Raw genomic sequence first — 72,089 nt, forward strand, 5'->3', positions numbered from 1 at the left:
GGACAGCGAGGAGCTGTAACCCCTTTCGAGGCCTCTACCTGGCGGCGGACGAGCTGTCATGACCGTATTTCTGGCCACGTGGGCCCGATCAAGCAGCAACCGTGAACAGTCGACGAGGCCGACAACCTCGCGACGGTGGTGGTGCAGTGGGGTGCTTGTGATGCCCCCTCCGAGCCTAAGTGGATTAGTGCAGCGGACTTCCTTGAGCGGAGGTGACCACGGCAGCAGCGGCGAAGGCAGGAGATGCGCAGGAGGCATTGTCAGCGGCAACCACAGCGAAAGCGAAAGCGACGTGGCGGCGCCAGTCACGCCGGCTGTTAATTGAAGACGGCTGTGTCCCGGACTCGTGTTCTGGACTTCCGGCGGGGAAGCACGTTCATTCACCTGCGGGCAGATTGCGGGAGATTCCTTTCCAGTCGTGCTGGATTAGTCAGCATCTACCCCTTCCCATCGACCCAGCTGCGAGAGAGCGGAACAGACCGCACCACCCCTGCCGCGGGTGGTAACATCAGCGTCTACTTCGGTCCATCCGATTGGACAGTCCTCTTCGAACTTTATTCCCCAGGCAGGGATCTGGGGAATCCGAACGATATTTAACTCGGCTGTGAATGTGTTCGTTTTCCAATGACTTACGGGAGACTGAAATACTTTAACAACAACGAACGAGGATTTATTTGCAACTACACCAAAGAAAGAACACTGGACGGAGAGCGTCAAAAACGAGAGGCTCGCTTCTCCGGGGTCCCTGAGTGTCTGTCTTTCGCCGTCGCCGACAAAGCAATCGTCCCCTCTGCGCGTCGGCCATTTTCACCTCTTTATCTACCTTTTTTTGAATAAATGTTTTCTACAACTACTACCTGACGCACAAATCACTGCCACACACACGCACTCCGCTTTCCGGCGGGGGAGTCGGGGAAGCTTCCCAAGTGACCTTGGAGCGAGCCGAGGCCCCTTCACTCGGACGCAGTGGGTGGCCCCCCACCGTCGTGCCGTGAAGATGCCTTGGAAGCGCCTTACTGACGCAGAATCTTTAACAGAGTGTGGCAGAGAGAAGCCTGCTAGTTCCAGTCGACTCCGGTTGACGAAGTTCCCTTCTACTGAGAGTCATTCTGAGTCCCTCTTTGTAAATAATGTAAATAAGTGCATAAAGTTTTCGTTGCCTCCTTCTTAACCCAGTCTCCCATCCTCCTCGTCCCATCACCGGTCCCCGGCCATGCTACCCGGGTCGCAACAAGGCAGAATCCGCGCTTTCGGCCCATAACTGCGCTCTCCCCTCTTGTCCGTGCTCGTCTCCGCGCTGTGTGAATGAAAACATTAACTACCAGCTGGTCCAGCGACTGATTTCAAGCAATTTCGGGCCTTGTTTTCTCTTCTGTCTACGTCCACACATTGGATATAGAGGTTGACGCCTTCTAAGTGCACAAGAATAAAAACAGGAAATGCACATTTTTACACGCACGCACGCGCGCGCACGCGCACACACACACACACACACACACACACACACACACACACACACACACACACACACACACACACACACACACACACACACACACACACACACACACACACACACGCGCGCGCGCGCGCGCGCACGCACGCACACACATTTTTTAGCGACAGCTGCTGTGCCTGGGGCAGCATCACTGGAGAGAGACACCACTACACTTTCACGGGGCGTAGCCCGCAGTCAGCAGATATGGAATAGGAAGATGCATGTGGTGCGACTGCTGGCGGCTTCCTCCTTTGAGTGCTGGCATAATTTATTTTACGCCAAATAATATTTTTGGCAGATAATGCGAGAACATCTCCTCCAGGACGAAGCAACGGAGTCCTTCTTCCACAACGCAAACGCTAACAGAAACAGCCAATTAAGGTGACTGCAGCGTGAACACAAATGGTAAAAAAAGGCAAACTCGCTAGGGTCACTGAATGGATTGTACCGCTCAAGTTTAAACTCAACTTGGAAATGAAAAAAAAAATGTACAGAGAACAAACTGTGTGCAGAAACATCAGGAACAGCCTCGGTCACCTTATTAAGGAATAGCAGACGCGTGTCCTCCATAAAGTAAGTATATGGGTCGACCTTCATGGACAGAAAAGAGTAGGCAAAAAAATTGGAAGCTCATGTTGGCTTGTGACTCAAAAGACTACGACCACCTCAGAGATAATGGGTTGCTGCTACCAGGGGAGACGACCCTACAACAGAACAGTCAGGATATCCGACCTCCTCTAGGTATGCGACACATCCGCTTGTCAAAAGAAGTTCGCCTAAATTTTCGAGGTGTTTGTACTATAATTTTAGAACCGAAGCTTTGCAGCTATTATTTCAGGAGTAGTAAGAATAATACATGTTGGTCTAAGTAGCAACAGACCTGTTATAGAGGATATTCGGGGAATCAGAGTTCGTGTTAAATTGGAGCAGAACAACATAGTTAAATTTTATAAACTGATTGACTGAATACTGAAGCACGTGCAAGAAATTAACTGATCTGCTGCGAGAACTTGCCTATATGCAGTGGGCACCTTCAAAGGAAAAGAAATACAGATGAAAGACATGAACAGGGCTTAACTCTGGTAGTGTGAAGCGCATTGTAGTAGGCTGTATATTCAATGAGGCCAGTTAATTGCGTTCTTTCATCAATAAATGTTTGACTGCATTTTCCTGTATCTTTTTGCCATAGCAAGTTAGGTCTGCTGTCGCACCTCAAAATCAAAATGCACACCTCTAGGTCTGGATTGCTGAGATGCCTTTCAGGTACAGAGCCTGATTTTAGATGTTATAATGCTGGAATTTCTTGCCCTTTGTACCTATACCTATACCGAATATTAATATTGCTTTGAATCTCATCGCCAATACCAAGTGTGTGCTGTATATTCCTTTGTATCCGCAACTGTAAAAGTAGTTTCCAGGGTTTCTGGAAGAAGTTTCGAGGGCCGTTGAAGCCAAAGTGGCAGCATTCAAGCCAGCAGAAAGAAGTGCTGCAGTTATGTTGAGCGAAATTAAACTGACCGCTGCTCTCCGCTGCTATACCACTATACAACCTCTCGTGGGTAAAGCCATCGATAATAATATCCTGGAATTCTTCAGAAACTAAGTGTACAAGATATCTCTGCACAGCGGTTGCAGAATCGGTAAAACGCGACGTTGTATCAACACGCGCCTCAAAGAACACCGCAGAACATTAAAAAAAAATTGGCAGGGGTTTAGCTCTCGTTAAACCTGGAGGATTCCGAAAGCAACGAGGAGAGACAGACAGGCGATGGAGAGAGCGCGGCAGCGGCGGCGGCCCCGGCACTCTAGCTATGCGCCGCTACTGCGCATGCGCAACTGGCGAGCGCGGCGGCGGCACCTCTGAGTCACCCTCTCAGCGACGGCGGCGGCGCGCCGGCTGTGTGCCGTGTGACGTCACTGCGCCTCGCGCATGCGCAGTATGGCCTTTCGTCAGCTCCGCGAAATAGCTCGGCGACTGGCGTAGTGTTGCTTTCGCAACAAAAAATGACACAGGCACCCGCCTTGCGCATCTTCTCCGTGTACACCGCGCTCAAGATAAATCCTTCACAGCCGGCCGGTACTAAACCTCCGTAATCTCTGCACATCACGGCCAGAGGACTCGAGAAATTGTAGAAGCTCACCATATTGCCAAGACAGATGACTGTGTCAGGCACCCATTCTGCTCTTGGGGAAAGAGATTTTCTTTTTAGATAGTACTAGTTAGTCATCAAATTAGTTTTTGTTGCTGTTCCTTTTTTTTTACTCTCTTTCTCTTGTATTTATTTCGCATGTTGCAATAACCGCATTAGCCGCTAGGAAGCGTTTGCCTTGTATGGCTTTTTCACATGCCTCATTTTCTTTTTTTTCGCGCTGACTTACCCATCACGAACCATTAAGCCCGTGTCACACTGCGGAAACACAACAGTGACACCAACCAAACACGTTCGCAAGCGAGCCGTCAACAAGTCACCCAACCAACTCGTCCCACAACTTCTTGTCTCACTGCACGAACGACAGAGAGACGTGACAGGTCGCTGCGCTGATGCCTCGGTATGACAGCTTTCGCAAACCAGAACAATAAACAAAGAGCGTTCGTGTACCTGGTTCGCCCTGTTCGCCGGTCGGGCGAATTCCCTGGAAACACCGCACCAACCAAACGAAGCGCTTTTGTGCCTTTCGTGCTTGGAAACGTCGTTTGCAAAGTGCAAAAAAGAGCGCTTTTTTCGTCGCCATGCTGTCTGCCGCGGTACGGCGTCTTGCAGGCGGCCGCACACAAACGGGAGTGCTGGCGTGGCCGCCATGGAGAAGCACGTTTCCTGCGATCCCCGTCCCATTCTTCTGAGCAAGCATGCACTTCTGACGAACGCGTCTCTGTAGGGATCCAAAAGGAACGCCTTGTGCCTTGTGTAGGGTCTGCCTCGGCCGCGAGCTCCAGCAATTTCTTGACAGGGTTGTGCCCGAGACCCGCCAGAGCAGGAGCCGGCATACGGGTGTGCAAGTTGCTCGCGTGAACATGCCTCCGTCGTTCTCGCAAGGCCAGGAAAGTGGCCTGATCGCGATGATTGAAGAGAGGCGGTTTATATGGAATATAACAGACCCAAAATATCAACGGCATGATATGAAGGAATCTTTGTGTCAAGAGATCGCTAGCTGGGACCGTATTTCACAGGTGAGCGCGAGTTACCTGTTCTGCTATGTTTGAACTTGAGATGAACAAGAAAGCAGTGCTTCATTCTTTTTCTTTGAGATAGCAATCAGAATAACTTTACTGAGTTCCCATTTCATTGCAAGAATGATGCGTACAATTATGCATTATTTTTGTACTCTGACAGTGTTGAACAAATTCTTGTGAATCTGCGGAGATTGTGGCGTGATTTGTAGTGGCCGGCGGGGTCGATAAAGCGTAGTAGAACAGCGGCGCAAAATACGAAATGCCTGGAAGTAGACATAGGGCTGAGAAAGTAGACGCGTGTAGCCCTTGTGTAATTCTCTCACATCAAGTTTTCGAAAACGCCTTGCTCAGCCGCGATTCGCAGCGGAAGGTGCCTCCGAGGCTGTGCACACGCACGGAGGAGAGCGCGCGAGCAAAAGCAGAGACGCGCCGGGGAACACGACTGAAATGGATTTTTTTGGTGTTCCTGACCAAGTGGCGCACATGTGGCCAACACAGGCTGGAGGGAGACAGCGACACGTATACCCACTGTTCGTGTTGACGCGGTGTGACATGATCGCCAACCTGACGAAACTACTGTTTTGTCAGACGGATTGCCCGACTGTTTCCACAGTGTGACTCGGCCTTAATTAAATGCCGAGTCACACTGCGGAAACAGTCAGCGAACCCGCCCTTCCTTCGACATTTCCAGTGCGGAAGTATGACTCGGTCTTCAAAGCCAAGTCATACTTCCGCACGTCATGTTTCCGCAGTGTGACTCGGCCTTGCTGTGACTCAGCCTTGCAGTGTGACTCGGGCTTGCCCAAATTCTCGCTCTTCAGAATTGAACAGTGCGCTATCTTTTGGGAGATCAACCGCGCCTTTGTCAGACCCCGAATCTATCCCATGTTCTACATAGTTTACGTACGTACAAAGTGACTACCGAATTCATGATTTGACTATACACTGGTCTCTTGTTGCTTTTGCCAGGATGGTTGTCTTCACCATTAAGAAAGGTAAGAAAGAGGCAAAAAAATTCAATGCCACCGCACGATGATTTTGGTAATTCATAGCAGCTGCCTCATTAGAAGATACAAGCGTAATGTAAATCTTTCTCGAAATAATTCAGCGCTGTGAGACGCCATCGGTCTTTCAGAAGATTGCGTCACATCAGACATAGGAAGAGGCAATCAAGTTACTCGTACCTTGAGGTTATATGCAGCACTGCGGGCGCGAGGTGCGGCTGTACCAAGAGAACGTGTCGCCATCGTATTGGAAATGGCCGGAGCCTGCATTTGCTTGCTGAGCAGCGCCATGCTATTCCTAAATATCTCCGAGGTCACCTGGTACGGTTGAATATGAAACTGCCGACACGCACAAATTACCGGCCAGTCAAGTGAGTCAACGTATATGTCATTTTACATCAATTTTCCCCTTAGTTTCGCTGCACCAAGCTATAAAGATAATGATCAGCTGATCACAAGCTATAGGCTCCGTGCGCTGCAGTTTGGGGAGAGCGCGTGGCGCCATCTGGTTAACAAATGGGGCGAAAGCTGGGGGCAAACACGGCCGGCTCGATCATGCGCGCGCGCCGCGCGCTCGATCCAGGGTGGCCGTGGGGCAAAAGGTGGATGCAACTCTCATTCAGTTTGCAGACGGCGATAGTCAGCGGTAGCGATAGCATGAAAGGGCAGGGGGAGCTTTGTACATTATTTGCAAAATGCCGTTGGGCATTCATTTAATCAGTGCTTTCAGGAAATAGCTGAAATAAAAGTCCTCTAACTTTGGCATATACTCGTCAAGAAATGCTTCGTCCTTTTTGATTTTTAGAGCTTGGTTTTTGGTTTTATTGGGGTTTAACGTCCCCTAGCAACTCAGGATATGAAGGACGCCGTAGTGAAGGGCTCCGGGAATCACGACCACCTGGGGTTCTTTAACGTGCACTGACATCGCACGGTACACGGGCCTCTATAATTTCGCCTTCATCGAAATTCAGCCGCCGCGGCCGGGATCGAACTCGCGTCTTTTTGGCTCAGCAGCCGAGCGCCGTAACTACTGAGCCACCTCGGCGGGATGATTGTTAGAGCTATGCTTCTCTGAGGAGAATACCGTATTTTCCGGTATATAAGACGCGGCTTTTTTTCAAAAATCTTGCTGGTGCGTCCTATACAAGGGTGCGTCTTATATGCGACTTTTTCTGTTTTTTTTTGCGAGTTCAGAAATTACTCAGGTCCATGTTCAAGATTTTTTCACCGAAAAAACATCACTACCAATAACGCGGTTTTAACACGGTTAATACTTCAATACGGGGACCCCCGAGAGCAACTTTATTAGGTGAACTTTATTATTAAACGGTGGGGATGCCGACTTCCGGAATCATAAACCCGCGGCCGTCTCGCAGGCACCAAGCAAAAATAATGTGAAATGCCAAAAGATGGCGACAATCGCGTTTCTCGCCATTGTCAAGACAAGCCGGCGTTTCTTTCAGTCACCCTTTGCAACTTCGTTTGCTCCGTGTACGTAGTACGCACGTAGTGCGAAGAGAATGTTTCAGCTGGGTCGCCTCCAGAAATGGGCGTGCTTTTTGATAGCGCATCTTAAGATGAATACTTCCAAGGTTTTAAGTTAATATAAAATGTTCTTATGTACATAAGGAGAGTTCCTTCGTTCTTTTTTTCTTTTTTTGCTAAAACGTGGGCGGGTATGGCGTGAGTGTTGCCTTTTTCGATCACTTAGCGGTGCTTAAGACCTTCTCACAGGTAAGGTGCATTTTGCAATGGTCGCACAAGCATGTTTAATTAAGCCTCACTAGCCTAACTGGGTAAATTGGGATGCGTCTTATACACGGGTGCGTCTTATATACCAACTTTTTCAATGACAGCCTGCATATATGGGGGGTGCGTCTTATACAAGGGTGCGTCTTATACACCGGAAAATACGGTACACATAAAGTAAAGCAGTGTCAATTCTCATGACATAAAGCATTATCATTATCTGCGTGTAGTACGAATGGGTTTTACAAAATTGTAAGTGCCCTTTCACATAATGACTGTCACATAGCTGATTTGTCTGCGTCAATCAGACACTTGTTTCTTTGACTGTAAGGGCACTTAATTTTAATAAGTTGAAATGTGCCGCCCGATGTCACACTGCCGTCGGGACTGCAACACAGCCATGGTTGCTCAGAATCGATGATCAGCCCAACCTGAAAGCAATAGAAACTAGATGTAGCATGCCATCATTAGGTTTGTACTGAAGTTACTTCGTGAATTGTCGTCCCATGTGCCAGCCCCAACTCCTTCCTGTCTAGCTATTTTTTCCATCTTCTTTTCGGCATCGTCATGGGGAATTTGGAACAGAACTGCATCGCATCTTGCGAAGACACTACTACTGCAAATGTTATGAACCACTTGGGGAAATTTGTAAGCCACCTTCTTTGCAAGGTTTGTTTTCCCTTGAAAGCTCTCCTTCCCGGATGGCACTCTCGCAGTCTTCGCGGAAACGAAAAACGGCAGGCGTCTCTTTACGGCGCATTCACATTCGCGAATCGCTCTTCAAAGCTGAAGCCTTAAAAATGGTCCGAAACCAGTCATGCTAGAAAAGCAAGGCGCTGAACTATCCCCCTCACCCTCTATTTTATTGATAAATGGGTGGTAGTCAACCCATGCACCCTTTGTACACCCCTCCCTGAGTCATCTTGCAGTCTACTGGAAACATTCCTGAGTTAACATAGAAGGAGGAACTTGCCTTTTCTCGTTTCTTCGAATAATACGAGAGTGTTTTCGGGGAACGAGACCTTTTGGTCGGGCAAAAACACTTGTAAAGAAGCTGACAGGGATTACAACGAGTGCTCACTTTAAACCGCTGTACAGCACATTTTCAGAGGCCAAATGCATTAAGCAGGCCGCGAAGCTTACCGTAAGAAGTTGCAGCACTACAGAACATCCTTGGTGACGTAAGGACATGGCTATATACTGGAAGTCGGAAGTTCTTGTTTTTGCGTGTTGAGTGCTATTTAGATTTACTAGCTTCATATGGAATAGAAAATATGATTTCTAGTTTTACCAGGGAAGAGGTCATGGGCACGAGACTTACTCAGTCGTGCATCGACCATATAGCAATCAGACTCCCGAATAATGTCGCTAACGCTGCAGTAATACGAAGAAAGGTGGCGGATCATTATTTCACAGCGCTATGTGTTCTGGCGCAAGAAAGGGAAACGCCTGGTCAAACCGTTAGAACGATAAAAATAATTGATAACAAGTGCTTGGACGAGCACGTTCAAACTTTTGATTGGAGGTCTCTGCTAAGTCAAACTCACATTGATGCTTATAACTCGTTAGTAGCTAAGTTTGATGAGCTATATGCCAGTTCCACGAAGGAGGTTAAAATCAAGTTAAGAAATCCAGAGAAGAAATGGATAACGAATGATATACTTAAACTTTCTCATGAGAAGGACAAACTATGGAATGACTATAAACAAGATGTCGAGAATCTTGCCTTGAAAGAGCAGTATAGGGCACATCGTAATAAGCTTACTGCTATGCTGAGGCAAGCAAAGAAGCAATATTTTTCTGTTGAGTTTTCTAGGTGTAGCAGCAATACGAGGAAAACTTGGAGTCTATTAAATGAAGTATTAGGTAGACAGAAGAAATCTAATTTGGATGAGAAGTTGCATTGTACTTTTCTAAAAGCAGATCCTTCGACCATTGCAAATTCTTTTAATGATGCGTTTGTATCATCCATTAGGGAACTTAAAAAACAAACTGTCGTTTCTACCATTCAGTACCAAGGCAAGAAAACAATTAATTCTGCTGCTTTTCCTCCTGTTGATCAAGATGAGTTGTGGAACCTTATTAGGACGCTACCAGACAGCAAACCACCAGGCTACGATAAGATTAGACTGCGTGATTTGCGAAACAATTACTCCAAACTTAAAGATGTACTTTTACATATACTTAATGGGTGTTTCAAGACAGGAGAAATACCATCAGGTTTGAAGATCTCATTACTACGACCCATCTATAAGTCGGGGAAAAAGACAGATCAAACAAATTACAGACCAATTGCCATACTACCAGTCATTAGCATCCTGATGGAAAAAATTGTGCACCAATATATGACATGTTTTTGTGACAAGTATTCTTGTTTGAGTACTACACAGTATGGTTTCCGTCGTAATATTGGTGCGGTTGAGCTTCTCGAAGATTGCTGTGATTTTATCAATGGTAACCTGGATGTTAATCAATGTGTTTTTGGATTGTTTTTGGATTTATCGAAAGCATTCGATACCGTGGAGCACACTGTTTTGTTAAGTAAGTTGGAAAGTATTGGATTCCGTGGTCCATACCAACAATTTTTTGCAAGTTATTTGTCACAGCGTAAGCAAGTAGTGAAAATTAAAGAATCATTTAGTGCTTTTTCTGATATTCAGTACGGCGTTCCACAAGGTTCTGTTTTGGGACCCTTTTTGTTTAATATTTATGTAAATGATATGGTTAACCTTACATTAAATGCAAAATTATTTCAGTATGCTGATGATACAGCTTTAGTGATATCCCATGAATCTAGCCCACTCGCACTGAAATTACTTCAGTACGATATCAATAAAATAGTAGACTGGCTATCTGGAAATCAAATATACATCAACATAAACAAAACTGTGTTAATATGTTTCAGAAATCCGCACAAGAATGTTGATCTTACCCAGTCGGTTCTACTGCATGGTAGCAACTGTGACAATTGCGAATGTTCGCCACTACCCTACTCGAGCAGTGTTAAATATCTTGGCCTATATCTTGATTCCAACATGTGTTGGTCTTCCCAAATTGACTATTTATTAAAACGACTCCGTGCTCTTTCTGTCCAGCTTTATCGTATAAAATACACTACACCTATAAACTTGCGTCAGACTGTGTATAGATCTTTAGGAGAATCTATCCTTAGATACGGCGTTTCATTGTATGGTTCTTGTGCACCTTGTAAGATTAAGAAGGTAGATAGTTTCCTGTGCAGAATCTCCACTAATTTATTGTATGGCACTGCTCAAGAGAAGTCCGACCATAACACCAGAATGGTTAAAGCAGGAGTTATTCCTCTGCATGACTTGTACTTACGGGTGGTAGTTCTGAGAAATTACTTTTCAGCACAGTTTAAACAGCCAGATAAAAAACCAGAGTCACTTAGGCATATAGCGCGTTATAAAGTTCCCAGGGTTTACACACATTATGGTAAAAGGACACGACAGTTCTATATACCCTACCATTTTAATAAACTACCTGCTCAGATGTTTGGTTGTGCTTCGTTGACGGCTGTGAAATCTGGACTGCAAGCGTGGTTTGAAAGTTTCAAAGAAAGGAAATACTGATTTGCTTTGTAATTTCTATCTTGTTTTTAAATTTGTGTTCCATTTATTAACTGCAGATTTTCTTTGCTTTACATAATTCTCAATCGCTAAATTTGTTGACTGAACTATATGTAATATTTCGACTTTGTGTTATTGCTTTTTTTCCTTCTTTCTTCTTCTTCTTTTTCTTTATGGATTGTAAAGTGTGCACTTTCAGCGTTTTGTATTCACCGCATGCTGTTGTGACTGCCGTGGCCCGCCGACAAGCGCTTGCGCTTCTGCGGGCACACGCTATGTGCTGTGTATATATATCTTGCAATAAAATTCCTGTATGTATGTATGTATGCGGTGTGCTGTCGAAATGCTCACGGGCAGTTTTCGTTCTTGGTGCCACCTTCATCAACGATTCATAACTTCTGCTTAGGAACATAAATAAAAGCAATCCAAACAAAAACAAACCGTTGAACTGCTGCCAGGCCTTTCGTAATGAAGGCAATTTCGATTACCTCATCAAGATCTTGTTGGACGAATTTTTTTATAGACGAACATCTCTCTTTTGTGCAATGTATGCTCCATTTCCCGCCTTCTCATTTTCAGCGGGGAAAGGCATGTAATTTCGAACATTGCACAAATCCGCATAAAAGCAGGTCTCCCGCCGAGGTGCCATTCTCGCAACGATGTCACTGCGCGTCTGCCATGCGGACGGGTTGACGGAAACACACTGGGCATCCAGTTAACGCGGGGAGTGCCGTGCGGGGGCGCTGGCGACGCGGTCGCTGGTGGCTCCACCATACTAGCGAACAGTTTATTAGTGCGAATGCACTTATAGGCCAACAAACACCGACCAAGAATCTTTACATCTTTGAAATTTGTGCCGTTACCTAGCATGAGCGACGCCACAGTAAATTAAAAAAGAAATCACCTCAAAACTCATTACTGGGAGCCGAACCTGCGGTGGCGTGTAGAGATCAGCTTCAAAGGATGCTGTGCGAGAGCACTAGGCTATCTCCTCTTTTTTTTTTTTGCGACATTATTGCAGTGACGCTATGTTCTATGTACATGAATTATGTACAAACCATGAAGAAAACAATCGCAAATCAACACAATGCATAATGCGACACTCCTAAACAACCAAGCGCGATAAAAGACGCAACAGAGGGAACATCACTACTACATATGCACATACGACGCACTAGAAAAACAAAAACAAATGAAGAGCACAGTACCAGGAGCGGTTGCCACTCTGGATCACACTCAGTCTGGGCATGCAATTCCTTTAGACGAACAATCAATCTGCTGAATAGGTTTTTGTTGAAACAAGAGAGAGAGAGAGAGAGAAAAGGACGGAAAGGCAGGGAGGTTAACCAGGCGATGCCCAGTTGGCTACCCTACACTTGGGGAGGGGAACAAAGGGGAAAAAAGGAAAAAGAGTGGCAAGGAAATGAGTTGTCTAAGTGTCCAGCGACCACTATGTCACAGAGACAGAGGGCGCGCACTGAAAACTTCAATATTATAGACGGGAATGCAACCCCGAGTCCCTTAAGAACGTCAGGAGCGCTTTCACCGCTTTCCGTTGTCTGGAAGGTTGTGTCCAAGGCCCCAGAGCGTTAGACTCTGTTAAAGGACGCGAGTCCAAGCGGAGCAGAGAAGCACTTAGGAGGCCGCGCTCTCGCTCAAAACGAGGGCAGTCACAGAGGAGGTGGCTGATCGTCTCGTCACAACCGCACTGGTCACACGCAGGAGAGTCAGCCATTGCGATGAGATGGCAATAGGCGTTTGTGAACGCCACTCCCAGCCACAGGCGGCTGTTAAGAGTGGACAACGTGGCCCTGGGAACCGGGTGTGACTCATCGCAAAGCAAGGGATATGACGAGGCCTGGCGCCGGCGGCAGAAGCATAGACGACGACGGCCGGGGCTGTTGCACTCCAAATCACCGAACCTCCGAACCGATCGAAGGAGGGTGTGTCCCACGGACCTGGGAGAAATTACTGTCAGACGAGTGTCGTCGTTAGGCAAAGATGCGGCGAGAACTTGGCACAGCAGCAACAACGCTGGAAGCAGAGATGCACATGAAGCACGGCGGAAGCAGCGGTATACGTTGGCCGAGTCAGCCTTCGGGTCACCGAACGGGATGATGCTACGCAAGGTCACGCTGAGCGAGGCTGCTAATTAAAAGACGCTGTGTCGAATGGGTCTCGTGCTTCGGCCATCCGGCGGGGGAGTTCGAGAAGGTTCAACCACCTGCGAGGAGACTGCGGGATTCTGCTTTCCCACGGAGGCAACGCACAGAACACTTGCGGCAGTGGTCAAGGTGACGCATCTGTGTTTGATGACTGTCTTCCCCTTCTCATCCCCCGAGCTGTGAGAGAGCGAGAGGGCATCAGCACCGCCCTGCCGTGGGTGGTACCGCCAGCGTCATCAATGGCCCATCCGATTGGACAACGTTATTCGAACCAAGTTCCCCAGTCAGGGATCTAGGGAACGCGAACCGTATTTAACGGGATGTTGTTGTGTGATCGGAGATTCGGATTGCATTCGCATTGCATTGCATTCGATTGGATTCTCATCTGTAAATATGTAGAATAAACCCTTCTGTACAGTTTCCTCGATAACGCAGTCTGACATCGTCATTCGGAGCCGGTACCTGCGAGGCTAAACGAGTTAGTCATTTCCAGGACCCCTCCGTCTTCAACTCTGGTTCCAGCGGTGGGATAGAAGCCCCATCTTTAACACTGGTTCCGGCGGTGGGCTTGTGGCCCCGTTCTCAACACTGGTGGCAGCGGTGGGATAGAAGCCCGATCTCCAACACTGGTTGGCAGCAGCTGGGATGGACCGTGCGACATCGTACTTTCTCCACGGGTGAGCGTTTTGGCTTTTGCTATGGGATTCGCCAGGCTGTAAGATTCAGAGAATAATCTTGACTGGGAATCAGGGCTTTGTCGTTTGAGAGGGGTTATTCTCAAGGCATTGTGGAGTTAGCAGAGCCAAAGCGGAGAAGGCGTTGTCATGGAACTAATGGAATTGTGGAGGTCGGACTTGCTGTTGATATGCGAGGAACTGTCTTTTGAAGTGCCTAGCAAACTAACCAAAATTGAATTGGGCGAATTCATTCTTAAACAAGTCAAGCATAACGATCAGTTGCTGGTAGATACGTGGAACTTGATACAGGAGGAAAAAGCGCGCACAGAGGAAAAAGCGCGTAAAGAGGAAGCTGATCGAGAGTGGGAAAAAGAGAAGGAACGGCAACGGCAAAAGTGGAAGGTTGAAATTGAAACAAGGAAACTAAAGATATTAGAACTTCAAAACGAAATACGAAGAAAGGGCGGTAGTGTGAGAGCCGGAAGTCCTGAAAGAGCAAGCGATGCTTATGAAATAGGTCCGCAGATAAGACCCGAAAAGTCTGTGACCGTAGCCGCGTTGGTAAATCGCGACACCACGAGGGAAGTGGCAGAGAACGCGTTCAACCGGTGCGGTAGTCCAAGGAATGCCGCAGAATCCGAGACCGTGTCCAGTGTAGTTGGACGTAATGCTAAGAAAGAGCATTCCGAGATAGCGTCTCAACGACACGAGTGCGAGGATTCTCCTCCAGGTGAGGTAGGAGTGGCAACGGACAACTTTGTCGGGACAGTTGCGAGCGCGACACTTTCAGTAGAATCGATACAGGCGTCAAACCGGCAGGACCGCGAAAAGGGAGTTTTTAATATCGGAAAAGGTTTCGGGGTAGAAACAGCGGAAACCCCTTTTGAGAGTAACAACCGCGGTAAGAGCGAGTTGGGATGTCACAGTGGCTTCAGTGACAAAGGCTCCGGAGAGGCTACCTTGGTAATACTGGCACAAGAAGAGTGCGAGGCTGCCGAGGAAAAAGATAGCCATAAGAGCCAGGCGGGCTCAGTTGTAGCTGAGCACTGCAGTGCAGAGAATGGCGCGCAGAGCGACAGCCATGCGGGCTCAGTTGTAGCTGAGCACTGCAGAGTAGAGAATGGCGCGCAGAGCGACAGCCAGGCGGGCTCAGTTGTAGCTGAGCACTGCGATGTAGACAAAGACGCACAGAGCGACAGGCAAGCGGGCTCAGTAGTGGCTCAGCACTGCGATGTAGAGCATGACGCACAGAGCGACAGCCAGGCGGGCTCAGTTGTAGCTGAGCGCAGCAATGCAGAGAATGGCGCGCAGAGCGACAGGCAAGCTGGAGAGGACAACCCCCAAAGGAATGAGCTAGGGATCTCAGGGGCAGTTTCATGTCCGTCTGTCAGCTGCGTGGAGCTGGCACTCTGCTGCAAAGCCGGAGAGGCCAGTTTTGAATTCGAGGAAAATTTCCAAAGTGCGACGGAAAAACTAGAGATAGCTAGTTGTGATCAAGAAACGCACGCGGTACAGTCTAGGCGCAGAAAAAGAAAAAGGGCAAGGACCAAGAGGAAACGGATCAAATTCAAAGCCCTAAATTCGGATGCGCGGACAGGTGCGAAAGAAAGAAATGCGGTGGAAAGAAAGGCGAAGCCTTCCCGCGTTGCGCCTCGTAAACTTAGGCTTGCAGTTACTGGTCAGGCGGCACGCAAGTCAAAGGCTGACCGCAGTAATGAAAAGGGGAGAGCGCGTCTTCCAAGCAAAACAGGCGCGAAGTGCATCAAGGGGCATCGGCCTGCAGGAAAACCTAGACCGCGTCGTCCTGACAAAGGGCCCGTAAGAGAAAGGGCAAGGCGGCCCGACAAAACAGGAGGCGCCAGGTTGCACGGTACTCAGCGCATGCAAACGCAGGCGTCGAACAGCCGAGACGACGCAGGCAGGCGGGTTCGGCGGGCGCACTTGAGGGGGATTCGTCCTTCACTTTTGGCACCCCATTCTAGGAATCGCGCAGGACGAAAGGGTGGCCAAGCTTCGTGCTTGTGGCGAGAACAGGGAGCAGCTTCTCGCGCTGGTCACTGCTTGTCGTCCAGAGTCGGTCATCGACATTGCATGCACTGCCAAGGCTTTCCGAGCACGTCGAGGGGGCGCGGATGCGAAAGCGGAAGTCAGGGACGTTTTTTTTCTGCAGCCTTTTGTCACGAGTTGACCGCAGTACAGTCAGTCAAAGCGCGACCCCGGCGGGCGTGTCTGAAAGACTAATCCTTTCAACTCGGCGGCGGGGAGTCAGCTTTCCCCCCCGCGTGGCGATTTGAAGTAGCTGTTTTTTTTTTATTCCTCTTTTTTTTGTGTTTATGAAATCAGGCAGGGAAAGGCTACTTTTTGAGTTAAAACGAGTTGATCTGAGGTTACTGGTTTTTCCTTACCTTAGACAAGGGCTATGGCGTCACTGAGATAGAAAGGCTAGGGCGTCACTGGTTTAGAAATCACAGGTGTCGATTTCCCATGCTACCAAGAGATAACGGCACTCACAGGAGTGCAGCTCGCGTAGAACTACGCTTAGAGTCGCGTAAACGGAGATTTGATCCCTTAATTGTCTGACACCTTACCAAAGGGAGCCTCACTGACATACACTGAAATGACCGAAAAGAAAACTCGTCTGGGGGAAGCGCTCGTGTCCAGACCTTTGATTCGGGCCACTTATTTTGTTAAAGAAGTTCAGTGTGACGCCAGTGATAGAGGACTGGGTGCTATTTTAAGTCAAGTTGGCGACGGCCACGAAGAGCACCATGTTCAGTACGTCAGCCGCAGGCTGACCTGTAGAGAAGAAGCGTTCAGCGCTTCAGACAAAGAGCGCGCGTTTGGTTTAGACGGCACAGATGTTGTCGGGTTACCAGAGCTACTTGAACGGCGCAAAGTTCATATTTGAGACTGATCATCGTCTCAAACATGCTTATGACAGTTTTGTCCCCCCAAAAATGGTCGCTTGCTTAGACGGAGTCCTGCTCTCCAAAAACAGAATTTCTCGATGCGTTTCAGGAACGGAAAACCGCACGGAAATGCTGATGGATTCAGCCGATTGTTGTAGACAGGAGTACTTGGTAGGACCACCTACTGTGTGTGGGTTTTTGTTTTTAACCTTGGTACAAGCAGTCCGTCTTTGGCGATTTCAAAGGGGATATTTTGCGCTTTCTCGGCACCAAAATTGCGCCAAAATTCTGTCATGATTTAGTAAACATTTGTTGTCATTGTGGGAAGCCTGGTGGGTCTTTGGCAAATTCCGAGCGCTTGCTTGTGGGTCAGTGCCCTGTCTCGTGGAACATTCCACTGATGCCATTCTTTGTTGAATGTTCGAGCTTGGATGCCATTACTGGAAACCAGCCCTTCCACCCGACTCCAGCCTCATCTCTTCCTGCCCAGCGGTCGTGAACGCTGGCCATTCGAGATTTTTCGGGCCGCGGACGAGCTGTTAAGAGTGGACAACGTGGCCCTGGGAACCGGCTGTGACTCATCGCAAAGCAAGGGATATGACGAGGCCTGGCGCCGGCGGCAGAAGCATAGACGACGACGGCCGGGGCTGTTGCACTCCAAATCACCGAACCTCCGAACCGATCGAAGGAGGGTGTGTCCCACGGACCTGGGAGAAATTACTGTCAGACGAGTGTCGTCGTTAGGCAAAGATGCGGCGAGAACTTGGCACAGCAGCAACAACGCTGGAAGCAGAGATGCACATGAAGCACGGCGGAAGCAGCGGTATACGTTGGCCGAGTCGGCCTTCGGGTCACCGAACGGGATGATGCTACGCAAGGTCACGCTGAGCGAGGCTGCTAATTGAAAGACGCTGTGTCGAATGGGTCTCGTGCTTCGGCCATCCGGCTGGGGAGTTCGAGAAGGTTCAACCACCTGCGAGGAGACTGCGGGATTCTGCTTTCCCACGGAGGCAACGCACAGAACACTTGCGGCAGTGGTCAAGGTGACGCATCTGTGTTTGATGACTGTCTTCCCCTTCTCATCCCCCGAGCTGTGAGAGAGCGAGAGGGCATCAGCACCGCCCTGCCGTGGGTGGTACCGCCAGCGTCATCAATGGCCCATCCGATTGGACAACGTTATTCGAACCAAGTTCCCCAGTCAGGGATCTAGGGAACGCGAACCGTATTTAACGGGATGTTGTTGTGTGATCGGAGATTCGGATTGCATTCGCATTGCATTGCATTCGATTCGATTCTCATCTGTAAATATGTAGAATAAACCCTTCTGTACAGTTTCCTCGATAACGCAGTCCGACATCGTCATTCGGAGCCGGTACCTGCGAGGCTAAACGAGTTAGTCATTTCCAGGACCCCTCCGTCTTCAACTCTGGTTCCAGCGGTGGGATAGAAGCCCCATCTTTAACACTGGTTCCGGCGGTGGGCTTGTGGCCCCGTTCTCAACACGGCACAACAGCGTAGTATCACCGCGGGGGAGGCCGAATGGTATATGATGTTGGAGCAAGAGGTTGAAGTGATGCGAGCGGGGTGACCAACCTCCAGGGGCAGACCACGACGTTACAGTCAGGTTTCGGGCGAGCAGTTGAAGGTGCCTTGCTGCGTCAGCTCTTGTCAATGGTATGCGGACAGTGTTGGTTGCATCGTGAGCCGATCGAGCAGCATCGTCAGCTAAGGCGTTACCAACAATGCCGCTATGGCCTGGTACCCACTGGAAGATGATTTCATGATCTTGTTCGATTGCCTGGTGGTGCAGACATCGTATCTCCGCTGTAAGTTGCTCATGGTCGCTATGTCTCAAGGCAGATTGAAGACATTGTAGGGCAGCTTTTGAATTACAGAAAACAGCCCATTTTTGAGGTGATTGTTGAGAGATATACTGTACCGCCGCAAGAAGTGCGGCCAACTCTGCTCCAGTAGAGGTAGTCCGATGCGAAATTTGTTGGTGAATGTTTCCCAAAGGTTGTGTAGTCCAGTCAGAAAGACCATGTATATAAAGGTAGACCCACAAACGGCAGTGCAGTGAGATGCAGCACAGAATGCGGTGCCCTATTAAGTCTTTTTTTTCAACGTCTGTTGCAAGATATCTCAAAATGGTATTGCATAATTACAATCAATGAAACAATGCTCAATCGTCTCTGGAGCATCACAAAGGCGGCCAATTACTGTGGACACAAAAATGTCCTTTTTTCTAGCCTTGTTTAAACGGGCAATGTCTCGCTATGTAGCTTATAGAAAAATATCTTGGTACACGGGGAGAAGGGCGTTTTATGTATTCTTTTACATCCCGGTAAACCAAATACACAGAGCTGTACATGGGCGGAGGTTTAGAAGAACTTTTTGTTGGGCTAGATTGTGCATGTTGTAAGAAGAGAACTGTAGCGCAACGAAGACATACACAAGAGAAGACCACACAGGACTAGCGCTAAACTTCATCTAACTTTATTTGCTAACAGCGCAGCAAATACATGGAAAACCAGGACACGTGCAGAGAGATATCAGTTTACACACAACACTATCTACAGAACCGTTCAAGATACGCCATTTCCGATTTGAAGAGGCTCCCGGACGTATCGCTAACACAAAATACACCTCTCTTTTTTATATGGGATTTAAAAAAGGGATTTAATGCGAATGCCTTTATAATGATGTCATGATGTGAAGACGGCAGATCACAGGTTTCTCTATATGCGATTGATGTAATATATTGAACAATCATGCTTCTAGTGGTAGGATACGCGAGCATCTGGATAATGGAAAAAAAAAAACTTAGTATAGAATTACATTCAAATCATGCGGCCGGATTCTAAAGCTAAATTAGCAACTCTTGCATGGCATGTACCGATGGTGCAACACCTAATCAAAAATGGAATTTGGCAAAGAAATATGCGAAAACGTGCTGGACAGAGCATGCGTCACTTGAAAAAACGTGCAAGCAGCAAAGAAAGCGCGTCTGACAAACAATTGTGAGGTCGCCCTTTGTGCGTGCAAGACCATTTCTTGCCTTGTCCGTGTGTGTCTGAGTTGCGTGCAGTAAGCAAGAGGGGATCGGATAGAGGTTAAATATTCAATGATATAGTTTTCCATACTCTTGCTTACTGCAGCTGAGTAACTATGGTAACCACACGTGAACTTATGCGAAAATTTGCAGTCTTACTTTTTGCAAAGTATAGCTGAGCGTCGCCGAGCACTCAAAACGATACGCTGCTTTAAGTCACCGGTGCGCGCGCTCGTGCTCGTTGCCAGGGCACTACCGATAACACGGATATTAAATGTGTACAATTAGGCAGGCTGCCGGACATGCAACGTGCGTTCTTGTTGTATTCATGCAGATCACCGGTTAGGCTGCGATGCGAGTTCTTGTATGATTCATTTTACTTCTGGGGCATCTGTGCATGTTGAATGAAGCAACAGCAACACATTTGAAGCATTGCACAAGACCTTAGGGCAGGATATAAGTAAAATATGCAACAAATGTGAGCAGTGAAGTAGTCTTGATTCCGTGCAAGGTGCCTCGTCTCATTCGCTGAGAGTCACGCTCAGTCCTGGCATTGAATGAATCACGCTCAGTCCTCGCAATGTGTGAATCACGCTCAGTCCTCGCAGTGTACGATTCGATCACTCTCAGTCCTCGCACTGTGTGTGGCAATAAACACGCATGGACTCTAACCCAGAGACCTCACTCAATATTTTCAACAGGGGACAGATGTGCTACTCAGAATGTTTTTTGTTTTTTAAATCATAGGTGCCAGTGAGAGAAAATAGCAGTCAACCTGAAAAAGAGCGTTCCGTTTGCAGAAGTGAGCTTGTAACGGTCATGTATCAGAAGCTACTAAGTCTGCTTTGCGAGGGCATTTGAGAAACGATATCAGGCCGCACCCCAGGCCTGATTATACAATTTCAGCTGCCGGAGAGTCTCGCGGCAGTGGGATTCGAACCGTGGTCCTGCTGCACGGGAGACGGATGCTCTACCTGAAAGGCTAATTGATTACACGGTCCCCATGAGTGGCGTTGTCGTAGCCACGGCCATGCGCACGTCTTGCGTTTCTAAAGAGGAATACGTTAAATGTGCGAAATCTTATACCCAATTAATGATTATATTTGACCTTAGTAAATGAGACATTCATAAGCCATTATTGTGTGTGGGCAGACACCGCGAAAATCACTAATACTGTTTGGCCGTCAAGTCTAGAATTCTTAGAAAAAAATTTTGAAGAGTAGGATATTATAATGTACTGTTCTGGAAATGTTGAAGGCAATGATCCAATCTTCCGATACGTGGCAAAATCTTTTTTTTCAAGTTTTTCCATCGCTCGCATCGAGTAGTTAACATTGTCCTAGAAAACCAACGGGGAACATTCTTGACGACGGCAACATCGTTAATAGCACAAAATTCAAGCCTGCAGAGGGGAGATCCGCAGATGAATTGGTTGTTATAGTGTAATCTTACAATACATGAAAAAAATTCGGTCATAAACTCTTTCCCGCTGAAAAATACTTTTGTCCAGAAATGCTACGTATAATTTGGGTGCGAAAAAAGTGTTGTTTCAGATGTAACGGAAGATGAAGAAAAGCCGAATCTTTAATTAAATTACGAGTAAGGAAACTGTAAGGCTAAAAACCACGTTACACCGACTTTTGGAATAGCTGGACTGAGCATTTCGAATAACACACCAGGGCATCATTCACAAGTAGCAATGGAGGGAATAAATGGGGGTTGCGTGTTGCGTGTGCAAGAAGGGCTAGCGCGCAGAATAGTAATCGTGGCTGTTTCTAAATCTTTCGGGTATACAAAGCAAGCGTCCGGTTCGTGTAAGAACAAAACTGCACATTCGCAACTTTTCTTTTTCAGTTATTTTAACTTAGTAGTTACTGTACCTCTTTCCGTCTGCATCTCCTTCCCCAATTTCCTTTCCACGTAAGCTATGTCAGCGGCTTTTAAACGCGGGCTAAAGTGTATTCTTCTTTATTAAACGGTTTCTATATATCACTCGCTACTAGTTTATAAATCTGAAATATTACATCTAAAATACTAGGGCCGAGAATCGACTGTCCAATCATGCCGGCCCTTTTGTTAACGACAGCAAATGTCGGGCGGAAAAGGAAACAATACATATACAAAAGAAGCTACCTGTTTGCCACGTGCAGCATAGCACAGCCCCGTCGCACCTGCGCGATACCACTACGTCTGCGCCTTACTCAAGTCATCGAATATTCAGCGCCAGACCGAAACCTCTCAGCCCGGCGACTCCCGGGCAGAAAGAAGAGAACATAAATAAAAGAACAGCGCAAATACGAACGCGCGTCCGCGCGCGTGGGCGACAACGTGCCGGGCACGCCGAACGTGTCCTCGCGGCCGGCGAGAGCCTGGCGAAGAGGGAAAGAGAAATAAATGACACGAAAGACAAGCGGGCCAAAACAGCCCGGAGCTCGCTCGCCGGCGCGCTAACGCCCCGAAGCGCGCGCGCTCGCGTCCAGGCACCGCCAAGCTGCGACGCGACGCCGGCAGGCCGTGACACAGCGTCAACAGGGGAGCAGCGAGCGCGCGTCGGCGCTCCCCTTCCCCGGAGGCCAGTCGTTATCCTTGACGAGCGCCGCTGCCGCCGCCCCCCGACAGCCGTCCGCGGCGCCGGAGGGCGGAGTGCGAGAGCAGCCCGAGCGGTCGCTGCTGCCGGCGGCCCATCGGAGCAATTTATTCTGGCTCGCAGCCTCTCGATATCTCCCTCGCTCTGCCGACTCGGCGGAGGGACCCTGCGGAGAGGGAACAGACAGGAGCGCCGCTACTCTTCGCTCCGCGGCGCAGCGAGCGTTGTTCCCCTTCCAACCCGTTGCGGGGCGCCGGGAAATAAATCCTGCGAGCGGCGGCGAAGCCGCGGCGCTCGATCGTTTTCGGAGCCGCTCGCGCCGAACGGGCCCGCGAAAATAGGAGGGAAGCGGCTGGCGAGGCACGGCGCCCGGCAACGACTTTCCCATCGGCCGAAGAGAGAGAGGAAAAGAACGGAGGGAACGCTCCCGCGCGCGACAGGCCTTTCATCGCGTTTCGCTGCGTTGTGCTCTCGCGGGCTTCCTCTGCCGAGTCTCGCTCTCGCGGGTGACGACAAACGGCTGGATGATGAAGGAATCGGCGGCGTTGGTCGTGGCTGGTGACGCGATCGACTTCGAGGCGAAAGGGCGTGCCTGTACTTTTCCATCTTCATTTGCGCACAACTTTCCCATTTCTTCGCAATATTGTATACAATGCTGGACGGAGCCGTAGGGCTACTCCTCCTATACTCTCACTTGTTTCCGCAAATATGGCCGATTTAATGCTTAAAATCTCGCGCGCCCCACGCCGGCACCGCGGACTTGAATATGAGCGCGCTCAAATTCGCAACGCCGAGAGGAAGGAGGGGTGAGGTGCAAAAGAACGCGATACGCCTGCACGGAAGCGCGAGATGGCAGCGAGAAGGATGCAGTGGGAGTGGTCGAATTGAGGAAAGGTTGGGGAGGAAAGGGAGAGCGATAGGAGCGGGGGATGGCAACTGATATTGGCCCCTGGAGATGCTCGAGTACGCGCGCCTGTCGTCGTCGACCGTCCGCCGGAGCGAATTGGGGCCGGAGGCGAGCGGAAACGCTCTGCGGCGCGGCTGCCTACGCCTGGTGTGGGCATTTGAGTGCAGTACAGCTAAAGATAGCGAGCCTTCGTGGTTACACGGTTAGAATCGAAACATTCAGAACGGTTTGAACGCCGCATTCATTCTCCGCTTTGCGAACACGTTCTTAATATCCGTGTTGCGCTAACACCTTTTCCACCTGCCGCATTTAAGCAACCCACGCCCCTACACGAAGTCAAGCTGGCACTACCGCAGCGACTCCCAGTCGCCGGGGCGGTTGTAGAGACTTGATAGCGAAACGCTACGCGCCTGCTCTAGCCGTACGGACAGCTGCACGTAACTGAGGAGCCGTAGCGTCCTGCCGGCGCGCGGCGGCTGTCTACTGCGCCGCTGTCGGGAGCCCGGCGACAAGCCGGCTGTAATGAGTCGCAGCTCGCCCGGCGCGGTCCGCTCGCTGCCGCGTCGGACGTCCGTGCACGCATTGGCTGCTCGCTTGCCTGCCAGCAGCGCTCGTCTCCTTCTGCCGCTGACACGCTTCGGCGCCGCTCTGCTCTACCGATGGTCGGGCAGCTTCGTCTACCAATTCAGCCCGCTGCACACCCCGTGCTTCGTTCGCTTAGTTTACTTTTCCTTCTGCCGCATTTCCATAGGCGTGGAAACGGGCACTTCGTGCGAGGCGCCGTTGCGAACGCGAGAGCGAAGTCCTTGAATGCGTTCGCTAACAACATTACGAACTTTTCGGCGAGTGTGGGCGGCGGCGCTTCTCGAGTGTTGTTCTTTGTGCGGCGTGGAAGGTGCATTTCTTTTTTTTATCTGCGCATTGCGAGCGCAGAGAAATAACATCCTCGCTGCCCCTAAACTCGGCACTCATCGAATTAAAATAGCATCTGGCTGACGGTCTTGAAAAATGCGAAGTGTACCAAATGGGACCTCCCGTCTTTATTTCCAAAAGCCCAGGCTAACGCGATTTGCCACGCCCAAGCACCTATGCGCCTTAGCATGTTTGGTATGGTCGGCTGTGCATGAAGCCGCGGCCCGCTGTTTATAACACACAATATTGCATCTGGTATCTCAGGGCTTGTCGCCTATTTTGCTGCCATTCAAATGACGTACAGTTATTGTTTTACTCGAATTAGTCTAAATAGCGACCACTAAGCGCGCTCTTTCACTTGCAGGCAGCCATTTCATTGCTGCATGCGTCCTTTAGCCGACACTTCGCCAGATATTAGGAAGACGACGAAAATTGTACATTGAGAGTATGGTGATATCTCGCGCTGCTGCAAAGAAAAAGCCTCAGAAAAAGCCTCAGAAGCATTAGGATGCAACAGAATTATAAAAGCGCACGTACACAAGGCTCTGAACAGTATTTTTGTTGGTATTATTTATATTACAGCCATACTTATAAGCCACAGTACTTTTAGCTTTATTCACTCTGGCCCTGCATTATTTGACCGCAGCGGTGGCCTAGTCGTCTGAGCATCCGCCCCGCATGCGGTAGATGCGTGCTTCGATCCTCTGTGCCGCCGGGTACCCACCGATGATGCAACGGTTACAAGCTTTCCCCTGGTCTGGTGCTCGGCTTAGTTAAGGTAAAATACTTCGGAAATGGATTTTTGACCCCACCTTGAGTGGAAGTAGATACCTTGTGCCATGGCGCTCTTTGGCCCTTGCGCCATAAAAACTCATCATCATCATCATTATTTTCAGGTATAATACTCTCAATATTTCGCATCTTTTATTTCGTTGCTGAGAGCAATGCGATGCCGTGCAGTCACTCACCCCTTAACTTTTTGTTTTCTGGTTCCGTTACGGCGCCGCTAGCGTGCAATGTTTTCCAAAGATGACGATGTCATACCTCATTCCCATCCATATACTGCGCAGCATTGGTGCACAAATGTTGGCATGCGGCAACCGCTGGTCGTCAATGTGGATGGCTCGGTTCTGCCTGCATTGCTGAGTTGGGACCACGGGACGTCGAGAAATTTGCTCGCTTTTGTCACTTTGAGGTGAAGCTAGCAAGCTTTACGTCGCAAGGAGCAGGTCAACTGCCAAGAAGGAAGGAAGTACTTGCTTAGGCTTGGGAAACGTGGCGAAATGGAAAAATGAAGCGTAGTGGTCTTTGACACCAGGCGCTGTAATCTATACGCTGCCCATTTTTCGCTGTCCATTCGGTGCTCTGTTAGTGCTCACTTAGATATACGCGCGGCTTTGAAGCGCCTGGGGCAAGCCACCCGGCCCAGGGAGGCCGGAAGTACATTTAATAATAATAATAATAATAATAATAATAATAATAATAATAATAATAATAATAATAATAATAATAATAATAATAATAATAATAATAATAATGGTTTTATTTGCGCCAAATGAATACATGGCGCGGGAGACCCGCAGTAAAAGCTGTCACAAGCGACAGCTTGACAAAGCCGGAGGCCCCCCTATACACTTGACAGCATCATAGGCGCAATGAAACGGCATGTCTCATCCAAAAAGAAAATAGAACAAAACATGAAAACATCTGCAATTACAATCACTCATAAGAACTACATAAAATTATACAGAAAATGTGTTAGAATGAAGCTAGAAAGCACTTACAAAAGCAATGGAACATTCATGTGCGATGGCAATGAGTTTAGCGAAAGTAACAGATAAATTAAGCACATTTTTGCTTCAAATAAAATTCAAATCAAAGTGAATACAGACAAGCGGTACAGTCAGGGTAAACAACAATGTGACAGAGTAAACAGGACTGGCAAGCGAAGTGTCCTAGTACATGTTGAAATACCGGCGGAGTGTTTTGAACGTCACCTTTTCAAGTTGGATACGTTTATGATTTATATCATTTAGTAACCGGGGTAGTTTATTCTGTAGTGTTTGTAGGCCGTATGTTGTGCGAAACGTCCTTACTTTCCAGAGCTCCGTGTAACGTGTCTGGCGTGTAGTAGCGTTTTGTTGTAACCTGGCTAGACGATGTAGAAATGAACTGTTGCTGGCGTTTTCATTCTTAATTGCCTTGCAAAGGATATAATCAAACAGCTTGGTAACAGGAATTATGTTGTATTTGGGAAATAGATGATACGTATGTGAATAAAACGGCAGATTTTCTATTACTCTTACAAACCTTTTCTGCAACTTGTGAAGCTTCAGCAAATTTCCGTAAGTTGTCGTAGACCAAACTAAGTGACAATAATTGAGTCGGGAGGAGAATAGGGTATTATAAATTAACAGTAAGATTTTTGGTGGTAGTAAATTGCGATTGCGGTATACTCGCCCAATTACCTGTGCCAGCTTAATAAGCATACTGTCCACGTGGACATCCCATGACATATTCTGCTGAAAGATAACACCTAATGTCTTAATACTGGAAGTTATTTCGAGAGGAGTGGCATTTAAGTAGATAGACTTTTGTATTGTTAGGTTTTTGTTTTTACTTCGAAAGAATACGGCTTTTGTTTTGTTTGCATTAATCGTCAGGCTGTTTTTACGCGTTTTTTCAGTGGGGGGGCCTCGAACAAGTTTCTTTTTACTATTTTTGTTTATGTACTTAGGTGGTTCAGATGTTACAATCCAAGTTTGGCTTGATTGAGAACAATTAACTCTCTGAAAAAAATTGTTTTACTTACGCAGTGTTTCTTTGATTGCTAGATGGTGCATATTTATACAAGCATTAACAAGAAAAAATTACAAGATGAGTTTTCAGTGCGCATATATTTTGACAAAGTTATATATTTAGGCATTCGCGCATGAAAAAAACCATAACATAAAACAACAGTTTAAGTACCACAATACAAGCAAACGCGCTACAGTACATGTATGCAGTTACCAATAATGCACGCAAGCAGCAGACATTCGGACAGTGCTGCTCTTTCTAGGTGCTTACGCGGGACCAATGGTTGCCGCTCGCCCCGCTGTTCTACTCACAAACTCCCTGATGACGTCGTGTATACTTAGGAGCGCCGTTCTTTCTTTGTGTATTTGCAAAATCAAAAGATGAGATAACCTCTTTTGAATGGTTCGGTTGCGCAAATACGTTTTTATTATGCGCAGAGCATTAAAGAGCGTTGCCCGGAAGCGACGGACGCTCGTATGGAAAACAGAAGCTGAACATACCTCGCGACCTGATCCATCAACTCGCGCATGTTTTGCGATTCCTTTTGTAGGATCTCCGAAATGCCTAGAGCTGTGGTAGAATCAGCCCCGTTTAGAAGAGTTGGTAGTAGCATAAACTGCGCCGAGAGTCTGCACAACTCAAAATCAACTGCATGCACTCTCAAAGCCGCCTGTAGTTTATCTGCTGTATACTGACTACCTCCAGCGGCGCTGGTTAAGATGTCTTCTATATCTGCGAGCTCTTCCATGTCCGGCTGCTCGAAACGCCACTGATTTGTTTCACTTATGATTCGGTCGGCAGCAGCGAAATACTCCTTGCGCAGCGCGGTAGCTTTTTTTGATAATTTGATGACGGTTTTTTGATAATTCGAGGTTATTCAAGGATTCGAATCTATCAAGCTTCTAGACGAACGATGCAAAGTATTTTTGCACCAGCATTTAAAATGGCGACATAATCGTCGATTAAAACCGCGACGATGTTCAGGCTTCTCCTCACTACGTTGGAGGAGTGCGAGGAAACCTGGCTGTGACGTCATTATCGCCGAAACTTCAGATGTCCGCTGCTTACGCCTGCATGCTTCTGTGCGTCGTCAGATGGCGCCAAACAATGCATTGTGAGCTTCACCTTCGATGGCGTCGGTTTTCTTCCATGGAATAACCCTTTCTTCGCTGGAAACGTAGTGCCGTCATACGTGACGTCATTATCGGGGCCTCTGCCCGTCGCTGTGCACTCCAGAGAAACCTGAACACCGACGACGACTTTATTCGGTCATTACGCCACCATTTGAAATGCTAGAGCAAAACGATTTCGCAGGCTTTACCAGCACATTTCGCACATTCCGCAACCTTAAACTCATATAATTCTAAAACCGCTTCAGTTGCCCTTTAACGTCAAGTCCAACTGGCTGGACAGGTCTATCAGTGGTCTCATACCTCGCAGGAGGTTGTGTCGGCCTTGACATACGAGGTTCCTTCAGGCCTAGGCGTGCTGCTGTTGTGCTCGTGTGCTGCCACAGCTTCTCAAACGCAGTTTCAGAGCGCAACTGGGAGATCGCCTCGCAGAGAGCCATCTGCTGCCTTTCTTGCACCTGCGGCGCAATGCGTTGAGCTCTGGAGAGCCCTTGCTAGTTCTTCACAAGTCCCAAAGAAGGGTACGGAAATGTGGATACCTAACAAGGTTCAAATTTCTGCAAAACCCGATCGTAACCTCTAAAAATAGCCTTGCTGCTTTCGGTCACTGAACCTGGTGTCTGCAAGAGCTCCTTGAGTGTCTCTTGAACTCTGGCTTAATTCCCAGCGAATATTTCCATCGACTTGAATCTAACGGTCCATCGCGTCGGGCCAGCTCCCTGCTTCTGCTGCTACTGAAAATTCCAGTCATTCCTGAAGAAGGGACGGGGTTGGTGCCAGAATCTTGGATTGAAAATCAAGGGTTTTCTACATGAAGGCCATGAGATACGCTTGCTTCGGCCATTCTGCTACCTTATTTGCATTTCAGCGCAGAAAGAAACCAGCGAGCAAGTGGCGCTCGGCGTGGTACCTGCGCCAGAGTGTTTTAGAGCGCAGCTCTTTGGCGTCCGTTCCTGGGTTTCGCGTCGTCGTCGGCGTTGTCGTCGGCCTCGTAACCAGCTCCGCCCCCCTTTCATCCCCCCAGCGCTATCGGCGTCAGCGGCATCAGTCAGTCGCTGCTATCTCTTCCCTCCTCCCTTTATCGTGTTGTCCGCTTGCTGCGCGCGCTTCTGCCCCCATCGTTTGCCGCTGGGTGTACACGCCGCCCCCCTCCCCCCTCTTCCTGCGAGTCTCCGGTTGTCAAAGCGCCAGCTCGAACTTAATTCCTTTCTTCGCTCCTCCTCCAATGCAACCCCTGTGCGGTGGCAATCAGAGAGCCAGATCGGTGGCGGCGGATCTGTATATGTGCACCGCCCGAGCCGAAATTGCGAATACGTGTGAAAAATAAAAAAAAAATTCTGTGATAGCGCATACATGTGTTGCTCGATTTCTTTGCCTCAATCTATCGAAAAGGTGAAACAGCTTATTTGCTGCGCTCAAATTTCGCATTAGGAAGTAACGTAATCGTCGGTAATTTTTCAAACCTCATAGTACGTCATTATATAGAGCTCGACGAACGGTAGCTAAAGAGCACGGTACTTTTTTATTGCTAAAATTGCCGTTTTATGTCTAGCACTCTAATTCATGTCTGTTCCAGAGAATTGGGGGTGTTTAACGTGTAGTTTCCTGCTGGGATGTCATGGGAACGCGGACGTCGTAAGTTAGGTTACAGCAAAAAAAAAAAATGTCAGTGCTCGTTAAAGATCCCCAGGTGGTCGAAATTATTCCGGAGACCTCCACTACGGCACCTCTTTTTCTCGTTCTTCTTTCACTCCCACCATTCTCCCTTCCCTTACGGCGCGGTTCAGGTGTCCGCCGAGATATGTGATACGGATACTGCGCCATTTCCTTTCCTCAAAAACCAATTTACCAAATACTTGAGAAGGGGGGAGGGCTGTGGCCTCCCCCCCCCCCCCCCCCCCCTGCCCTTCCTCCTTCCTGTTCCAGCGTCCCTGACCCGGTCATAAGGTAGTTGGCGACCAGACCTCAGAATTGGCTACGTATCGCAGTCAATGGCAGCCAGTGGTCAGATCCGGAACCAGACGCTCGAAAGCCGCCCGTATGTCTGAGTGAGCACTGACATAGGACCGAACGTCCACGAAGTGGATAACGGGAAATGACAGCTTACAGAATATGGCCCCACATTTCTATGCGCGGATAGGCAAAGCCGCTATTTTGGGAAATTAGAAGGACTATACACGAAGTTGTATTAAGTGGAAAAGTAACGCCTAGAAGCGCAGCTCCGCTGCGCGTAGTCTACCTATCCACTTCGTAGTGAAAGCGCCGAGATCTTGTGCGCGCAGCGGCAACTGGAACCGCAGGTTGCGGCGGCGGTGCCGATGCGCGCGCCGAGTGGAGAGGGTCCCGAGGAATGCCGCCGCGGCACGGCAGTGCGGTTGCTACGCGCCGCTGACGTCACAGTCGCTGCCGCCGATGCTGCCGCCGCAGCTGCCGCCGAACGTCCCGACGGCGGCTGCCCGTCCGCGCCGCAGCCGCTAGGCGGGAGGGAGAGACGTGGGACCGGTGGCGTACGCAGTCGGCACGGCCGCCGCGGTTTCCTGCGGCCATTTTGAAACGCGCCCGTTTGCCGGAAGCGCAGGCAGCTCGTTTGCATGCGATTGGGCGCCGCTTCCTCTTGCGGTCGTCAGCTCGTATATATCCGGGACTTACTGTTGAAAGGGCACAGCTGGGAGTGGCAGGCAAGCGTTGTATGATCACTGTTTAGGATATTTTCCAGTACTGGGCACAAGGCCGTCTTCTGAGTGTGTTGTCATAGATCTCTACACCAGCGCCAGCATTCATGCTTGTGGGGGAGATGCCAGCGGAAAGGTTCTCTTGGGAGCGGTTTTTAGAGCGAGTGCGGGAGCACCCTTACCTCTACGACACGAACTTAACACAGTACAAGGACTCAGCTCTCAAAGATCGCCAGTGGGTGGAAATAGGACAGCAGTTCGGAATGACAGGTGAGTGCGGATGCTATATAATGCAAAATGACATTTGCGTATCGTGTACAACGGCATAATCTTCAAGCCATGGATCTTAGTGCCTATTCTAGAGGCTTTCTGCCTGGCTTGTGGTGCTACTGAATTACCAACAGAGTTTGCTCTCAGGGCACACATGTGTGTTCTAATCCTTGAGGAAAGTTTGCTTTTGCTTTGTTATGCAGCGTTGTAACAAAAATGATGTACTGCATAATATAGTTGATTGAAGTGTTAATCACTGCTGCCGTGTAAGTACCAGGTACGTTTTCAGCACGTGCTGAGTACTGCAGCTATACGCGAATACGGAGGTCTCGGATATCCTTCGAGGTCATGCACTATGATTACTTTGTTTTTGTCCTGTTCTCCCTGTTTTCAAGTGCAACAAGGTGGACCGCAGTCGTGTTATAACTTTTAGCTTCCCTTTCATCTGTCCCTGACCTGCTTGTTGGGAGTGTGATGGATCTTGGTATAAATCGGTACCTGCCTGTGTATACTGGCGACGCATTCGTGCTTTGGAGCACTAGCTAGTTTACGTTATGCTTTCTTGCTCGGGGCATGTTTGTTTTCCTCTCGCTCGATTCCATCGTGCAGGGCTGCAGGCGAAGAACAAATGGAGGAACGCACGTGACCGCTACATCAAGATCCGTGTGCAGATGAAGCGCTTCGCACAGAGGCAGTACAGCGGAATGGGCATTCCGGCCCCCACGACCAAGTGGCGGTACTACCAAACCCTGGACGGCATGCTCAGGGACACGCAGCACTACAGTCAGCTATGGTATGAGTCTCTACGGCAACCGGGTGATGCTTGCACACTTAGCGTGGTTTCCGTGGCTAAGGTTCGCTAATAATCACTGGGTACTGTCACGTGACGACCGCGCTGATTTTGCCTTTTCGCAGGCGTGTCGTCACGTTTTATGCTATTACACAGCTCTAGCTGTGTTAGCCTAGGTCCCCGGTTTCGGCTTGTCGGCGGTGTCGTCACTTTTTACGCGCTTTTTAGCTTTTCGTGCCGTACCCCATTTATTTTCACTTCGTAAACTTGAACTTTTTAAGCATGATTGGAGTTGTTCGGAATAACGAGGCTATGATATGAGTCATATTACATAAAGTTAAGTTGCAGCTTGGCCCCTTTTTAGTTGGAGAGCAAACGTTCGGTAAGTCATGAGCACCAGTCATTTCGGCCTATCTCTTGGTGCTTAATTTCTATTCCAAATGGGTGGAAGCGCTGAAAGGCTCGAACGGTAGAGCTTGAATGCAACGGATCGCCCCGCGCGCCTGAAAATCTCTTCAGAGTCGCGCTTACCGCAAAGTGTAATTTGCGTAGCTTAGTTTATACTTTTCAGACTTAATTCAACTCTGAAAGAGTGAGCGGCAGGCATGCCATGCTATGAATACTAAAGACAAACATGAAGCTGAGCGGAGAACGTAGGGGCAACGAAGCGAAGGTAACACTTCCTTGTAACAGCAGCGTCACAGGCATTAGAGACGCTTAGCACAGCGAGTACTGCCACCGCATACCTCTTCCGGGCGCCGTCATTGCACGTGCGCTGGTTGGTGCCTACGTGGCAGGTCTGCCTGCCGCTATAGCTGACTACAGCTGGCGGCACGTGGCGCCCTCTGCACGGTCTGCGCATACGGACTGACGACGCGCGATAGCGGTGGCTGTATGCGCTTTGCGAAGAGTCTATACTGTTACGTGACGGGGCTGAATGGCCCAGAAATAAAGCTCCTCCTTTTGAGTAGCCTATATACATGGCCTGTTCTGAAAGTAGGAGGACTCATTTTTTTAAACAAAATTTATTCAAGAGAATAGTACAAACGATTACAATTTTTCAAGGTAGCACCCTTCCGCACCTGCACGCTGCTGCCAATGAGATTTACAGTCTTCGTACGCCTCCAGGAACGCCTGGACCGGAATGCTGTTTAGCTCCCTCGTCATGGCCTGTTGAACCACCTCTACCGATCCGTGATGTTTCCCCTCGAGCGTCGATTTTATTCTCGGGAATAGAAAAAAGTCTGGCGGGGCCAAGTCGAGGCTCTAGGGGGGCTGAGGCAGCGTTGCCGCCTTGTGCTGGGCAAAAAATCGGGGTCCTCATTCACATGATGATGAAGATCCTACCGGTTGGCCTTTTCCTCCTCTGACAACACTCCCGGCACCAACTTCGCGCACGCTTTCCTCGTAGTTAAGTTTTCTGTCACGATCTCAAAAACTTGGGTTTGAGGAATGCTGAAGTCATCAGCAATCATTCTTATACTCATTCTACGATCACTGTTAAGTAAATGTTTCCCCCACTACACATTTTCGTTGGTCTTGCTGGTCGAAGGGCGTCTGGAGCGGTCGTCTTCCTCCACTCTTTCCTTACCTTCTCGGTAAAGCTTGTGCCGCTCAAAAAACACCTTATCTACCCATGGAAGCGTCACCGTAGGCCTCCTTAATCATGTTGTTCGTCTTTTTGCCCGTTTTACCAAGATTTACTCAAAATTTGATCGCGTATCGCTGATGCAGTAAACGCTCGACGATTCTGCGTGACGAGACGTTTCGACAGGGGTTCACAGTACAAGCGACCTCCTCTCTTCAACGGCCGAGAGCCGACTGCCATTTTCCCCAGCATTCCCAAAATCCCCCTTCAACGATCCTGCACGCGCATACCACCTCTCGTCCGCCCGTTCGCCCAGGAAGAAACCAGTCCTACTACTTTCAGAACAGACCCTGTATGTCTCAGATAAGCAGTTTTTTCTGTTCATGAAGCCGAGTAGCCGGGAAAAGAAGTTTTGGATTGGCGAATAGCGTGAACAAGAACTAAATGAATTATGCCTCTTTGGGTGCACTTATAGGGAAAATTCAGTGCACTTGTATGTAGACTCATGTATCATTGACGCTTCAGCGAGTGATGGGAGCACAGAGCTTGTGCACCCCTCGCGACATTCCTCGCGACATGCCAGGAATAGATCTGCACCATTTGCTCGTTTCCACTTCAGCCAATATCCCATGCAGAGGCATGTGGCGCGCGCTTTCTCATTTGTTGCACGTGGCTCCGTTACCTCTGTATAACCTCCATCTACACTTTCCGCTTTTGCACGACCCTGATTGTAAAATTATACTGCAAAATATTGCGAGATGCTTGCAGTATCATGTTGCACCACAGTCGCTGAAATGATCATCGGGTTCGCCAGTGCCTCAACTCCATACCCTTAAAATATTAACGCCTTCAGAAGGGCATGCTTCGGTGCGGTAGATCGAACTATTTCGGTGAACCGTAATGCCGGTTGGGGAGGTCCCATGGAGGATAAACGTATGTTGTAACGCTGTGATTCCCTTGACGGTTAATTTGTTCTCTACCCGCGAATTTACTGACAAACATTAACCCCATGCATGGCACCGCGGGGGCCTCGGTTATCACGTTTTGCCTCCACTAGTAGCCTCCTCTTGCCGTCAGAGAAGCTGTAATTACTTTATTTATTTAGCATATATATATATATATATATATATATATATATATATATATATATATATATATGCTAAATAAATAAAGTAATTACAGCTTCTCTGACGGCAAGAGGAGGCTACTAGTGCTGGCTACTTATGCCAGCCTTCCCCTATAGGGCAGCTAATATCTATCTATCTATATATATATATATATATATATATATATATATATATATATATATATATATATATATAGATATTAGCTGCCCTATAGGGGAAGGCTGGCGGCAGTGAAGCGGATGAAGGACCCTGCACGGCTAGAAGGCTGATGGTAGGAGTCACGGCATGGGCGCCTAGTGCTGGCCCTGCGGTGCCTTGCTGCAAGCAGCGTGCATACTACCGCTTCCCTAATTCTTCGTCACCTGCCTTGTGTGCCCGTCTCGCCGGGCTCCGTAAGAAACTGTTTTTTTGGGGGACTTCACGTTGTGCTCTGTTTTCCGCCCGTTACGGGTTGTAATTCTTCTTCTTCCTTTGATGAATTGTGATCAATGCTCTTCCAAGCCTTCCTTTTAATCAAGCGGCCGTCTTAGAGTACAGTCGAACCTCGTTCTAACGAAATAAAGGATATAACGAAGGAATGGCGATTCCCCTTGGAAGCTCGCTCAACATGGGCTATAACGAAGCTACGGCTGTAACGAAACAACTACCGGGCCCCTTCGACTTTTCAACTAGGTTGAACTGTACACTGTACAGGGCGGAATGCTGTGCGTGGAGTCCGAACATAATACTCTGTAGTGCTTTGTGCCTTAACGCTGGTGGGGGTGCGTACTTTGTTTAAAGGCGATAAGAGTGGTTTGAAATGTGCATCAGAGGACAACAATCTAAAAAGTACACTTTCTGCGCCTGCTAGACACGGGTCGTGCTATGCGCTGAGGGAAAGATGCGTGCCCTGCTGAAACCATCGATGTAGATTTGGAATTATCATAATAGATAAGCTCTGTACTGCCCAAAACTAAATTTACACTGTAATGTTCAAGTTTAAAACCATTCTAGTCAACCATTCTACGGAGGTGAACGCTTGTTTAAGCACTAATCTGGGCGGTGATTTTTTTTTTATTCTGTACAATAAGGCTTCACTGTGAAGCACAGGAAGGGAAGTGCGCTTGGTGCAAATTTTTTCTTCCACTTTTTCTTCATGCAGCCATCTGGCGGGGCTCGTCAGTATCAAGACCGAACCTTGAGTTTCGCGATAACACAGTCATCTATGCTATTACCTCGCAGAATTCTACGTTACCATTTTTTTTCTCATTTTGCAGCGCTGAATACGTCTACCAGTGTGTGGACACGCAGTCGTGAGTACTCCCTCGAGAGAAACACCGCTCTTGCTATGGAGACACTGCGCCTTTCTTGGCACTCCCTGCATGTTTATCGCCATGTTCTAAGAGCGCCATGGTCAGCGTGTTGCTATTTTGCACTTGGCGGGATTAACGGCAGATTATGCCAAGCATTTCTTTGCATAAGAGACAGTGAGGAAGAACCGAATTGGCCTGAATCTACAGAACGCCGCTTTATAATTAAGGCGCTACTTTAACTGAAAACAGCTTTTATAAGCTAGTACACTACAAAAATTGAAATACAGATGTTGCTATCAGCGCCCGAGTTCGCAATTAAACTGCGGTGCGCCGACACAGTTTTTTTTTTTTTGCGCGAATCCCGGAGGCTGAGCTACGCTGCTATTCACTTGAAAACGGTGATCACAGAGTTCTCTTCGGTGTACACGTCACGGGTTTTTCTTACCAATAAAGGTATCTCTTGCTACTGGACAAGCATCAGCACACACAGAAAGAAGCATAGGATTGATCTTTATTGGGAACAAAAATTGGGTGCAGCCGTCTTCAGCGTCCTTTACAAGAAAGCCGATCACCAGGCTAAAGGAAAGCTTGTACCATCGGAAAACAGTGGGTACCTGGTGCAACTGGGGATCGAACATCGCACCAGCCGCGCACGAAACGGAGACATTGCCGATACCTTCTGAAAATCGTTTGCAGTTGCGACCTTTGACCTCCGGGATGATGCCAAGCAATGTCGCTTGACAGTTCTGATATGGAGGATGGCGCTTACTGATGGCGAGCAGGCAGAAGAGTAGACCGGGGAAAGAACCCTTACGCGATACGGGGCCTCTCTCAAGTGCAATGATATCTCAATGCATGTCACTTTTTGCGCCTGAATATCCAGCCCGCTATCTAGAGGTCAGCTGCGGGACGTCGAGCATTCGGCAGCCATGATAAGTGTGCTGGACAGGCTGTAGCAGTTTTATGGCAAGAGCAAACAAAAGAAACGGAAAGGAAAACACGACCCGTTTTGATTGTTCATCAGTAAGAAGGATATCGTTTTCTTTGATGTTATTGCCCCTCCCCAACATAATTTAGGAGTTACCATAGCCTATCGTCAGCCAGTATCGTACTTAACCTTGTTATTGTAGAACGTAGGCGGCAGGACACGTACCCACCCCTCTTCCAGAGCCCGGGAGCAGAATTATTCAGTAAGGGTCTGCTGGGCTGCAGCAGATCTGAGCCCTGTACTTCACTCTACGGATGTCCTCAACTGACAAAAATGGATCCTCTTCGGAGCTGCGCACGCGTCGGGCTTTTGCGCGCGCCATCGGCGTCGACGGCCGCTTGTGATCTTTCCTCCGCTCTATCCTCCTCCCAATAACTAGGCCACCGAGCCACCCTGGTTCGAATAAAGGGATTCAGTAAATTCTAATCCGCTCTGGAATCTCGGACGAATTAGCTAAATCTTGCGCCTGCGATTTTCGGTTCCTTGAGAACGCATGTATTCATCTACAGGCCGCTGTAAGCCGCACCAGGTCACATTCTCTGTGGGCATGTCTTAAACTTGTACCGAAAAGCTCTCCTCCCGTGCTTGAAGGACTCCATTCTTAGATTCCTGGATAACGAAACGTGTTCAACACACTTGAGCAAAGTTGATTTGGCCTTGGCATTGAGAGTGTTTAATACATTATTTATTTTGTGCACAAACAACTGGCATTGTGAGACCTTCACACTGTTTCTCTTTTCATCAAAGGGTGTCAGCTGAAGGCGGGACTTCTCAAGATGGTGAGCTAACTCTTAGGATCGAGAGGTAAGTTGCCTAGCAACGAAGGCATGTACTATTACGAATGCACCGCTTGCGTTAAATGTTCTTGGATGGCTTTCTACTGCTGGACATATAGTCTAAAAAGTATCCTTGCTCTCAGACATGTCTTCAGCCTCCACAGTTGTACCAGATCACGTAAGCCTCGAGTGGAGCTGAGTAATATGACCCAAACTCGATGTCTGCATGTTCAGATGACTTTGATAATATTGACTTCAGTCCGCAACAAAGCCTGTGGAATCAAGAAGTGTCGCTGCAGAGATGCCAGTGCCGCCAGTCTTGTGCAAGGCTAATCTCCAATGTAGCTTACAACGTCAACGTCTCAAAGTTCCAGTGCAGTGCAAGCTTGGAAAGTCTGACTGCAGCGCACTGCTGCTGTATGAAAGGCACTACGGTATTAGTGCAATGATGCTTCGCATTTCTGACCTCTACTGCTACTCCAGCTCCTTGACTCCACACCGCTTACACGCACTTCCCCATTGTAGTCACGCATGTCAGCTCACTCCCTGCGATAGCATGAGATACAGTGTTCTAGAAGGCTTTGTAGTGACTGAGCGGTTGCCGCGGCGTGCCGCTACGTGGGGCCGACCGTGCAACCGCGCTTTTTTTTCGTTGTCACATAAGTATACCCCTTTTTAATGCATAACCGCTTGGCAGCCAGTGTAAATGCACTAAACGAATGGATAATAAATTTTAACTTTTCGAAGGGTAATCAGTGGCTGTGTGCTTCCGTGACGGCGCCAATGGAAGGCGAGGGAATGAGGGCCGCTCCTCGAAAATTTTCCCGGCGCCCCTTTCTACCCCTGGAGGACATGATTTCGTTCGCTCACGAGCACCTAAGCATCTTAATCTTTGGGTTCGGTTATTCGAAACCAATATATCGCTGTCTCAATGTACAATTTGTTCTTTTTATTTTGTCTTGGAGAGGAACAATGCCAAAAATTTCCCTTCGACGTATGCCAACCCCGTAAGATATCCTGGGGAGCCCTTGTTATGTTAGAACAATAACCTACAACTTTTGGCTGGAAGTTTGTTCTGTTTAAAAGAAAGGCAACCACCTATCTTGGTTTTTCCGGGATTTTTTCTTTTTCTTTTTAATGAAGGTCAGGTGGAATACCTTCCAGAAGAAATAGGATAGCACTTGAACTATCAGTCCGCAAGTGTCGTCTGATGTTTCGCTACATTCGGTATGGTTCAGAACACAGGACATTGGATGCTAGATATTTTTCTGTGCAATATTAATTCACCACCGTTCTGACTGCAGTTTTATTCGCGATAATTTTATAATTGTCGTGTCCGGTCGCTGTGTTGAATGCAGCGAAAGACGCACACGGTACTTTTAGACTTCGTTTATTTAAAGCCGATGAGGGTGCGACCAGCGTCGACCGAGGCAGGAGCCGAACTGGCCGCCCGAAGAAAGGAGGGAGTGGAGAAGCGTCCACGGCAGGGAGTGGCTTCCCAGAACAGGAGGAGGGTGCGGGGGCGCACCGTGGGGGGGTCCTGGCGACAGCGTGCGACGAGGGGCAAGCGGTCGTTAAGAGGAGGATTGAGTGGTCGTTAGGAGGAGGATGCGAACTGTCGTTAGGAGGGGAATGCGAGTGGTCGTTAGGAGGGGGCGCACACACACAAAAGCAATAAGGGGACACAACACTTCCTTCCCCCTTAGAAAGTTGCCTGGTATCGTGCAGGGGGTCGGCGCTCACGCGTGGAGGCGCGCTGGCTTTGTGCGCTCGGGGGAGAAACACTTGTAGGCTGGCTGTTGTTCGCTGTGTCTCCTAGGTCTGTCCTGGGCGAAGTCTCTTCTTCCGGGAAGAGGGGCCAGGCTATGTGGGAAGATGGTGCACGTGTTCTCTCCGCTGGCGGACAGCTCTCAGACGGCGTCGTAAATCTACGCAGCTGGTTGAGATGTCGGCGTGCTACTGTGCCATGTATGTTGACGAGCCAAGAGCGCAGGCCTATGCGTCTGACAATTGTAGCTTCCTCCCAGCGTGGCTTTTTCAGAAACTGTCGGGCGAGGACGCGCTGCCCCTCATTAAGCGTGCCGCAGCGCGGAATTGCTTTTTCTTCCCGGAACGTCTCTGCCTTTGGCTCGGGGAGGATGGCTGTGAGCTGGGTTCGCATTTCACGCTCGAACATCATTTTCGAGGGGGTCTCGCCTGTTGTGCTCTGAACCGTCGTGTGCTGCTTGAAGAGAAAGCGCGCAAGGCGGCGCTGCAGCGAGCCTGTCTGATCTCTTTCAAGGGCGCGTTTTAGCTCGGCTACGTAGCGCTCGGCTTGTCCGTTTGTCGCTGGGTGGTAGGGGGCCGATGTAACTGATGAGATCCCGTTGTCGCGATAAAACTTGAGGATCTCCGCAGACACAAACGGTGTTCCGTTGTCCGACACTACCTTGCGCGGCAGGCCGAACGTTGCAAATAGTGATCGGAGGTTGTCAATGACTGCTGCTGAAGTCGTCTGTCCCATTTGCCTTATCTCAAGCCACTTTGTGTAGGCATCTACGACCACAAGGAAAGTGCAGCCCTCAATTGGTCCTGCAAAATCAATGTGCAGTGTGTGCCATGGTGTGTCTGGCTTTTCCCATTCTGGGACAGGAGCTTTCGGCGGGGCGCTCCGGCTGCTCTGGCAAGGCTTGCATTCTCGCACCACTGTTTCGATGTCGTTGTCAATGCCAGGCCACCACATGTAGCTTCTGGCACACTTTTTCATTGCAACGATGCCCCGATGTCCGGCGTGGATGAGAGACATAGCTTGTGCGCGTAGTTCTCTCGGCATCACAACTCGGGACCCAAATATGATGCAGCCGCGATGGGTGCTCAACTCTGTAGCTCGCCTGCGGTAAGCGTCGAATTTGTCCCCTTTGAGTTTATGCACGTTGCCTTGTTGAACAGCTGTGTAAACTAGCCGGAGAGCTGCGCACTTCTGCGTAGATGCTGCAACTGTGCCTGCTGTAAGCGGAGGTTCTGGCAGTGCTTCGAACATCAGAACGTCTCCTGGTGGAAATGGTTCGTCAACAGTTGCGTCTAGTGGCAGACGGCTTAGCGCATCGGCGTTTTGATGTTTACTGCATATCATCACGCCTAGTGGAGAAAACCAGTTTCTCCCTAGAAGGCTTGATCCTGTGCCCTTCACAACAAGCAGAGGTAGCGTATGGGTCTGGCCGTTGTAGTTAACCTGCACGTTGGCAGAGCCCAATAGTGGCAGATTCTGTCCTGACCACGTTCGCAGGTGCGTGTCGTCTTGTTGCAGGGCGGGTGCGTCAGATGGCCATGAAGTTCGGAACGTGTCCTCACTGATCAGAGTACAGGCTGCGCCGGAGTCCACCTCGAACTTAATCAGCTGGTGATGTACGCTTACTTCTGTAAAAATCTTCGGTCGCGTGCCGAGATTCATGGTGTTCAGGTCGTACAACACAGATGGTGTTGCTGATGTTGTTCCATGGAGATCAGATAGCGGCGTATTCTCTGAGGCGTTGACGCTGTGATTAGGCTGGGAAGGTGACTTTATCTTGGCAAGTCTCCGTTTCGTAATGCATGCTCTTTCGATATGCCCTCGCTTGTGGCAAAAATTACACGTGGCTGACTGGAATCGACATCCCTGGGGGTTGTGTTGGTCGTCACACCGCCAGCAGCGTTGTGCCTTTTTGACCGATTTTACAACAACAGAAGGCTTGCGCACCTGGTTGCTTGTCTGGTGTACCGGCTCGGTGTTCCGGCGAATCCCTCTCTGCTGGTGACCGGCGCTCTCCGCTCGAACGGCGATGTCGTAAGCTTTGCTGAATGTGAGGTCCTTCTCAGCGAACAGGCGCTGCTGCAGTGACTCGTCACTCAGTCCGCACACAAATCTGTCGCGTAACATCACGTCCAAGGGAAGCATGGTGGTGTTAGCAGAAGAAGCTGCGTCTCCCTCCTGCCCGGTAGCTGTTGTCGACAGCGTTCCAAAATTGCAGTCGGCAGCGAGCTTCTTGAGCGCGGCCACGTAGGCGCTCACAGTTTCTCCTCCCAGTTGATCTCGTCGTTGGAAGCGAGCCCGGCTGTAGACCTCGGATGGCCTTGGGTCGTAGTGCTTTTGCAGCGCTTTTACGATGTCGTCGTAAGACACTGCCGCTGGTGTGCTTGGCTGAATAAGGGCGCAGACAGTATCGTAGGTCTGCTCCCCGCACAGCGTCAGCAGGTTGGCCCTCTTCAAGGCTGGGTCTGTGATGTTGTTAGCTTCAAAGTAGAACTGAAGGCGTCCAACCCACGATGACCACGATGAGCCGTTGAATTCTGGTATCTGATTGGGAAACCCTCGCGTAGCCATGGCTTGTCAATAGCGTTGCGTAGCGCGGGTCGAATCCACTTTCTCGTCGCCACTGTCGTGTCCGGTCGCTGTGTTGAATGCAGCGAAAGACGCACACGGTACTTTTAGACTTCGTTTATTTAAAGCCGATGAGGGTGCGACCAGCGTCGACCGAGGCAGGAGCCGAACTGGCCGCCCGAAGAAAGGAGGGAGTGGAGAAGCGTCCACGGCAGGTAGTGGCTTCCCAGAACAGGAGGAGGGTGCGGGGGCGCACCGTGGGGGGGTCCTGGCGACAGCGTGCGACGAGGGGCAAGCGGTCGTTAAGAGGAGGATTGAGTGGTCGTTAGGAGGAGGATGCGAACTGTCGTTAGGAGGGGAATGCGAGTGGTCGTTAGGAGGGGGCGCACACACACAAAAGCAATAAGGGGACACAACAATAATGTTATTAAAATATGCGCTCAAAGTGTTCTTAACGCTACAATGAGATTTTATAGCTACCCTTTCGATAGCTCGACGCCTCGTGGCTGGTGGAACGGGCGGGTGTAGCATCAGCTGCATGGGAGTACGATGCCCACTATTCTCCAAATGAAGGCCACTCATACATTCATGCAAATCGCCTTATAGTACGCCATTTTCTACCCAGTTGTAGGGCCTAGTCTTTGTTCAAGTTCACTTAAACTGGCTAGGCCATTAACTATAAAGTCCAACCCATATTGTTACTGGTTTTTGTAATACAAGCTTCTAACGTCCTTGGTTTTTACTACTAATTAATGAATTCTGACCTTATAACTGAGTTTCATGTCACTTCTGCCTGGTCGACTGTTTTTAAAAATATCACTAGCCAAATAAATGCAGTTTTAGAATTATAAAATGCTCATTTTGATGCAGTTAACAACGCAGCGAACTTCCGCTTTTCATGGGTCATTCCTTTCGGGCTTCGCCACATGTTCTCCGCTGGGACATATCCACTAATAAAATAACAGCTCTTATGTTCACATGATAAATGTGTGCTGAAAACTGTCCCCGTTTCCACTTTGTACTGGCGCTCAAGCGATGGAAAGAGTGAATTAAAGGGACCGTGGTGGCCGCCTTATGGTGTCAGTGAAGGGACTGCGGCTGCCTGCCATTCTTTGAGAACCGCTCAGTGATCACGAATAGTGGCCGCCTTACCAAAGAAATAACTGAAACCAATCAAATTACTTCTCCAGGACCACGGTTCCCTCTCTCGTTCTCACAGAAAGGGAAATGGCGTTTCTGTCCGCGTCAGCGGACGTAGGTGTTTAATCTGTTCGTCACTTGCCATAATTTTATCGTTGAAAGGGATCGGTGGTGCTCGCGGGGTCATTAGGACCGTTCGTCTTTTCCCAGCGCCCCGCCGCTGCAGTCTTCCCTATAGACCCCCCGGCCGAAGTCGGCGGCGAGCGGCGCTCAAAACGAAGCGTCTACGGCGTTCAGCATCCCAGGCAGCGGAGTGCTGGGGTAGTGGCCGGCTCGGCCGAGCCACGGAATGTCCCATTCCTGGGAACGATGGGGCCGCGCGTAGGCTGCTTCACGCCAGATGTGCAAAGAGCGGCAAGAGCTGGTGCACTGACAGAGCTGATGCACGCCCAACGGCCCACTCGTCTTAACGGACACCAGATGAGGCGCAACCTTGTGAAGAAAGTTTTGTTTAGAAGGTTGGCAGATGTTTTCAAGATTAAGCATTGTCAGACGAAACGGGGTCAGATGCTCTTGACGAGGAGGGTAATAAAAGGGACGAATAGTCGGCGATGGCGCGGCTAGGCGAGGTCTCGCGATGGCTTCAGCGTCCGAGAACACTCAACGTCAACAGTTCTCGGTAAACGGGCTGGTATAGGGAAACGCTGCCGAACAGAACAGATGCGGCCACTCCTTCAAAGACAGCGAAGGTCTGATTTGAGTTACACCACTGACCGGATGTCGGTGAGGCGCTAGCTAGTCAGCAGTCCTGGACAAGCTGAGTCGCCTGGGAACGCGGGTGAGAGCTTGCGTTTGCTCACAGTGGTAACGGCCCGTTTGAAGCCCGATAACAGCCCTAACTCAGGGACGACGCCAAGGTCGAGGGTCTCCGAGGAAACAGATTGCACGTGCTCGCACGACTGTATGTTTGTATTTGTTTTTGCTTTTATTCTGGGAGGGAGAGAGTTTTTGGTAGTAGTGCCAAAGCTGTCGGGTTTTTGAAATTGATTTGATGTTCATTTTTGCCCTGTGTAGTTGAGGAAGAGGGTTATGGAACTGACGGCTATGCGTTTGATGGACCAATCATGTTAACAGCTTAACATGATTGCTACCGAATCTGGGCCGGGCCTTTAGGTTTTTAAAATGGGGCCCGGAGACCGGAAAAGGGGTTCTGGGCTACGGCTAGGTGTTATGCATCTTCGGCTATGCAGAGTAGGTGCCTTCCTCAGTGTTTGCGAGTTCCACCTTTGGTTTTTTATCTTTTTGCTGCTTAACATTTCTCTAATGCCTAAATTTGTATGTAATGTAGATTTCTGTATATATAACTTCAAGTACTCCCTTAATTTTTGCATCTTAACTCATCGCAAGACCGTCTCTGACGGGGCACCGATGATGCGAAGGAAACCTTCAACCTTCAAATGAACAAACCGTCTCTGACGGGGAACCCCTGGTGCAAAGAAGATAAAGAAGCAAGGGGGCGACAGCTTCACTTTTTTTTTCTTCTTTTTCCTGCGCAATGGCCACTGGCTTTGCAGTAAATTTTTTTTCGTGCTTCCCATTTCTTTAGCTGCCATTATGGCTGATCAGTAGTTGTAGTGCACGCCAGGCTGCTGCCCGGGTTCGGTCCCAGCCGCAGCGGTCGCATTTTGATGGACGCGAAGTGCTACAGAGGCCCATGTACTGTGTGACGTCAGTGTACGTTAAAAGACGTACCAGAGGTGCTCGAAATTATCCAGAGAGGCAGCGACGCAGCAACGCAGACGGCCAGCTTTTCTCCTCCAGTATTCGACGGCAGCGCCGCGCGCGGCCAACCGCTTTTTTTTTTTCTTCAGCGCCACCCATCGAAACCCGCTTCGCTCTTGCCACTACAACACTTTCTAGAAGACTGTACCTGAGAGGACCCACCACCTGGCATCCCGACGCGCCGGAGTTTACTTGAACTGGTCGAACCCGTCAGGCTGACAACCTGCCCACGTCGAGTGCAATTAAACACCGCCAGGGATCAGTAACTGCTATGATCGGAGTTGTTGTTTGTCGACAATTGATTTTTGGGGTATGTCTCCTGACCAGCCTCTATTTTTAGAGGCATCGGCTTTTATGCACTCGATAGAGTCCGGTTGGGTTCGCCTCTTAGTCAAGAGAAGAAGTAATGAATCTCTTGCAAACTTCAGCGGACCGGCTTTTGGTGCGCGCTACTACAGGTCGCTGTGTCGTCCCCTTGTACTTTATTCTGCGAGCATTTGACCTGATAAGCACGAAATAAAAATTAATGATGCGTACAGAATTTCTACTAGCAGGGTGTCGTGCTACAATCTCGGCACGTTCTTCTCGGCAGGCGCAATACACGAACACTTATTTATATCGTAAGCATCTTTAGCGGCGCTGTGTTTTTCCATGCTTCCCCCGCACTCCTTCTAGGGCGGGTCCTGCAGCAGCGTTTGACTGCAGCCTCGACGGAGAGCCTTCGCACGCCCAGCAGAACGACCTCCCTTCGTCTCCTGAAGCCGGGGGCAGCTCCACTCGGTGAGTAAGCGACGAGAATGCATCACTGCAGTATTTACCCCAGAGAGGTGCGAACAGTTCTTTTTACACCGGCCGCTGCATGATTTGGAAAGACCGCAGAGAGAGTGAGAGAGAGGAAGATGGCGAGCAGTAAGTTTGTTCACTTTGATAAACGCTTTATAATATTGTGGCCACACTCTGCTATGCGCCGTGAAAGCTGACCACATGCTATGTCGGCGGCGGCTTGACCTTAAGGCACTAGGCTTGCTCGGCTGGGCCGCAGGTGCTCGTGCCGAGGGTGGGAGTACTCCACTCGTACAGGTCACTGTGGGCATCGGGTGACGTAAATTGTCGGCATATAGGGCAGATGAAGGGATTGTTCATGTAATGGTGACAGAGTTGAACTTGAGGCATTTGTCTTATACAAGCATCCTTGGTGGCAGGTTATCGAAGAGGTGGTGGCAGTCACTCTCAAAAATGCTCGCGCGTTTAGAGTACTGTGCCGTGCCGATTACAGCGCCGTAAAACACATCCTAGCAAGAGGAGCAAGCGATTTTCGGTGCACTAGTAGTGCTTTTACAAGTACCTTCGTGAGCTTCTGCTCTCTGTCGAAGCAACACGTGCCGCGCGTCAGCCATATGAGCTACTCAGAGAGAAGCTAGGCAATGAATAATAATAATAATAATCATAAGCCTGATCATGCTCACTGCAGGGCAAAGCCTCCCCCGTGTCTCTTCAATTAATCCTGTCTTTTGCCAACTACGGCCACAGTATCCCCGCGAGCATCTAGATATCTGATATGCAATGATTGCGTCCAGCCAAATGCGGCCTCCTAATCATTCAGAATGAGCTCCAAGGATTGTAGCGGTCCAAGCAGCTGACGGCAGCAGTTTTCAGTCGCCGAACTGCAGTGCCACCTGGCCCCTGCATGTTCTGTATTCCTGCTGTGCGCATAGTCGGATACAGATCAAGAATTGAGCAGCAAGTGCCCCTGAAAGGAGCCCCTCTATCCAATGATGTCGCCCAATTCTACCCTTCTCCTCCTGGACCGATCCCTTGGCACTTGTTATTGCGAAAACGCAGGCGGTGGCAGGTGAAAGGAGAATAACCACGTATTAATCAGTTTAACATCGGTGTCATGAGGAGCAACTGCCGCTTCGTTTTTGAGTTGTCTCCGACTACAGTGGCACCTTTATCACGAAGTTTACGTACGGACCAACAGCATGAAGTGCGGGGTCACGAAAGAACAGCACACGAAAAATAGCATGCGTCACAACAGCGCACAAAAAACAGCACAGCGACAAAACAGCGCAGGGAAAAAAAACAGCACAACGACAAAACAGCACAGCGAAAAAACGGCGCGTCAAAGCAGCACACCGGACAGAACAGCTCAGCGGCAGAACTGTGCAGCCATTGCTAATATTCGCTGCGATGACGAATTCCAAAGCATTTCGAGAGGCTACCATTTAGAACAGGGAGACCAAGAGGCTGCTGTGATGGCCGAGTGCTCCAAGGAATCAGGAATCTTAGCTACTTTGCGCTTCTCTGGTTCGAATCAATGCCTAAGACACCGTAGCTGCTTCAAATAAGAGAGTGAAGATTGAATTGCCGACAGCGATAATTTTGAAGAATAACAACTTGAGGTAGACGATGAGCTCTACGTCGGGGTATTAGCCAGAATTCAGCACCATAATAGTCAACGTGCAGAATAGATGCTTCCAGAACAACTTCTTCAGGGTTACTCATTCCGTTACTCGCCTGGAAAAAGTGGAAGTTTGATATCGCGAATATTACCCTACCCTGTTTCTTATCGAGTCAGTGAAACGAGCACTCGCTAACGTTTTCTCATTTACCGTTTGCCATTATGACTATGATAGTTCACCCAGCCCGCAGCGCTGCACCGTACTCCGCTGTGCTGTCTTGTCGCCATGCTGTTTTGTCCGTCGTGTTCGGTCTTCCCTGCGCTGTTCTGTCGCTGTGGCGTTTTTTGTGCGATGGTTTGACGCATGCTGTTTTCGGGAAAGGACTTTTCGGTCGCATTGCCGAAAGCTTTTTGCGATGTTTGGCAATGCGGTAGTGGTGAGAGCAACCAAATAACTTCGTTTTCAGCAAACGAAGCAGACTCGACGACTGCGAATACGATGAGGGGGACCGCGGAGGCAGCGATGAGGCGTCGCTGTTGAGGAACCTCAACGCCTGCATCGCTCAGCTGGTGGTTGCTACAAACCGGCCGTCGTCGCCGCCGCCTCCGCCGCCTCCGGAACCGCCGCAGCCGTCGGCGTCGCGAGAGGACGCTCCCAGAGACGAGTGCCACTTCCACGGGATGTCGATTGCAGCCAGACTGCGGCGGCTGGATGAGGCCACGCTGCCTCAGGTCCTGCACCAGATCAGCGAGGTTCTGTTGCAACACGGAGTGTGACTAAGGAACTGTGGCAACAGGCCACAAACGATACTCGCGAACTAGCAGTAGCGGCATTGTTTTAGAGCGCAGCTATTTCGCGCCCGTTTCTGCATTTCGAGGCGTCGCCGTCGCTGTTGTCCCTCGTAACCAGCAGTGGACACCTTAGTCGCGCTTTAAGATGCGAAACCAATGGAGCGGGAGCTTGGAATGAAGAGGGAAGGTGCATAACTGCCCTCTTGGAACAGTGGACACCTCAGTTGTGCTTTATTCTACGTGGCTGTAGTGACAGATGTGCGCTGCATGCGTTGGCATTGACAACGTTGTGCCAAAAACGCAGCGCTGAAGCAATAGGCCGTCGGCGTTCATTGTGCTCATTGGCGTTGGCGTTGGCGTTGACAACGTTCCGATACTGACTTCATGGCGGCTCCCAGGAACCGCTGCCTCTGCACCGACCCCCCTACTCCTCTTCCCACCTAATCCGGCTCCGCCAACCCCGATCTTGATGCGGACATCTCCCTGCGCGAGGTTCGTGCTGCGCTACTCAAGCTCCGCACCACCTCGGCCCCGAGGACTGACGGCATCACTAACAAAGCACTCCGAAACCTAGATACCCCCTCCCTCGAAGCCCTTACTAACATTATCAATACACATTGCCAGGCTGGCACTCTTCTCTCCTCGTGGACTCATGTACGTGTCTCTTTCATCCCCAAACCCGGCAAACCTATTGCCCTAGAACACCTACGCCCAATCTCTCTCACCTCCTGTTTCGGCAAGCTGTTCGGGCACGCCATCTTGGCCCGCCTGCAGACTTATCCGGGTGACCACGACATGTTAACGGACTCTATGTTCGGCTTTCGTCCTCAACCATCCACCCAGGATGTCATGCTCCAGCTTTCCGAGGATGTCCTACACGACTCCCACCACAGACGCACTGGAGCTGTCCTGGCGCTGGGCCTTACCAAAGCATTTGACAATGTACATCACACTGCCGTTTTGGACGCTCTCTTCGCCCTCCATGTCTGACCCCATGTACATGCTTACATCACCGCTTTTATCGCCCTCCGCACAGCCGAAATCTCATACGGCCCACTTTCTTCTTCTTTTTCCCTTGGCAACAAGGGCACACCCCAAGGTTCTGTCTTGTAGCCGCTTCTTTTCAACATAACCCTCTACCCGCTGGCAAGTGCTCTGCGTACTATTCCAGCTCTATCTCATGCTTTCTACGCCGATGACATCACCCTCTGGATGACCAGCGGCAAAATTGGCGATATGGAGGCCACTCTCTAGGCGGGCGTGGACGCGGTGGTTGCTCACGCTCGGGCTATCGGGTTGAGCTGCTCCCGGTCCAAATCAGAGCTTTTGCTTCTTCTGTCTCAGGGAGTGGCCCCCATGTCGCCTTCTCCTCTCACTGTCTACCTGGACGGCACACCCATTCCTCTTGTCTCTACCTCCGCATCCTAGGACTATTTCTTCAGGTGTGCTTGCCAACCACCCTCATCACTCGACTCACAAACACTGTACACCACACCATCCGCCTCATACGCTGCATTGGTCCAGGACTTTGTTCTAAGCCGCTTCATCTATTCACTTTGTTATCTATTCCTTTCTCGCACCGAGGAGGACAAAGTCAACAGTCTCTTTCGCCACGCGTATAAGTCGGCCCTATTCCTTCCCACATCTACCTCGACAGCTCGGCTATTGTCCATGAGCGTCCACAACTCCCTTACGCAGCTGACGGAGGCCCATCGTACGGCGCAGCTCCGTCTCTCCCGCACCCGCCCGGGTCGCGCACTTCTATCCACCCTTAAGCTCTAACCTCTTATCACCCTTTTCTACCTCACTGCCCATCCCTTCCCACGTCTGCTCCCTCCAAACCGTTCTTTTCCCCCACCCCCCTAAGAATATGCACCCTGAACACCACCCCTCCCGCAGAGCACCGCGAGCCTCCGCCCTCTGGCTTGAGTACTGACGGAAACCTGCGTGGCTTATGTGGATGCCGCCTCGTACAGCCGCTACCCAGCCCACACCCTTGCAGTCAGTGACAACTCTCTCCAACCCACTCTTACTGCCTTAGTCTACACTTCGACCTCTATACACGCCAAGGAGGCAGCTATTGCCCTTGCCATCACGCAGACCTCCGCGGAATACATTTTCAGTGACTCCAAACCTGCGGTCTACACAACTACGCGGTTCGACGGATGGCACCCTCGGCCATCAGCATCTTACGTTCAGACACCATTCCCTCTCGCCCCATCCAAATCATCTGGGTGCCCGCTCACGCGGCCCATCCTGGTAACGAGGCGGCTAATTATATCGCTCGCGATTCGACTGACCGAGCAAGCCCGCCCCCGCTGGGAATGGACACGCGTGACGCGCTCCTCACGTACCATGATATTACTTTAAACTATCGCCTCACTCGTCTCACTTTTCCCCCTCCGCACAAATCCCTTTCCCAGCACCACCAACGCTTGTGGCGCCACCTTCAGGCCCACACCTTTCTCACCCCCGCACGTCTTGCCCTCCTCCACCCCGGAGCGTACTCGCCGGCCTGCCGCTATTGTGACAGCCCAAAAGCTCATAGCTCATATCCTATTCTCCTGCCCAGCAAACTTGCCCCCTGCCTCTTGGCACCTAAACAGTGTGCAGCAGTGGGAGGCTATTTTGTCCACCACCGAGCCGAATCTCCAACTCCGGCTGGTGACCTGGGCAGAGTACGTCGCGACTATAGCCACGGCCTGGATGCCACAACGGGCAGCCTGAAGGCCGCCCACAGTGCTGCTGCCTAAATTTTTTTAGGCCTTGAAATAAAAGTTTTTCACCACCACCTCCGCCACAACGTTTTACACTCCGATCATTTTAAGGAAAGGAAGTGCGCATAACTGGCTCCCTGGGTCAGCGGACGCCTGAATCGCGCGTATATACCTCCTTCACCCCGCGACGTCACGGAGATGCGGTGGCGCTGATGTCAGTAGCGACTTTCGCGTGGTAGGCAAAACAGGTTCCGCCTGGCCGTGCCTACCGCAGCTGCTGCAGCTACCGGCGGCTGCATATCGTGGCTGCGCACTGCAGAAGCAGCATGTACTGACCAGCTGCGTCGCTGTTGGATCCGCGTAGTATCATAAAACGAAAAATTAGATTAGCCTTAATAGGTTTCTCGGAAATAAATGGCGCATTAGGAAATGGGCCGCGGTAGTAAAAGCGCGAAGTCTGGGTGTAGACCGGCGCTGCCAGTCAACGTACTTCATAGCACAGAAATTGCCGCGCTCATTCACCTGAACAATGGTACGCTTAAAATTGCGCAAGGAAAAGAAAAAGCATGTATGTAGCTGCGCACATATTTATCACCCTGAGCTGGTGTGCACGGGCGCCGGCAGGGTCACTCTCCACCGAGGAGTGCGTTATTTTGTTGATAGCGCAGCATGTCATAACGTGTGCAGAAGTTATACGAACGTGTAATGACGCATTTTACGGCATTTAATATATACTTCAAAATATTTCTTAACATGAACGACATAATTATTTGATTGTAGTAGAAAAGTCTGGTAAGTTGTGACAATCTTGCGCGGTCGCGTTGGCATGCTTCGAACAGCGTACTTTCATTGCATCCCGCATGTGTCATAAGTTTCTTCATGAAGTAGTACATGATCGCGAAGGCTGTTTGGAAAGAAGCAACCGCAGGCGGGCTACCAACAGAGGCACGTAGCGAGATTGACAGCGGATGAGGCAATGAAAAGTGTTTTCTTTATTGATGCTTGAGATATGTAACCAAATTTGGTGCAAATATGAAATTGCTCTGCTAATTTCAGCAATGCGTTTTATTTTCAGCTATACCTGGTAAAGTTCTTGGATAATTATAATTAACACCCTCGTCAAGTCACCACGGGTCTTGAATAATTAAGTAGAAAATGCGGAAATTTTTTATGCCAGCACGTTGCCAACGCCCTATTCTCTATGATGGCGGTATTACTCCTTTTTTTTTAGATTCGCAGTACCTTTTTTATCAAAAATGACTACCATACTACTGCTCCTGTAGCAAAAAAAAGTCGGGAGATTTATTGCACTCCTCAATGTCTCTGGAATCGTTCGCGACAAATTGAATCATTCTATTTCCATTCGTTACAAATTTACGAAGGGGTGAGTGATGCCAATCAGAAAATGTGGTAGATCACAAAACAAACCTTTAAGTTTTTTTCCCTCGTTTATGGCCTCTTCGCTTTCGTTTTGGTCAAAGAAATGCCGCACTGAAATCAACGAAACCTCTGATCCCTCTTCTGCGTAGTGATGATACCACTGTGGTGCTCCGTCGTCGGGAACCCGCAGGATTCGCGACGTGCCAGGACCACCAGGAACGCCATTACCTCACAATTTTTGACGACCACAGATCTAAAAACCGTAATTTTACGAATTTCTACTAAATACTTTGCTATAATTTTTAGTAACCAAACAGAAGACCCAGGGGCTGGAAGAAATATAATTTCAGGAATCCAAACTTTTTACCAAATCGACCAGTTTAAGAAGGGGAGAAGTCCGCCTGGTGGTGCCTGATCTGATGGCTAAAAAGAGCGGCTACGCGAGACAGATGAGATCGGGACACGATCGACGCTGTCCCCACTTTTCGCACTGTGCGACACGTGTGTCAACAGACAATGAGCGCACGTCGGCTCTGCCGAAAAAACGCCAGTGCTTCCCTCAGCACTGTCCCGAGGTAAAATCGTTCTTGCTAGTTCAGTGTGAAAAACTTATCATTTTATTGAATGCCTGGGGTAGAAACCAACTGCAGCGCTTTCTAGCCATAATACAATACACACCGTGTCGAAATACGCCGTACATGGCCAACGCGAGCCCGTGTACTTCGAGGAATACTAAGTTGAAAGCATCAACCATTGTTATGATTCTCGGAAACTAAAAACGCGCATACAAGCCTTGAAAACCGGCGCTGCACCACCTCAACTCGACGCCACTCCCTGGCCTCTTGCCTACCGCGAGCCCGTTCGCGACTGCAGCGCCACCTCGCTTGTTTGCAAACATGGAGGAGGTCTATAGGTACGTGGGGTGATGAGAGAGATGTGAGCTGCATGCGTTAGCGCTGACAACGATGGCCGAACTCTCGCGAGAACCAGGAATTGGTGCAGCAAGTCGAGCATATATCCATCTATTTCTCCGTCCACAAAGCCTCCTTCTTGACAATCAAGAACTGTTAGTGGAGTGTTTCTTGAATAAGGAATATGAGTGAAAGATAACAAGTTGTCTGTAATTGTACCTATGCATGTCATGCTCGAATTCTTTTCCTCAATCTATCAAAAAGCTTTCAAAAATTTCGCATTAGGAAGTAACGTAATCGTAGGCAATTTTTGTTTACGGCAAGAGACAACGTTTTCTTTCTTTTTCTGATTTGCAAGCACTGCCGAAGTGGAAGCAGGAAAGAATGACCTAATTTGGAGCCTCACGTGCAATAGCTGTGTGCTAGCACAGTTAAGTGCAGACACGCGGGGCTTACAGGAATATGTTTGCTCACTTTCTGTACCTTTCGTTGCAGGGTGATGCCCTTGAGCAGTGCAGCTGCTTTGGGGCTCTCTACCCCGCGTTTGCGATTTCTGGCGCATATTGTGCCCCATGTACATCGTCTGTGCTTTGACACAGTGTCAGTGTCTGTGAATCTAGTTGCCGTTTCTCCTGATAACGAAAGTGTCCTAAATCTCTGGTCATTAGAGCGTGAGTGACTTTCATTAATGCATGTTGTGTTTTTGGGGACTTGTTAACCTCTGACGCTGCTTCAAAACCAACATGTGGTGTATTACTCTAAGGAGCACTAATGTTCATATTTTGGTGTATTTAGAAAGTAAGTTGCAGAAGTGGTCATTTCAGCTTTGATTCCAGCTCCGGGCACTACAAAACGCACACATAAGACACCTAGTGAGAGAAGCTGGGAATCGCGTCCACTAGACGCGTGACGTGCATTATGTCTCTGTCACCGGCTTACAACGCGCAGGTCTTTTATTCATAGCAATTGATGTCAGTATGGCTGTTCTTCGCACTACTTTCTCTGAAAACTTGGCATTATTTCATTTTCATATATGTCACATTAAAGATTGTTTCAAGAAAATAAAGACGTGGGTGTCCTTTTTTTTTAAGAAGATTCATTTCCGCCCCTCACGGTAAAGTGACCCTGTAATTGGGGGACGGGTGTCAATAGTTGTGACATCGACTGCTTCGAGGGGGCGAGAACTCAAAACAGCGTATTTGAGACAGAAATGGTAATAGCGGTACAGCAAGACGTACACAAGAACGACTGACACAGGACATGCGCTAACTTCATCTGATTTTATTTACTGCAAAGCCAGCAAATGTATAGAAAATTTAAGGCATGCGCAAAAACCGGTACAACAAGGCATCAACAAAACCGTTCAAGATATGATATCTCAGACTTGAAAAGGCGGACCAAAGTATCGCTTACACAATCTAATCTCTTCTTTTTAAAGGGACACTGAGGAGAAATTGAAGTTGGCTTGTATCGACAGAATACCAGCTCCTGATTACAAAAACGCCACTCATACTGACAACAAAGCTCTTGTAACGTAGAAAAGAGCAAGAACCAAAATACAGGTATCGCCGCCACAGGCCAAACTCGCAAGTACAAGCGTCATGACGTCATATAACAAAACAGTGTTGCTAGAACCAATGGTTCTAGCAACGCTAGGACACGAGAAGCACAAATCACTGAGGCGCAGCCAATGCATGCGCAAATCTCCTTGACGTCGCCAGATGGCGCCACGTGCCGGGCAGCTACGCGCTCGCCTGAAGCATCGGGACCAATCAGCGCCTGCTCGCCGGCGTTAGGCGGGCTCCCGGTATTCCGCTAGCGGTATCAAGGTACACGGTATGCTAAAGGTGTCTATTTGCGAGAACTTCGTTGACGACTTCGAGAACGAGATCCATCGTAACGCTCGCAAAACGCCGGTGCAAACGTAAGCGAAGCGACTGTAGCGACGGCCGCAATAGCCGATAGATGCCTTCAACGTGCGGCCGGCGGTAGCTTTCTTTTCGGCTGCTGCTAGGCCGCACTGCTGGGCGCAGAAATCACGGAGTCTGCATCACGTCATGTCACGTCATGTTTCACGTCACTTAGTCCTCTGTCGTCATAGCCGAATCACAAGTTTGAATCACAGCGGCGGGAAAAACCTTTTCAACTTCGAATCCAAATTTCTTAGAAATAAATGCATTTTTCGCTGCCGGCCAAGTGGCAACAAAGCCATGACATGCCGAACTATCGGATTTTGCTATAAAAAATATATTAATAGTGCTCTCCTCAGTGTCCCTTTAATGTGGAATGCTTCCAAAAGCTGCCACGCCTTCATATCTCCACTCCTGCCCAGAATCTTTATCTCCCGAAGCCGCGGCTCACACTTCTTGCACTGCTGGCATCATTTTTGCCCCGGCCCATGTTCTGCCGCACGATTACACACGGAGCACTCAGCGCAGTGCTGCGAAAGACGTGCACCTCCTAGATTTGTTAGCGATCGTGCGTGCTCAGCCGCGCGGTCGCACCGCCCCGTTTGGCCCAAACTCAGATGAAGTTAGCGCATGTCCTGTGTCAGTCTTTCTTGTGTAGGTCTTAATGTAGCGCTATTACCATTTCTGTCTCAAATAAAGAACCATCTAGCCCAAATTGACGTCCTTCTAAGCGTATTTGAGGAAAGATTTCCCAGGGAATAAAAAAAAATGCAACAGAAAGTCGCTCATTATGTGCCGGAAATGGTTTAGAGATAGTGAAATTCAATTTTGCGGAACAATTATCGATACGTAAAACTGCAGACAAAAAAAAAAGATGTTCACGGGGTGGTTTCCTTCTGCAGAAGAGTAGGAGCCAATCTGAACTTCGCTTCTCTGTTCTGCTGCTGCTGCACACTGCCTAGCGTATGGTGTTATGGGTTATGCGTGCCAGCTTCCCAAGACTATCTCTCATGTCACCCGTCGGCAACCATGCCATAAACAAAACACCATGAATGCCATGCAAAAGTATGCCGTTTACTACGCCATCCACTTACTTAGCGAATATAATTTTTCCCATTCTCATCGCGGGATCTGCATGCACCTAAACAACGGCAAAATAGACCAGGATGTATATATATATACGTTAGACACGGCGGAGTGTTCCTCGGTCCAAACTTAGCTCACTCCTGCAGAAATGTGGATGCCATCTAGCCTCCTTCGAAGCAGTACCTAAAGAGGAGAGGAATATACATTATGAAAAGTAGAGACGGTGTTGATTTGCATCCACATACAAAACGTCTACCCCTTACTCCCGCCCCCTTCCCTGTAGCTCTAATTCATTCGCTCTAACATTATAAATGTACGTCGTGGCTCTCGATAAAACCTGTACAGGTCATGGCTATTACCCGTGTCACACGCGCGCAAGAAACGGCAGTAAATGCCTTAGGCCTTTAGTTTGTTAATGCCATTATTTTCGGAGTTGGTGCTACACGTCCATATTTAATGTCATTACACGAAAGTCACGATGTCCCTAACGCTTGCAAGTCAGTAAGTAATTGACATGAATATAAATACTGCTAATGAACACAGCATTTCAGGAATGTTGTTGAAATGGAATATAGATATGCTTTTTCACGCGGTGTTTGCTTGACAAGTCGAAAAACTAGCCAAAAACTCGCATGTCGACACAAGTCAAGAGTGTCTGTCAGAAGTGCAGGCAAAAATAGTGGCCTTCGCGTCGAAAATGCAATGGAGATGCCTCATCTGACTGACAGTTATAGACTAAGCATTTGATACTGGTTAAGATGTTGTTAATCACCAAAGTTGCATGCTTTTCTGCTTGTGGAATGGGGACGAGAGTATGCATTGCTCGGGTGAATGAGTTGTGGCGAACTCAGTAGGTCGCGAATGATAGTAAGGCTAATGCCCTTAAATTTACGCTTATGACACCGCACTAATGTCATTATAACTTAAGGCAGTCAGCCCTTAATGAGATTAAACCTTCGCGTGTGCACGGTCGTGTCTTTCAAGTTTCTGCCATTATTCGTCTTCTTTGGAATTTTGGACTAGAAACACAGTTTCATGGGGGTCTGAAGAGGAAAATGCCACAGGTAATATCATGAGACAGCAAGATAGCAGCATGAATCATAGAACGAACACGAGTTTACGACATCGTTGCTGAAAACAAAAAAAGAAATGAACCACGGAGCAAATAATACAGAGGGCGGGTAATTGGAGGTCAGTTGGAGAGGCTTTCGACCTGTACTAGGCTTATGCTTAGCAATGATTATTACGTTCTGCACTATGGCCTCTCGAAGCCCAAAGCTTCGTCACATTACCAGCTGCTACGAACAGCAAACCACCAGCGCGATATAGACCCCGCGCCGTCCTGCACGACGTTGAACGCTCGAACACCAATATGCAGGACGGTGGTTACGCAGTGGATGACAAGCGGGTGTTGTAGTAGGAGACAACACGCCTGCCTTCGCCGTATATGGCAAGAACTGGCGTGCGGCATCGCTTTGTACTTATCCCAGGCCCAGGCGATGCCCTTTGGGATGACGGGCATACTAATAAAAGCCTTGCACCTGCCGACACTGGCATCGACTGAGTCAGTGCTGCCTAAAGTCTAGCAGAACTTTTTGCTGGGCTAGTTGGTCCATTCTGACATTGGTGAAAACAGCGCGAAAGAAGAAGCCCGAAGGCGAAACGAGGAAGTGAAAGGAAAGAGCGAAAACTTCTTCAGCGCTCTTTCCTTTCACTTCCTCGTTTCGCCTTCGGGCTTCTTCTTTCGCGCTGTTTTCACCAATGTCAGAATGGACCAACTAGCCCAGCAAAAAGTTCTGCTAGATTACCTTTCTTATACAGTGGGCCCTTCGTTATAAAACAGCGCTCTTTCCTTTCACTTCCTCGTTTCGCCTTCGGGCTTCTTCTTTCGCGCTGTTTTCACCAATGTCAGAATGGACCAACTAGCCCAGCAAAAAGTTCTGCTAGATTACCTTTCTTATACAGTGGGCCCTTCGTTATACAGCGCTCTTTCCTTTCACTTCCTCGTTTCGCCTTCGGGCTTCTTCTTTCGCGCTGTTTTCACCAATATCAGAATGGACCAACTAGCCCAGCAAAAAGTTATGCTAGATTACCTTTCTTATACAGTGGGCCCTTCGTTATCAGCGCTCTTTCCTTTCACTTCCTCGTTTCGCCTTCGGGCTTCTTCTTTCGCGCTGTTTTCACCACTGCCTAAAGTCAATGGACCAGCGCAACGCACGGAGGCCACCCCTCTGAAAAGCCAGGCACTTTCGTCTTGATGCGGGAGGACAGCAGAGGGCGTGACGCAAGGAGGTGTTCTCGTGTGTTTAGCTCTCCGCTAAAGCTATGGCCCACCGTCGCGGCGATAATTCGCGAGAATGGCTGCAAGCAGGCAAAATTTTTATTTTTATTTTTTATTAGGCTGCCCACCACATAACGAATAAATATATGGGAAATACACTTCAGAACTTATGCTCCCAACACGCGGTGTCTGCTTATCACTTGCTTCGAAGCCCCGAGGTTAAGGTTTTAAAGTGGTCACTTTTTCTTCTTAATCACAGAAACCTATGCTTTCAGTTCCTGCTGCCTGTACACAAGGAGTAATCAGTGGCCACGGATGCTTGATCTAAGACTGCATGTGGCACAGCTGGCAAGAATCGCACAAGATGCAAGTAATGTTGGATAAGGCATTCATTTTATTGTCTCCCATAAAAAAAAGCTTTGTGCGGTTTAATCAGGGAGCGTTACCTGTAAGAAACGAAAAGAGCTAGAATACATAAGGCGTGTAAAACAACTCAGCACAGTGGGTTTTCATTGAGACGACTTTGTCTGTATACTCAGCGTTGTGCCGCTTTCAGCTGCGGGAAGTGCTCAGAGATTTTATCGGAGGGTGTGTATAAGAAAAGAAACATGATCAGTCTAATCCGGATATGTCTATCTTAGTACCCCTTCCTGATGCTTTGGATTAAAATTAAGTTTGCACAGCTTCACGAGATGGTGTTTATTAAAGTTAGGTTTGCACAGCTTAACAAATAGTGGTTTTCGATAAGCCACTTCTGGCACAGACCCGCCTCTGCAAACTTTGAAACAAAACAGTCACATTAAATTCTCGGGGATGACACAAAAACATCAAGCGAGCAAATTTCCAAGAAAAAAAAAAACAATGATCCCGTTTGCAACCGTGACACACGATTTGAACGCGCGTATTTCAGCGAATCGAGCAAATTCGGGACGTTCGTCTTATAGGGGATCGCCGAGCAGAGAAATTATCACGTGCCCGTTAATGTCACGGCTCATCAAGCAGGCACATGGAGAAGAAAAATTGCCCGTTGCTAAAGCTTCGATTCCTTTTTTCTCCCCAAAATCAGGGAAAAAATGTCCGTTCGCATGAACTGAAGCGTGAGGGCGGAAAGGGTAAGCTGGACAATTTCGCACTCGTTTTTTGTCGAGAGGCGACACCCGTTATTTCGTCGTAGTATAGAAGCCTTCACCGCTTGGCCGCGGCAGTTACTCTAAATGATGCGCTTACGCGACCAGTGCTCCACAGGCGTGTGGTGGTCGTGCCGGCAACCAATGGGTAATGCGACAGCCGGTGCCATGCGGCCATGTAACGGAGGGGTTACTGACGCCATATGACTCACATTGACGCGCTATGGACCTGATAATCAACGCGGCTAGAAAACGGAAACCTATACAGCATGAGTTTCTCAATACGCCAAGAGGAAAAGAAATCATCGCACAGGAAGCAAAACCCGAAGGAAAAGAAACAATCCCACGGGCGCGCTTCCCCAATTCACACGTTTTACCCCAAAATCAGAACCCGTCGTGGCCGGGGCGAAATTGAGGAGGGGGTTATGCGCGCGCGCGTACTCTTTTCGGGCGTCGGTGTTGGGGAGGCGTGCTGGCGAAATCAACGCTCGCTGAAGCGCTGGTGCGAGAAACACGAGGCTGCGTTTTCCTGCACGTTGCGCTCTGTCGCAGACAAAAGCGCGCGAACTGAGAGAATGCCGAGCTCCACCCTTCCCCCACTCCATCACTCGTATGCGCGCGAGGCAGCGGCGCCGATCCGCTCCAGACACCGTAAAGGGAGCTCCGGTGAGCGCGCAGAAAAACGCGCGAACGCGCCTCAGCGCGCGCAGGCAATCACGGCGCCGGAAGCGAAGCAAAACAAAAAAAGCGCGGGAAAATAAGAGCGAAGCGGGCAACTGCGGATGGGAAAAGAAAAAGCGAAATTCTCCCGTTTTTCCCTTTTTCCGCTAACGGGAGGCGCTTGCAGCGAGAAGAGCGGGGAAACAACGTCGGCTGCCGCTGCCGCCTTTCTTCCCCATCTTCCCTAACCATCATCCCGGTCCTCCGGACCAAGCGGTCCAGATTTGGTATTCTTTTTCCTGCCTGCGGGAAAATGACCCCTTTCACACCCACGCACCAGTCGCTGCGTGCGGATATTTGTTTCTTCCGCGCTGTCTTCCCCGCCACTTTTTTTTTCCTTTTTTCCCCCATTCTCTCTGATTTCGCCCTTCTGTCTGTTTTCGGGGCACGATGCGTGCCGAAGCTAGTGATACGCAAAGCGTTGTCTCTGGAGAGCTTCTCGTGCAGAGCCGAGAGACATTGGCGGTGACGCTGACGGCACCAGGCCGATTTGAGAAGGGAACACTGAGGAAAGGCGCCAGAAGAATGAATGGGTGCGAATTGAGGATAAGAAAAGATTACGCCCGCTGGGTGTGGCTCGGAACTAATGCTGAAAGAAGGAGTGCCGGTGCACAGTATTTTTGCCATGGAAAAGTGGGGTGAGGCTTGGACGGGGTGGAAGCCCGTAACATGCAGGGAAGAAGGGGTTCCTTCCAACTGCATTTACATGGGCGCGTTGGCACGCCTCGTGGATCTGTTTTGAAAACATGGCGTTGCGGAGAAAAACAGACAGTATGGGAACTGAACACGTTGCTGTCTCCCTTGCTGTATGTATGTAGTCTGTGTTGCGCAACCCGTAATTACGAGATCCGATTGATGCACCTAACAGGTTCTGAACATAGAGCATTTGATATTGTCCCGATCTGAAAAAGAAATCGCGCTGTATTCATGGAAATAAGTAAGGGTGGATCGCTGCTCACTTAATATACACATAAGCCTCCGAAGGTTTGTGGTTTATGCGGTTTAACGTCCTCATGGCACTGAGGTTATGACGGGCGTCGTAGTGGAGGGCTCCGCATAATTTCGACCACCTGGAATTCTTTAACGCGCACTGACATCGCAAACTGAACGGGTCTCTAACATTTCGCCTCCATCGAAATGTGACCGCCGCGGACTGGATCACACGCTTCTTCGGGTGAGCAGCCGAACACCATAACCACTGTTCCAAAGCGGCCGCCACAGCCCCCGAAAGTACCTATAATATTGTAGCCCATGCAGATGCTTGCGTTTGCGTTTAAATTGTCTCTAAGGAAGGAATAAATCTACCGTGCCTTCTGCAGCTTATCAACATGACCAAACGCGTTCGAAAATAAGATTTTGGTGCTTCATACTTACACTGCACTAAGTGTTATTCACGTTTCCAGAGGTCCTGGAAACAATGAGATCGCAAATCCAGCGAATGGTTTAGTGGGGTGGCACGATATCAAAATCCACTAGAGTCAAGTACAAAATAAGTTGCATTACACAACCGATAGATATATAAGTTCTATCCAATGTTATCGCCAACGACAGTGTTCTTGAAATGCTTGGCTGCAAGCAGTGCACGCATGAACATTCACAAATCATTGGCGCTAACGCATTACTTGAGCGCCGCCGAGCGGCCATAAAAGCCACCTGTAGCGGGCTCCGAGGAGGCCTGGGGTGAAGCTAAGGCCTGAGAATGGATATGCTACAGGTTCCTTGCCGTATGAAGGGTGCGAAACCGCTATTCGTCAATCGTCTCTTCCTAGCAGAATTATGCGTAATCGAGAATTCAGGAGAATATGCCCGGAGCACACTGCCGAGTTCAGTTTGCTGCGTGCGTTCGGGTTTCCTTGGTCACGTTGTGCCAGTAAAAAGAGCACAAAAGATGTCGGGCTTCATAGTAGCTGAAAGTGGTAGCGCTGTTCGACGAGAGAGCGTTAAAGTCGCTACGACTTTTATGGAGAAAATCCGGCGTCGCCGTTGGTGTCGTCTACCGTGAGCGAAAAATCCACGAAAAATTCCCAGAGGAGCTACCTAGGAGGCACGTGGGCTACCTAGGTCACATGACCTTGTGACGTCATCACAACCTGCCCACCGGGTTGTGAGCAAACTGCCTACCGTGGCAGGTGGCAGTAAAATTAATGATTGGTAGCGCGAGGTTACGCGGCGTAATCTGGGGCGCCTAAGCCCCACCGATGGCAGCGCCTTCCATCGCAGGGCATTGGCGCATCGCTTGACCGCTGCACCACTGCTCCAGGAGTGGTATGAGGAATGTGAAATAGGGAATGACCATTTTTGCATATATGGACATTTAACCATTAAGCTATCGCATCCTACCGTTAAGGCGGAGCTTAAGTGCCCCCTGTATTTTTTTTTAGCAATAATTCACGTCCCAACAACCAGCTTCACGTAGCATGCTAAAAGGTGGGAGAAAAAGTGCCCTACATCGTAGCCCAAACCGAGCCCAAGTCCTAAGCCAGGACACTTACTCTAGGCCCCAGGGAAAACTCACGATACTCATACGCTCCGTGCTCAGTGCCATATCGCCGTCGCTTTCATCAGCGCGATGCCTGATATCCATTCTCTAAATGCATGCGAATAGCAGAACCTCAGCTCCATGAGCTCACCTGATGTCGTGCTTCCACCGATGAGTTTAATGCTCAATAACCCATGCGCCGGAGAACCAAGACACGTTTGCGATTCAGACCCCGATCTGAGAAAAATGGCGCGTTTCCAAATTTTATTGGTTGTTTAATGCTCTGGGAGGACGTGATTGTCCGTGCGAGAGACTGGACCGAAAACATGCGCAGCCTATCGTATACTAAAGTTTAACAAGAAGACATCAGCAGCCGGTCCAAGCATTCGTTTCAATGAACTTTGTCGTTATGCAATGATTAAAGTACACAGATCTCAGACTCCGTTGCAGGCTTTTAACCTCAGCTCAATAAGCAGGAACCTGTCGCGGCTGCGGTGTACTTCTAAACACAGTTCCGCAGCGACAAGAATGCGACAGCCTTCCGCGGTCTAACAGCTAGGGATGCTCCTGATGTATACAGTCGCCGCTCCAACGCCGCGCGAGCGCTTCGGAACGCCGTTCTTGGCAAGAAAGCAGAAATAAAACAACCTTTCTGCCTCGTTAAAACGCACCGGCTTGGCCAACAAAGGGGCCGCCGAGAGCAAGGGAGAGTGCCGAAGCGTCGTCTTTCGGCATCGAGGCGCCGCAGCCACTTAATGCCGGAACCCCCGCGCACGACGCTCTTGCTTTTTACCTATACTTCGCGTGCGCTTGGGGCTTACTTAATTTACCAGTGCACACCACCGAGGGCTTCCGGTTCGCGCAGTCTCCATGGGAGAGGAGAAACGCAGCAGCAAGGAGCAGAGGCGGATCCCCGCATCCTTTTTCTACTCCGAAGGGAGAAAAGAGAGGCGCGCGCCGATCGGGTGAGTGAGGGCAAAGCACAGGGAAAAGGCGCTTAGGGTAGGAGAAGGACGTTGGCAAACATGGGGTGGGGAGGTGTTGATAGATGCAAAGCCATGAAAGAAGTGTAGCACGAGTTTTAAATAAACCGGTTGAGCACGTACACGACGAAAGCGCGAGCTGTGCACCTTTATTTCGTAACGTTGCGTGCAGGAGCTTTTCCGGGGGAGAAAAAAAAAGAAAAGGAAGATTAGGCGATTTTTCGCGTAGCTGCCGTTGCCGGGGAGCTTTTCGTCGCGTGGAAGCACGCCACTGCGACAAAGGCAACCTGCAGGCCTGTTCCCCCGGTTGCCCACCTACGCGTTTGAGAAGAGCGAACGCCGGGTGGTAGTCAGCTCGTGAAACTACGGCGCGTCCCTGAACCGGAAAATTTACGTAATCTGCCTCTCGCCGCGTGGTCGTTACGCTGCTTCGCAGTGATTTTCAGTTTGTTTACGCATTCAGGCTTGTTAAGCTGGCGCCGTGCCCCGGGCCCTCCCTTTCTACTGTGCCTTGCTGCGTTGAGCTCAAGCTGTATAAGGAACTTGGTGTATACGGAAGCATAGCTTTTTATTCTGCTTAGTTATGGGCAAGCTGGCGTGCGAGACGACGATACGACACGGGGAACTTTGCTTGCGAGGGTTGCTTCGGTGGTACCTTCCTCTTCATGTATAGGGGTACGTTGCAGGTTAATTTCAGGGTGCGAGACCTTGTGGCATAATCGCAGTTGGACCTTATCTTTCAAGTACATGAATGGAGTTCCGGCTTCACCAGGCTCTATTTTGCGCGTTCGCATTTGCGCTTCTGTATGCGTATGCAGCCCGAGTTGAACTAGGAAGGGCGTCATTAGCAGCACTCGATGGCAATGTTACGGCAGTGTGCTTGCTCAAATAATTGCTTCCTTCACGTGTGTGGTCGCGCGCACCTTTAACGGTGAGTGACGATGGGTCACTCTTGAAGGGGGTGGCTGGGGGACGGGCGATGGACGGTTCCATTTGAATCACGGAGTTCCAATGTGGCTCAACTTGGTTTTCCTACGTGAAATTTCTCGCTTCTGCGGCTAACAACTGCTATGTGCAAAAACGGAGAACATGCATTGACTCGTCTGTGGCGCCGGTTCTTTTATTGCGAAAGCAATACTATTTCCACTTTCACGCCTTTGCCGTGCCGCGGTGGTGACCACCATCGTGCCGCGGCGGTGACCACCATTGACCTTCATTTGACCTTGATTGCATTAGATTGGATTAGATTAGTTTGGATTGGACTGGATTGGACTGGATTAGACTGGATTGGACGGGACTGGACTGGATTGGATTGGATTAGAGTAGATTACATTGGATTGGATTGGAATGGATTGAATTGGATTGGATTGGATTGTACAACCGATGCATCATCACAAATCTAACCACAAGCACCACCACCAGCCACACTACCAGCTGTACCATGGCGTAGGTACAGATATTGCTTTCGCAATTACCGGGCTTGACCAGGCTAAGCCACAGCGAATTTTTTTAAAATCTTCTTTCCCAATTCGAGAACAGACTGGAGGAGGAATTGAGCGCACCACATGTAGGCGTAGTTAAAACCTGCCTACGTCGACGACTTCCTTCCGGGTCTTAATGTGCCTGACGAAAAGTTTACCGAGAACGTTGGCGCTGCAGTTACTACTTTTATGGCGGCCTGCTCAACGCCTTTGAACTAGATATACCGTTGAACTTCCGCATTGTGCTAGCGTTCGTCCCGTCATTTCATTCTCATGTCTCCTCTTTTTTGCAGTGCTTTACGAGGTGGACACAATCGAACTTGTGATCGCGCACCTACGCGACAACGACGTGAAGACTCCGAGGCAATCGCGCGTCACGCGCAAAAATGAAGTTCAACACTATAGCCAAACGGGCGAGTTCTCCTGTCCTGTGTCTTCTTCTACTTTGTCTGCGTCGGTTGCGCTGTTGGCATTCCACAATGAAGCTTGTGGGCAAAACTCCCGTCATCATAAGATCTATCGCTGGCGATTTTTCGTTCTATTTCCCTGCTTTACTTCTTCGTGTTTATTCGCTGTACTGCTTTGATTCCCTCTGGCTATTTCCGATGAGACTCAATCTCCAGAGCCAAATTCTGCATCACGAAACTTCAGTAAGTCTAATCCATGCAAAAAAAAAAAAGCTTGTGAGGCTTTCCTCTGTCGAGAACCGTGTATCTTTGCTCAATTTAGCCATACCTAATGGGTGGGTGCATACGACGCTTTCTCCTCTGCTTCGCTTTTCTGAAGCTAGAGGGCGTAGGCGCGGCGAAACCGGCGTTTACTGCGCAAAGGATGACCACAGTTGATTGGCTGATGACTTGTCAGAGTTTTTGCAGCAGAGTACTGAAGCGTTTGCATTGCTAATTTCTGCTTATCCCTTACTAAAGTCTGCACAAGCCTCTTCTTAACGTCGCTCACAACTTGAAGTTATTTAAACAGTCAACCTAAAACGCATTCGGAAGGAAACTTGAACTTAACTATATGCGCGCACAGAGGCGTCCCACTGGATTCTTAACAGTCCATTCACGACGTCCTGCTAGTTTTCAATTGTGGCAATAGACCCCTTTAGCATAACGTGTTGCCGTTACCGTTACCAGAGTACCGGGAACCCGCCCACTGCCGCTGAGCAAGCGCTGATTGGTCCCGATGCGGCAGGCGTGCGTGCAGCTGCCGGGTACCTGCAAAGCCACCTAGACTTTGGTACCTGGCGCCACCTCGCGCCCTTGAGGCGATCTGCGCATGCGCAGTGGCAGTGGGCGGGCTCCCGGCACTCGGGTAACGCTAACGGTAACACGGTACACGGTATGCTAAAGGTGTCTAATGCTAGACTTGGGAAGTGGGATTTACCCTCTTCTTTAATGGAATGAAAATTGCCCATTATAAGACAATAATGCCGGTGTTGGTATTGACTACGTTGTATAAACGAAGATGCGTGACCTAAAGGACGGGTCGCGCAAGTTCAGATAATGCTTGGGTGCAGCGCTTGCCTTTTCTCTTTCACTGAAGGGCACAGAGGGCCAACCAGGGCTACAGCTCATTCCGCTGCAGCTAACAGCTCAGCCCCCCTGGAACTGCATGCGTCCGCACTTTCACTCTGTCTGTATTCCCATCACTGCGTACCCCGGCTCATAATAGTGTGAAAATTTGCTGCAAAGCATCCACCGAAATTGCGGTCCGCACAGCTATACTCCCTCTCGCAGCTTATTTGCAGTCGACTGGAAGCAACGAGTGCAAAAAGACGGCTACACGTGAGCTGTTTTTACGCGCTCGCGAGCCAATCACACAAGTCTGAAAGCCTTCGTCCTCCTCGCCCTTTTACTACACTGCAAGAGGACGATGTCGCCTACACGACAAACACAATCACGCTTTATTTCGTCCCTTCCATTTCAATGACCATGCGCAGGAACGGATGCGTGCGGTTTGTTTTTAGTATTATTTGGTTTGGTTTGGTTTAGTTTGTGGGGTTTAACGTCCCAAAGCGATTAAGGCTATGAGAGACGCCGTAGTGGAGGGCTCCGGAAATTTCAACCACCTGGGGTTCTTTAACGTGCACTGACATCGCACAGTACACGGGCCTCTAGAATTTCTCCTCCAAAGAAATTCAACCGCCGCGGCCGGGATCGAACCCGCGTCTTTCGGGTCAGCAGCCGAGCACCATAGCCACTGAGCCACCGCGGCGGCCTTTTTAGTATTATTTAAAGCGGTGCGTTTCTACCAATACTCATACTTTCATATTAATGAAGCGTATCAATGTCTGGTACGTTAATAAAAAATCTGGATATGAGGCAAAGCCACACGCTTGGTTGAACACCGTGATACCCCTACAGGGTGCAAAAGAGGAAGAATGCGTCCCCTCTTTCCGCCCCCCCCCCCCCTTCCACCCGCAAAAAAAAGTAAGGCTGTACTGTGGAATTCAGAACGCAGTTTAAAAACAAATGTGCCAGCCAATAAGCTAAATAAGTGAAAAAGCGCTGACATTCCCATTGAAAAAATAAAACAAAGCCCGGCCTGCATGCTGGGGTTATAAAAAAAAATGAATTAGAAAGTAAGAATGCCGAAAGCTCTTAACAGATAAAATCCGAGCGCGGGGTGGAGACGGGACACGAGCATAAAATACCACGTGGTACGAATCCCTGCAGCGAAGTCAGAGGAAGCTGGCCGGCGATGGCCACGTGCGCAATTAAAGGGAGCAATTAGAAGCTGCCTGGGCCGATTCCAAGCCCGCTGCTTTTACGACCCTGTTCGCGGTGGCTTCTCGCAAATAGCAAGGAGCAAGTCGGGCCACGGGGGTGTGGAGGGAGTAAAGCGAGAGCGAGCGGCGGCGTCATTAGACGCACCCCGAAGCATTTGCAGCAAGAGCGCACAGAGCGGGGAAGGCTGGTGCGCCGATCAGTGCCCAGGGCTTGAAGACGAGCGAAGAAGACGAGAGGTAGAAACAAAAGGAAAGAAGAGGAAGCGAAAGTTGGAGCGAGAGAAGGGAGGAACGAGCGAAAGGAAGAAATAACGAGAAAGCATGCGCTGTATTAACGATTACCATGCGCTACTGTACGCGGAGGCTGAAGCTGAAGTCCGTCCAGGGACAGCGAATTGTCGTCTGGCGTGCACGTCGCGCCGAAAGCTGCGTCTTATACGCGCGCATGTTCCGTGGCATATGGAAATGTGTGACCACGGCCAGTGCTGTCCCCGACATGGGACGCGTAGAAAAAGGCTGCACTGGCGTAAATACTGCTTGACTCAGTATCCTGACGAGAAATTAGTGAAGGAGTCCTTGTAGTAAAGTGAATTCTCCCCGAATAGTTCACTGACGCAGAGCCGACCTCCAGATTTCGGAAATGGATTGCGGCTAAATCAGATGGAAGTCTGCACTTTATATTTCACTATTTATAGCGAATGATTTATTTATAGCGAATGAGTCTTCCTCATGTCCATGTTATTGTCATTTTAGTGTCTTTTTGGGGTGGGATGTAAGAAAGGGGATAAAAACTTCAACTAAAAGAGCCACCTGTAGTCGCTGGTGAAATCCTTTGCCAAGGAACTGCGCAGACCTAAAAGCCAATTAAGGTTGGCATCGGTCGGTCAGTCGGTCAACCGTTCCTTCCTTAAGGCTCCCCCGGTGGGCTGAAGCGCGGCTTTGGATGTGTTGTGGCATTGTTATGCGATATTTAACAGAGAGGCTGGAAGAGGAACTTTGGGTGACTGCGCAGTTACGGACGGTTCACTCCATGAGTGAAACTATTTCAGTTCTGTACTTTCTATTTGTTTGTGTCATGCAATCATGGGACTGACCACGCCTCCAGTCTTGCAGCGTTAGCTGTTCTTAGTTCGCTACTAAGAACGTGTAGTCGCCAGCGCCGTCCTCACTGACGGGAGGGTGGCCCCGGTGGGTGCACCTCTGGGTGCCCATGCATGTATTACGAGTCATGTATTACGCATGCAAATGATTACGAGTCTAACACTAGCGCCCAAAATTTCCCGCATACAAGGTGGGTGCTCCAGCCCCTATAGGCCCCCGCTTAGGTGGGCAAGTGGGTACAGCGTTAGCTGTTGTTAGCGCTTTCTGCACCATTGGCGTCGGTGTCCGCAAGCCAATCTGCGAGAACCCATGGGTAAAGCTGCCTATTCTTCGGGCACGCACTTACCGGTGAAAATGCACCTCTCAAACACGAGCCCCGCATCTACCGCCCAGATATGCAGCGCCTCCTGAGCACGAGGCGGATTCGTTAACTGGTAGGCCAGCGCTGCGGTGGCCTGGTGGTTACACCTTCTTGACAATATATCAACTCTGATAGGTCTCAATTTCTTCACGACCACAATCCAGCCAACGCTACATAAATCCGAGTTACATGCTTGGGATTACGAGCTACAGCGTATGCTGGAACTGGTAAGCGTTTTGTGTCAGTTTTGGATATTAATTCAACGCAGCAATATGTTTGAAGCGCCAATGAAACATAAGAAAAGATGATCTTCGTCTTTTAGTGGCACCATGACACAGTTTACCATTATGTAAGCGATGCTCCGCTGAGCTTTTTGTACACGACATCAAAAAATGAATCGGAGCATATTGCAGATTTCATACAATCAACACTTTTAAGTTGTAGCAACGTCATTGCAAGTATGAACAACAACAAGAAAACAATTAAAGCTGGGAACAAAGCAGCAACAGCCAGAAACAGGCACGCAGATCTCCTTCATATTGTCGTTAGGCAACGCTACCTGTATGAAATGCGCCATTGCCACTGCTGAAATCGAACTTCTGGCTTCAAATGCACTTTTTTCCTGTTATAAACATCTCTCTCATGGGGCGGTCGGCGATGTGGCGTGTAATGTTGAACAACTTTATGCGACACCTTATTTATTCGACTCGACAGACATGTTGGATTCTATGCGATTGGCCTGCACCATATGTGAATATGACTCTTTGTGGAGATCCTATGGACTGTTTGGAGTCGCGACTGTTTTCAGCGCCTTTTGTGAGATAGGTAACCAGTAATTTGGATAAGAGGTTCATTATGTCATTACGAGGTAGAGGAAAAGGATAGGAAAACACCAGCGTACCAGCGTAATTATTCCTTTAAAATTAATTTATTTTAACCCTCACCTCTTTGTTTCCCTAATTTTCATTCCAATCTCCTCGAAATCGCTCAAAATTTGTTATTCGTTTTCCGAGGTTGCTCAATTTTTATTTATGAGCTGTTTTTCTCCTGTTTGGATTGCACCAAACCCTGGTCAATCCACCTGCGTGGGTATGTGCCATCGCTTCACGGCAACAGCAACAACGACCACTTTTAGCGGCAAGAAGCAAGAAACGTAAAAAGAACAAAAAGCAGAAGGGAAGCTCCTCGCAATTTTGTGACCCAAGCAGGAAACAAAGAAGCGCTGGTACCATTCCCCTCCGACGCTCATGTTCGACCTCCTTAGCGTGGTCACATGCAGATATAGCCAGAACAATCAGACATATGTGCACCTAAATAAGCTCCGATGCTCGTGAGTTCAAGCAGTCACTGCGCACAGTCGAAGTCTCATCAACTTTCCTGAGTTGAGGGCGAGTCGCGTTTGTCCGTAATCGTCCCTTTGGCAAACAGTTAGGCGAGAGTAGTCGGTTGTTATTCGTGCATTTTCTCGCTCTTATATTGCCACTTCAAGAAGACCAAGTAAAGGGCATCATAAGCAGGGCAAAGAGAGCGCGGATACTAGACAGTAAAATATGGCGAATTGTGAATTTAACGTCCTAAAGTGACACGTGGCTTATGAACTCCGCCGTTGTGGAGGGCTTAGGATCAGTTTCAACCACCTGGGATTTTTTAACTTGCACTGACAAACGGCCTCTCTGTGGTAGGGATCGAACCAGCTGATGGAGCTCAGTAAGGAGGGGGGGGGGGGGGGGGGGGAGCGACTCTGTCCTGCACTGCACTTAGGCTGATTCTGATGGTCCTCAGTATGATGCCCACTATATTGGACTTTACCTCATGTTACATTCATATGTTGTCCGTTCCCGTTCCTATGGCGTCAACTTAAACACACTAAGTAAACTCAGTGCCCAATAAAAAATCATAAGTGCTGTGTTCAGTGAACATTGAGCGTTCATCTTAGCGGCCGTCACGGCTTGACGCCCACTCCTTGCCGGCTGTGGTTTCCGCCACTGGAACAAAATTAACATATAATTAGTTGAGTGTTCGGCATCACGGAAGCAACAATAATATGAACATGAGAAATAGCTGTAGCCGCTACAGGTTTTTCATTGGTGCTGAAATGTGACCTACATTCCGCGCATAAACAGCAGTTTCTGCACCCATCTACTATTCTCGTATGCTGGTAGGCTGCTTGGGACGACGAACTGTAGACAGCGCACGCAGGAGCCCGCAGAAAATACGAAGTGCTTTTCAAAGCCTGAATCTGCGTCCTTTCGGCGCCTCTCGCTACCGATCTGCGCCCTGGTCCAAAACTCAGTAAACCAAACACCCCAGGCTGCACTAACCAAAATTAGGGCTGCCTAGGCATGATGAATCCGCTCTCCGGGCTCGACGGCGCGATACAATCTAGCAAAAAGCTGCCGGCAGCGCGCGCTATCCTTAGCTCGGGCGGGGCTGCTGCGGATTAGCTGGTGCGCATATGAAAGGGAGGGTGTGGTAAAAAGGCGCAAGGAAAATGGCCGCTAATTGCAGCGTTATTAATTATTCCTAATCGCTCTCTGGCCGACACGTACTTGAGAAAGAGCCGACGCAAAGTTCACTCAGTTTGTGTGGCAGGCACAAAGATATGCGGGTTGAAAGCACCTGCCATGAGCCCTGCATACTTTGGCAAAGGCATACCGTCAGAATATATAGAACACAGTACGAGGATGGGCAGCGGAATTAAGTTGAGGATACCATA

The 72,089-nt window shown here is 49.3% G+C and overlaps 1 protein-coding gene across 1 annotated transcript; it reads left to right on the forward strand.

Annotated features, from left to right (window-relative positions):
• Positions 1 to 30,647: 30,647 nt before the first annotated feature.
• LOC149343571 (uncharacterized) lies at positions 30,648 to 51,877 on the forward strand. Its single transcript, XM_089545965.1, has 7 exons — positions 30,648 to 31,093; positions 31,703 to 31,886; positions 35,740 to 35,775; positions 35,855 to 35,890; positions 37,626 to 37,682; positions 45,588 to 45,692; positions 47,781 to 51,877. The coding sequence occupies exons 1-7, from the start codon at positions 30,931 to 30,933 to the stop codon at positions 48,088 to 48,090; spliced, it is 891 nt and encodes a 296-aa protein (XP_089402091.1). The 5' UTR covers positions 30,648 to 30,930; the 3' UTR covers positions 48,091 to 51,877.
• The last annotated feature ends 20,212 nt before the right edge of the window (positions 51,878 to 72,089 follow it).

This window comes from Amblyomma mixtum, chromosome 5, assembly GCF_055824585.1.
Source record: "Amblyomma mixtum isolate Tamu chromosome 5, ASM5582458v1, whole genome shotgun sequence".
Lineage (NCBI taxonomy): Eukaryota > Metazoa > Arthropoda > Arachnida > Ixodida > Ixodidae > Amblyomma > Amblyomma mixtum.

What these genes read in the sequence shown, in the direction of transcription:
- LOC149343571 (XM_089545965.1), top strand. Translation starts at nt 30,931, where the DNA reads ATGCTTGTGGGGGAGATGCCAGCGGAAAGGTTCTCTTGGGAGCGGTTT. An exon ending in ACAGCAGTTCGGAATGACAG is followed by an intron (nt 31,094 to 31,702) that starts GTGAGTGCGGAT and finishes TCCATCGTGCAG; the next exon opens with GGCTGCAGGCGAAGAACAAA. An exon ending in CAGTGTGTGGACACGCAGTC is followed by an intron (nt 35,891 to 37,625) that starts GTGAGTACTCCC and finishes TTTTCATCAAAG; the next exon opens with GGTGTCAGCTGAAGGCGGGA.